This window comes from Patagioenas fasciata, chromosome 5 (genome assembly GCF_037038585.1).
Source record: "Patagioenas fasciata isolate bPatFas1 chromosome 5, bPatFas1.hap1, whole genome shotgun sequence".
Lineage (NCBI taxonomy): Eukaryota > Metazoa > Chordata > Aves > Columbiformes > Columbidae > Patagioenas > Patagioenas fasciata.
The window spans coordinates 55,936,917-56,009,005 of record NC_092524.1 but is presented as its reverse complement, the minus strand read 5'-3'; the positions used below and the strand labels follow the sequence as shown (position 1 = coordinate 56,009,005).

The following is a 72,089-nucleotide window of genomic DNA, read 5'->3' as shown; positions in this document are numbered from 1 at the left end:
TATGGTGGTGGTCATGTGGCTGAGCAGTCCTGCCCCACTTACAGCTTCTCTGATCCAGGTTGTTTCTCCATCTCTTCTCTTGTTGATAAAATAATGTGACTGAGCATGTGGCAGTGGCATAAGGTCATATTGCTGTGCGTTTTTTCATCCCCGTTTTATATGGGAAGAGAAGGATGACACTGAGAATCGTTGGATTTCCTTAGTTGAGAATTTCCCTGCTAGATGTGACTTTTTGGATAATGTGCAGTGAAGTATCCAGCTCTTTTGCTTCTTCCTTGTCCAGGTTTAGCATGAAGGATAAGATCAGGTTATGCTATGGCTTTTGGCTGCTTATGAGCTATTTATAGCCTGTAGGATTCATCCCCAGATGTGATACTTGGCTAATTTAATCAACTGGTACTCCGGCCAAATCCCTTCTTTTGGCAAGTAATTTATTAAGGAGATAAATGATTTTTCAGCAAAGCTAAATGGATTATTACCATCAGAACTTGCATTGGAGAAGTACCAGCATGTGTTTGAATTTTGTAACAAGATTTTTAGCTCTGGAAACAGAGTATTAGGGATCAGTATGTGTCCAAACTCTATTCCAAAGAATAAGAAAATGTATCTGCATCTCAGCTTTCATAGACGAACATGTTCCTCTACATGGGAGGCCTAGAAACTTCTCCAAATTAGGCAGGGAGCTAACTAATCATTTCAGCAGTTCCATCCATATAATTAGGCATACTCAAAATTGCTTGGGCTGGAGACTTTCCCAGAACAGTCATCTCATCTATGCTAACAAAATGTTCCCTTAATTTGGACAGATCCTTGCTTAACTTGGTCAAAGGTCAACTATACATGTAAGGGGAACTTAAGCAAAGAAAATTTGATGAAAAAAATGGAATTATAGATTAAATGAAATTATAGATTTCATTAAGTGTTATCAGTGCATTTAAAATGAAACTGGCAGGTGTCCCATGTTCTTCGAGAGCCGTGATCTGTGTCATCCCGATAGAGTGGTCTCTTGGAGCTACTTATCATATCACTGTGTCGACTTCTTGTGTGATGATATTTGAAGAAGCGTTTATCAGCTCTCTTCTAGTTTAGAGTGGGTTGAAAAACTTGATCATGTCTCCCTTCCAGACAGAGGTATCACTTGGGAAGTACTGTATAAACAAGGGGATTCAATATCTGCTTCAGAGATCAGAAGTAAACAGGAGATCCAGCGGAGGCCAAGGTCTCCCAGCACCCAGACTGTTGCCTCTCTGGCAGACCAAACTTCCTCTCCATCTGCTTTCAACACTGACTGCTGAACAACAACTGTCATCATCAATCCCTGCCTTCTCATGGCTAGGCTTTTAAATACTGCACTGCCATTGTATAATTCTTCAGTGTTTCCTCCGTGCTATTGAATTCTATTTTCCATTACAAAGTCGGGACTAGATTGAGTGTTTACTTTCAAAAATTCAGCCCCAGAAGAAACAATTATGGTTTTCCTCTTTTGGCCATCCGACTTGCTGATGATTTGTTGTGCTGTAGACACAATGTATTTTTAGCTCAGTCTAAGCTGTAGCATGTGGCTTTGTTGCCCTACCACTGTTTTGCCTGTTTCACAATCATTTACCAGGATGTTTCCACTTACTTATGTTCCTTTAATTCAGCATCTATTTGAAGAATCTCACTGCTCATTCCACTTTTGTCACACTTGGGAATATAAAGACAGTCTCGAGTTTCTCACCAAGGGTGGAAATTGCAGTCTTCCTCTGAGTCTGAAGTTATTTTTTTTATGTCTAACATATTTAATGTCTTACTGTTTGAAATTCTGAAGGTAATATTTACATAAATTAAAAGAGAAAGACCAAACAAACCAATAAACAGTAGGTTGCAAAGGATACTGTCTTCTTGCCCTTTTCAGAATATTAGAATAGAATATTTCAATTGGAAGGGACCTACAAGCGATCATGTAGTTCAACTGCCTGACCAATTCAGGGCTGACCAAGTGAAAGTATAGTAAGGGCATTGTTCAAATGTCTCAAATACTGACAAGCTTGGGACATCAACCACCTCTCTAGGAAATCTGTTCCAGTGTTTGATCACCCTCTTGGTAAAGAAATGCTTCCTAATACCTGGTCTGGTGCAGCTTTGAACCATTCCCACACATCCTATCATGGGGTACCAGGGAGAAGAGCTCAGCACCTCCCTCTCCACAGCCCCTCCTCAGGAAACTGCAGAGAGCAATGAGGTCATCCCTCAGCTTCCCTTGCTCCAAACTAGATAAGCCTGAAGTCCTCAGCTGCACCTCACAGGACATTCTTCCTGGCCTGTCACCAGCTTTGTTGCTAGTTTTCAAGTACCTTGAAAATTATCAGATAACTAGTTTGTTTGTGACTTAAATACTTAGGATGGGGCAAATTCTGTGTCTCAAGTAAAACAACCACAATTTCCTACTAATACTGGATTGCTTGAAACTTCAGTTATTAGGCATTTCTAAATAACCTCAATCAGTTTTGTTAAGATCAGCAGTGTGGTTCCATTGAACTTCAAATTACTGTTACTCTGTCAAATACACCACTCTAAAAGCTGGTGGATAACAACCTCAGAGTGATGTCCCATCTGGCCACTGGTGATCAAGCAAGATTTCGCCTACCTATACAGTTAACCCCCAGATTAGACTATTGTTGTTATTTGACAAGAATATCTTGTTTTCTGTATCTGAGAGAGCTGGTGCTGGGATAAGCTGTGCCCGTGTCTGATGGCTATGGGCACTGTAGACTCTGCAGAGGTTCAGCCTCATCTCTCAATTCTTCAGAGTGTTCCAAAGAGTAGGTTGCAATGGAGAAAAGGGTCAAGGATGTCAGCTATTCCGTGCGCAGGCACACGAAGGGATAGAGCGGTGTTCACAGCTGCCTTTGTGGGCAGGGAATAGAACCTTTGGGTGCGGTACAAGGCATTAAAAGGGTGTACATGCTCTGGATGCATGTCAGGTAGGGATCAGTTCCTGCTGTGCACAGCAACACTATTTGCTCATGCCTGACAACACAAGGCTGTGTTTTGGGTACAGAGGTGCCTGGTGAGTGTATGGGCAAACTATCTTTGGTACAGCCAGGTGAGAGGGATTCCCTTCCTGTAAAAGGGAGCTTCCTGAGAAAGCAATATACTGACACCAGAAGAACACTGCCCTAAAGTGAATTTAAATCTGGGTGTAGACAGGAAAGTGTCTTCAGATATCTTGACCTACTGCTGCATTGCGTCATATAGACATATCATTGAGACTGGAAAAATGTCTTTGGGTTTTTGTGCAAGTTCGGTTGAATCCTCTGTATATCCTGATTGTAAAGGTATTTTGTTTATTTTTCATTGTAGGTTCAAAAAGTTGAACCAAACCAAAACCAACAAAACCTAAAAACCCCCAAAAAAACAAGCAAACAAAACCCCAAACAAACAAAAACAAACAAACAAAAAGAAACAACAAATAAACCCCAACCCAACAGAACAAAAACAACAACAACAAAAAAACACTATAAAGGTGGTTTTCAACATCTAAAATGTCCAGTATATGATTCACTAAGTGTAGACTTAAGGTAAGAGCTCCCATTAATTAACTTGACATTCTGGATTTCCTGAATGGTGACTACTGAACTGTAGAATGAAACCCCACAGACAGAAAGGAACCAAAATTAAAAATAAAGCATCATGTAAGAAGCCAACAAAAGAAGAAACAAATGTGGTAGCAACACAGAAGTTGCACTGCGTATAGTTTAGAAAGAAAAATTTAAAAAGAAAGGAAAAAAAAATTGGACTTTCACTAAAGCACTAGTTCTATTGATGTGAAACACCAGAAAGAGGAAACATTTGATTATTAATGCATGCCCTAATGAGACAGGATATCACTCATGGAGAACTGGGAAAGCAGTATCGAAGAGTGGTGATGGGAAACATAACATCAGCACATTTCTTTCAAGGTCTACTGGTCTCGGAGTGGGTTGCTTTTAAAAATCCAGAGCTATTAAAGGACAATACGCATTTATACATTGGCCAAGCAGCAGTTTTCATATCCTTATGCAGAGAACTTTCCCCTTGTTGCTTCCAGGGGCGCAGGTTCCCATAGCAAAGGAGGAAAAGTACTAGTAGGACCTGAGGAACAGATTCACTCTTTTAACATACTGGTTCAAAAAGGGAAAGCTTGAATTGTCATTCTGCATATGGAAATATTGACATGTAACATGGCAATGTTATAAAGGAGAATATTCAAACTCCCTTAGCTGCTTATTAGATTTCTGTCTTAACAATTTCTTATTAATGTTGAAAAAGATAGAATTTAAGCATATAGATTAGGGGAAGTTTGTACTTTATCAGCAGCAAATATAAAGAGAGAAGCTGAGGCAGAAATGGGCAGTGAGTTGCTCCATCTTCTTGCACATGATGAGGTTAAGATATCGGCTTTCAGTCTTGGGCACACAGTGTTTTTCCAAGACAGTTTGCAATACTATATTTTATCCTTAATAAGAGATAATATTTGCTGTCTTTCATTGCTGAGTAGAGGTGTTCAGATTTAGCTGTGACAGGAGTAAAGGCAGCACTTTCTTTAGTTGCCACAGATAAATTTGACAGGGATTGTGAATCAGAACCCTGAGATGATGTAATTTTCCAAGAGGGAAAATGTTGGGGGTGATCATTTCTTTACCACCTTTTGAATCGCTGCTTTTGTGTGTTAATACAATTAGGTGCCTACAACCAGTAAGTCCAGGGACACAATCTGTCTATTGACCCAGATAGCAGATTGGGCTCCAAGTCATCAGACGTTACTTGTTACAAGGCTCTAATTATCTCCCTCAGTTTTCTCTTCAGGACAATAGGGGTAGGGATACCCCTTTTGGAGCTTGCTATAGAATGATAACTCGGGTGACTGGAAACTGTGGTCTTTTTTCCCTCTCAGTCTTGCACTTAGTGATCATCCTACTGGACATTTTCTCGGACGTATGTGAAATGAAGGGTCTGGCAGTGAGCCTACTGTTAATGGTCTAAATCAAGAGGGACCCTACTGAAGCCAATATTGCACAAGGCAGAGTAATTTAAAATGTGTGTGGAAAAGACGAGTAAGATTATCTCCTGCGAATCTGCTGAAAATATTGCTCATTTTGCCCCGATCAATAAATGATGATGCTTTTTTGAGTAACGGAAATAAAATTCTAAAGTCTTTGCTTCCAAGGATTTTCAGCAAAATACATAGGAAGCCATCGAAAATAACTTGTGTATGTGTTTCAAAACTGCACAAGAGAGGAAAGTTTCAAGGTTTTGCTACAGACCATCAATAATATTTAAGATGAATTCTTAAAAGAATTCCAAACACAAACAGCACTTCGATTATTTAACTTGACCTTCTACATAAATAGATCACAAATTCCCAAACAGTGCTTTCTCAACACTTATATTTTATCAATCCTTTCTGTAACATAGTTCCATTTATTGAGGAGGAGTATTTTTGTCAAAGCTACACTTTGTTGAAAGACGTATCTAGGAGAAGAAATAGGCTATAAATTTTTTTTCAATGTCTATTTTAAGTTTGTGATTCATCTCTATATAACTAACATGACTGTATCCTATGTGACTTAGGACAAAGCAAACAGTAAGGGGGGGCAGGGAGCAACTTCTGTGAAGTGCTCATATACTGATGAACAGATGGGATATAAATAATTTTGGTTTTATAACCTATAAAGAAAAAGACTCATCATTCACTTTAACTGTGATGTAATTATTAGTTCATAGTGGATAATGTTGCGTTCCAGTAGAGAGCTCTAATGCTGTCCCAAGGCTGTAACATTACATTAAACAGCATTTGTTACTGATGGAAAAGAAAGGAAATACTTTGGTTGTGATTATTTCAAAGCTACTGGTCTCCAAAGCAAAATAGGGAAAACATCACTTTAAATTTTAGATGGTGCAATCTTAGATGTTTTTCTTTATGAATAATACTTTAGTCTCATGTCTCAGTTTGCAGGTGTTCAGGGAAACCTATGCACTTTCCAATGTCAAACAATCTGAAGAATGGAAGGCACTAGTAGTGTGTACACTGACATAATTTAAGGAAGATAGGAGAGAAGAGGAAGGGAGGGGAAACAAGTCACTGTAAAATAAAAATAATTCTTAGGTATTGTAATGTGTTGAGGTAATTTTGCAAGTCAAGGGAAAAAGGAAGATGAAGATCCTCACATCTGGAAACTTAAGCAATTGAGATTTAGAGGCTGTTTTTCCATGCAAGCTCATAAGGCTTTTTTCTCTGATTTCATAGGGAAGAAGAACAGCTTTTAATGTATATCAATGCCTCAAATCCAAGCTAAATGTTTTGGAGACTTAAAGGATCTGAAGTGCTGAAGACACTGTGAAGTTTACACGGAATGGGATTTTGTAAATAATAATCTAATAAGTCAGAAAAATTACTTCAATTCTCATTAGAACAAGTTTTTGTTTTTGGTTTTTTTGTTTTTGGTTTTTTTTTTTTTTTGATGGCTTCCTTTCAGAAATCTCCTCCACTTCCTTGTAATTCCACTCAGAAAAAAAAAATGCCATCCTCTGACAGCCTCACAGATTGCACTAAACCAATTAAATCAAATAAACCTTATGGTTTATTGAAAACACTAAAATTTCTCTACTCCAAAACATATTGTCTTGAACCTAATTTTTAGAAAGGTTTCCAACCTGAAAAGGTAACGTGTCAACAATTACAAACAATATAGCTTGCTGGAAAAAAAAAAAAAAAGGCTATATATCCTAACAATGACAGAAATCAAACTAGTTCTGTAGCTGTACTGATGTTTTAAAAATAATTTCAATTGTATAAATCAATCAACAGATAAGGCTTAGGCTGCTAAATGACTTAGGAATAGTTCCATAAAATGGTTAAGCTCTAGAATTCTGTCATCAGGGTCTCCATCTGAAAAACAAAACAAAACAAAAAAATACACCAACCAAACCCCAAACAAATAAATGAAACATGCCAAACCCTCTCAAATCTCTCTTGGAAGCTATCTAACCTGGGAACTACCCGAGCATCTGTGGCTTCTTAAGGTCTACTTTGGGACATCACCTAAAGGATAGCTCTTCTCACGGTCACAAGCAGGTAACCCATGTTCTATGAACCACAAATTTCATCTGTGAGGTTCAGTGCAACACTAGAACTAATTAACAATGAAAGACTAAGATATTATCTTCGTTTTCCTTCCTTCTCCTCCCTCACAATGTCCAGTGCTCACTGGTCAGAGCCGTTACCTATATGTGGGGAAGAACAGCTCAGGTTCCTCCTCTGCAAGTGGAGAACTGAAATAACATTTCTGAGGAGAAGGCTGCACCCATTGAGTTGTTGAATACTATTTATGACACTCACATTTTAGTATTCAGGCACTAAATGAAGTCTAACTGGGTGAGAGAGAACAAATGCAATTGTCTCAGAAGTTAGGACATTCAGGTGCAAGTAGAGAAGTTAAGTCTTATACTGCTCCTTCAATCACCAATTAAATATTTTAAGAAGAATAAGACAAAAAGCATCAATATGCAGCTTTGCAGACATAGTTTATTAACATAGCCATTGCGACGGTTTCAAGTTTCCCAGTAAATGCTATGCAGGTTTCCAACTGTAAAATATGCATCCAAAGTAATTAAAAGGTTTTCATGGCTTCTCTTGGCCAATTTTTCTACATTAATAGGTGGACTGGCTGTTAACTTTCAAATATCTACCCTGAATTGAAGTGAGATTCAAAACCAGAAGTAGGCAGTGAGACTTCTTTTTGCATGGAAAAAAAAAAAAATCAACTTCAAATATCTAGAAACATGTGATTATTCTTTTTCAAGATGATCAGGAGAGGAGAAACCTCAGAATGCAGTAACCAGTAAGACTGGGTATGATATGCAGAACTCTTCAGCTGACTCACCTTGGTGTCAAGGATCAAGACTTGATGCAGAAATTACTGTATTTCTTGTTTAACCTGAGCTCTTAACAACATGAGTCCTGTCATTAGCTGAATCTTGGGATCTGTGCTATCAAAACTCACACCTGTAAAAACTTCAAGGTGATAAAGTAATAATCAGTCCTTAGGTTGTATCACTCGTGAGCCTTTAGAACTTTTGTTACTTTTGGTGAAGGTGGATGGGATGAAATCCTGATCAAGTAGTTGAGGAAGTCTAGGGCATACACCAGACTGTTCCTAAACATGGAATGCCCTGGCATGCAAGGTAGAAGTAACTTGATGTACTCTAGTGAGGTCCCCAGTCTAGACAGGTGAGGATGAGGACTCTTCCAGATATAATATGTTTCTCGGCCCAGAAGCACTCTTACACACCTCTGCCAGGCAGTGGAAACAGGGCTTGGCCAGACGGCCTTTCAGAGTGGACTGGGACAGGGATCCTCATACAGAGAAATGATAGGCTGAATTTTATGGATTCCTTTGCTTGAACTGAAAATAAAGGCAAACACAAGAGGGGTTTTGAATGCGATTTGTACGCTCTTCACAGCAAAGTGGAGACTTGAGATATCAATTCTGGCAGCTTTTCAGTGGAATTTTAATAATGATGTGAGCCAAATGCATTAGGAACACGTTAACATGATTGTAAGTATGCTAAATAAAGTGGCAGAAGACAAATGCCTGCACTGACAAGATAATTAGCTGGTTATGAAAATAAGTCCTATCTTGCAGTCTTTGGTGTTGTGAAAACCTCGCAACATTAAATGGGAAGTGCACGAGGAATGCAAAGTGAAGTCCATTGACTGTATCTGCAGGATGAGGAACAGGTCATGCCAAAGTCGCTCTTGCCATTGAAGTGCCAGTCACAGAATTGCTCCTAGAGATTCGGCAGAGGTGCCCTTCCAGCAGGCTACAAAAAGCACATTCTATCCTTCAGAATAAAGCCCCCAGGCAAAATTTGCCTTTCTGCACTCTGGAACTATTTGGCATTTTGGTTTTGTTTGTTCAGGTTGTGTTTTATTTTGGTTTAGATCTAGCTATTGTGCTACAATTTTGTCTGTGGATGTGTATGGAATAGACAACTGATACCTGCAGTGCAGGAAAAAAATTATGCTAGGGTTTTTTTTATTTCCAGTTGTGTAATGGTTTCGCACTCTGGTTCTGCTAAAGTGATGTTGTGGCATTTTCCCTGGCTTATATTACACCACAAAGGAAATAGTAACATGGTTTAAGAGAGACATTATCCTCGTGTCAAATTTGCTCTAGTGGTTTGTGTTTGGTTTTGAATATAAAAAAGTGTTTCACCACTTTATTTAATATTTATTTATTTCCCCATGGCTCTTTCCTGTTACAATGAAAGTCTTTTACCATGCAGGTTTGTTGGTCCCAGCCTCTTGCTGCACACAAACTCACACACAGCACAGGAGTTTCTCATCAGAGTTACCTTACTATGGTTTTCTTTAACACTCATGATGATTTCCTACACTACTCAAGTAACCAGTCGGTTTGAAGAAGGGCTTTTTAGACTCCTAAGTCATTTGTTTTTGACATGGCTGTTTTCTGAGACAGCATTTCCCTGCTTAGCATGAATTAACACATGGGAAGTACAGAAACACTGAAGGAAGCAGGGGATTGTTGTCAAGCTATAAAGTGAGGGTAGCTCTCATCTAACTTAAATCAGCCTCACTGGGGAAAGCGTTCTTAATCCCAGCACTGAAACATGTTAAAACATATCTGATGAACCATTTTTTATCACAAAAGACATATTAGGTTATTAAAAAAATCAGTTTGACAATTTTGATATATTTAAAGGTTGCTTCAGTGACAAGATTATACTGCAAGTTTTAGAATATGAAAGTCCAAAGCTGTTTATAATTATGTTGTTGCATTGCGCTGTACTAAAAATGCTCTGATTCTTGTCGTATCATGGGCCTTTTAACATCTTATAGGTAAAATTAAAGCTGAACAAAACTATTCTGAAATAGGACAAAATATTGGAAGTTTTGTGTTTGTTTGTTTCTTTCACATTTAGAATGGTTTTTTTTCCAAAACTGGATGAAGAATAGGAATTCTAGATTGTCAGACATCAATAGAGTTTTGCTATTAGCATAGAGTAAGAAAGAGTAGAAAGATATAAAAAACTGACCAACCAAACAAAATCAACAACAACAAAACTGCTCAAGTGCTTGGAAGAAGAGCTGAGAAAATAAAAATGTCTGTTTAAAATTATTTGCTACCCTGGAGGCCCAGGGAGTAATAAATCACTTCAGCTACCCTTTAAGGCATCACTAGGGAAATTCACAGACCAGTAAACCTTGTTTCTGTACCCAACTAACATCTGTAGACATAAAATGTTTGTCATTTGAAACAGAAACTACACTCATAAAAAACCAAACAAAAACAAAAAAACCCCACTGAACAAACAAACCAACCAACCCCAGACAACCTTCACAAAAGGATCATTCTTCTTGCCTCTAATGGGCAAGGATTATCTGAATACACAAAGGAAAAATGGGAATCAGTTGGTGCAAGGTATTCAGAATTATGAGGTGTATCTTTGTGAACTGTAATAAAAACTTTGGAGCTTATTTACTTAGATGAAAATAAAGCCTTTATGAGAAGAGCATTACTTAGCTCAAAATGAAACCTTTAGAGGAAACTCCTGAGGGCAGGCACAGGAGGTGAGCTGAATGCCTTGTGTTGGTGCCACCCCTGTGATGGGGGCTGAGGCGCCGTGTCCCTACCTGCACCCCACCTGAGTTGACTGTTTCCTGGCATGATGTTGTCAGCCTGCTGCCTTTTGGAAACACTGAGGCATCTCATAAGAATTCAAAGCAAAAGGCAAGCTCCTGTTTGATTCTGATGTTTCTTTTATCACAGCAGGCAATGAAATGGATAGCAATGTGTTTACAGAGGTACTTCATCAAGCCCCATGTGAGAAATGTGCCTGCTGCAGTTAACGCAGTGAAGTCACTCAGTCATTCCAAAATATTAATCCTAAACAAAAACACAATATAGCATTAGGCAAAGCAAAATATGGCAGTTAAAATGCTGTTGTGGACAGTCTCACTTGGGCTAAGCGACTGATGTTATTTGTTAGTCTTGCTACAAAACAATTTACTTTAGTAGATATTAACATCCAGTTTCTTGATGTAGATAAAGTTGTGCAAGAAAATAGTGCCAACAATTTAAGCTACTTTTGTTAGTCTGAACACACATAGCTAAATCTTCAAATGACTGATGTTCTTCATCCTTGACTGTTCAACAAAATAATATCTTCAATTTCTAAACTATTTTATTTTCTAATTATTTTGCAGAACTTAGACATGAACAGAATTAAGATCTGCACGATTCAATAGCTGCAATGGAAAAGTGAATTATAATCAAATACTACTGTAGCATAGCAACTGCACTCCCTTACATTCTGATGGGTAAATTCTGGAGCATGTTATGTTGCAAGATTGACAAAGATTGGGACTAGAAGAAAATGTGTCTTTGATTTTCTTTTAGTTTTTAATAATTGTTTGTTAGCCTTTCTATCAGGATTGGCATGTGCAGCACTGTGATGTTCTGAGTTTGATCCATTCAAAGGTAAGTCAATTTTTTATTTAAAATTGTGCATGATAGGTCACTTAGCATGTCTTTTTATCATTCTCTTGGTAGATTTGAAGGTACTTGCCTCACTGGATCCCTTTTGGAGAACTGTAGAGCCTGTGATAACTACATGCTGCATTGCATTAGGAAATTCAAATGTTTTCCTTTCACCCTTTCGCACTATCTACTTTTATGAAGGTTGCTGAACATCCTACAGCAATACTCCACTTTATGCTCCCCTTGAGTCCCCAAAAGCCTTTGGAACGGCAGCAGTGGGACGAGAGGTTGGGGCCACAGTCACAAAAACACCCAAACACTTAAGTCTGAAGAAATTCAGAAATTAAGATTCTTTCTATCTATCTATCTATCTATCTATCTATCTATCTATCTATCTATCTATCTATCTATCTATCTATTTAGTTCCAGACTGTATTGAGGCATTTCTTGGACTTTGAAAGCAGGTGAATGCATTTCTATAGGAATATCTGTAGTGTTTGATTAGTGCTATATATGCGATAGAGATGGTTTCCCAAGGCTGACAAATCATTCAGGTTTGTAAATTGCAACAGGAACAGAATAGCAAGTAGAATTGCAACCCTGGACTTTAGCAGGGCTAACTTCGGCCTTTTCAAGCAACTGCTGGGGGAAATCCCATGGGAAGACTGCTTGAAGGTAAAGGGGCCCAAGAGAGCTGGATTGCATTCAGAGATTGCTTCTTCCATGCTCAGGATCAGAGCATCCCCACACGTAGGAAGTCGAGGAAGGGAGCCAGGAGACCTGTGTGATTGAATAGGGATGTGTTGGGTATGCTCAAGCAGAAGAGGAGAGTTTACAGGTCATGGAAGTAGGGGCTGGCCGCTTGGGAGGAATATAAGGCTGCTGTTAGAGGATGTAAGAAGGCAGCTAGGATAGCCAAGGCCTCCTTAGAATTACAGCTGGCGAGAGGGGTCAAGGACAGCAAAAAGAACTTTTTCAAATACATAGCAGATAAAACTAATATCAGAGGCAATGTAGGCCCACTGATGAATGAAGTGGGTGCCCTGGTGGTGGAAGACACAGAGAAGGCAGAATTGCTGAATGCCACCTTTGTCTCTGTCTACTCTGCTGGAGGCTGTCCTGGGGAGCCCTGTACCCCTGAGACCCCGGATGAAGCCAGGTCAATGGAGGAGTTTGCTTTAGTCGATGAGGACTGGGTTAGGGAGCAATTAAATAGTCTGGACATCCATAAATCCATGGGTCCAGATGGGATGCATCCGCGGATGCTGAGGGAGCTGGCTGAAGTCATTGCTAGACCGCTCTCCATCATTTTTGCCAAGTCTTGGGAAACGGGAGAGGTGCCCGAGGATTGGAGGAAAGCAAACATCACTCCAGTCTTCAAAAAGGGCAAGAAGGAGGACCCGGGTAATTATAGACCGGTCAGCCTCACCTCTGTCCCTGGGAAAGTAATGGAACAGCTTATCCTTGGTGTCATCTCTAAGGCATATCAAGGCTAAGAGGGTTATTAGGGGCAGTCAGCATGGCTTTACCAAGAGTAAGTCATGCTCGACCAACCTCATAGCCTTTTATGAGAATGTAACAAGGTGGATGGATGATGGCAGAGCAGTAGATGTGGTCTACCTTGACTTCAGTAAAGCCTTTGACACAGTCCCTCACAGCATCCTCACAGCTAAATTGAGGAGGTGTGGTCTAGACAATAGAGTAGTGAGGTGGGTTGCAAACTGGCTTAAAGAGAGAAGCCAGAGAGTGGTGGTCAATGGTGCGGAGTCCAGTTGGAGGCCAGTATCTAGTGGAGTGCCTCAGGGGTCAGTACTGGGGCCAATATTATTCAATATATTCATTAATGATCTGGACGAGGGAATTGAGTGTACTATCAGCAAGTTTGCTGATGACACTAAGCTGGGAGGAGTGGCTGACACGCCAGAAGGCTGTGCTGCCATCCAGCGGGACCTGGACAGGCTGGAGAGTTGGACAGGGAATAACCTGATGAAATTTAACAAGGGAAAGTGTAGAGTCCTGCATCTGGGCAGGAAAAACTCCAGGTTCCAGTATAGGTTGGGAAATTACATATTAGAGAGCAGTGTAGGGGAAAGTGACCTGGGGGTCCTGGTGGACAACAGGATGACCATGAGCCAGCACTGTGCCCTTGTGGCCAGGAAGGCCAATGGCATCCTTGGGTGTATTACAAGGGGGGTGGTCAGTAGATCAAGAGAGGTCCTCCTTTCCCTCTACTCCGCCCTGGTGAGACCCCATCTGGAATATTGTGTCCAGTTCTGGGCCCCTCAGTTCAAGAAGGACAGGGAACTGCTGGAGAGGGTCCAGCATAGGGCAACAAGGATGATTAAGGGAGTGGAGCACCTCCCTTATGAAGAAAGGCTGAGGGAGCTGGGGCTCTTTAGTTTGGAGGAGACTGAGGGGTGACCTTATTACTGTTTATAAATATATAAAGGGTGAGTGCCATGAGAATGGAGCCAGGCTCTTCTCAGTGGCAAACAATGATAGGACAAGGAGTAATGGGATCAAGCTGGAACACAAGAGTTTCCACTTAAACTTGAGAAAAAACTTCTTCTCAGTGAGGGTGACAGAGCACTGGAACAGGCTGCCCAGGGAGGTTGTGGAGTCTCCTTCCCTGGAGACATTCAAGGCCTGCCTGGACACATTCCTGTGCGACCTCACCTAGGCGTTCCTGCTCCAGCAGGGGGATCGGACTAGATGATCTTTTGAGGTCCCTTCCAATCCCAAACATACTGTGACTGTGAAATTACTGGTGTCAGTGTATCACTGGAGGTAGTAATTAAATAACTGTATTTATGGACTTCTACGTACTCTCATGTAAAATGAGAATAAAATGAAAAGTCACACGCTGCCATCAATTTGAAGAACTTTATCCAAAAACACAACTTCCATCTGATATTAACAAAACTTGTCATTTTCACCATAGTAAAAGAATGAACCAGTACAAAGTACACACATAGTGAAAGCTTTCAATAACTGAAAAAGAACATAACAATAAGCTAAAATAATACATTTCTGTTAACTAAACTTGCTTATTACAGTAAACTTAGAGAAAACAGAGGGCACTTTGTAAGTTGTTTTTATCTTTACAGGTAGAGGTCCACATTTCAAGAACAATGATTACAAGAGTGAAAGTTTTTCTTTAAACCAAACCATATATTACAAAAACAATAGAGAGAAGCCCTGCAAACTTGTTAGTGTACAAAACAGGGTAGCAGAGAGAAATCACAAGAAAATTAAATTGTCAGTAATTAAGAGAAATAACAGTGCATACTAAAGGGCTCCTGTAAAGCTGTTCTACATGAGCTGAAGGATGTCATTTCCATATGACTGTAATTTTGCGTGAAGTACAGACGCTTTCAGAAGCGTCACTGTTCAACTTATTTTGGAAATAAAACAACCATCAGGCAATATTTGAGATGACATAACTGAAAAACATATGCTATAGGCTACCTAACAAAGCTAGCTACAGAATTTATTTACATTAGTTTAAAATTTCATTGAAGCTTTGCACTCTACTCCTTCCAAACTTCATAACTTGAGAACAGAAAAAGGTCGTTGTTAGAGAAGGAACAAGTATTTCTCAGGTTAGGTGCTCAGACGGTATTAAAGATAGTGCAACTGTTCGCTACATTATATACCCTTCCAGCACATCTATCAAAATATTCAGACTTGGTTTTTGTTACCTTCTTATTTAAAAAAATACAGCATTCTGCTTTCTTTCTTTTGATTAGGAAATTATGGACATTTTTAGATATACTTAAAATAAATCCTGGCAATTCAGAGATAGTCCTGCAAGTTGATCCACTGGAGCAGACGCCAGAAGAGTAGCAGAATTGTTATTAATCCAGTTGACTCCAGGTGGAGGCAAAGGTCACTCTGGATAGAGCAGCTTGCAGGCTTAGGAACTTCTATCATCCTTATGAAGGCAGTAAACTGAGAAGAGTTTTAGGCCTACATCTGTAAACAATTCAATTTTATTTGGTCATTATTGGGACCGAACTCCACAGGAAATGCAGCATCACCCCAGTGACCACAGCTCAGGAAGCTCCCAAAGCAACAGCAGAACAGACAGGGGCTTGTGAGGGAACCTGTTCAGCTCTCTCAGTTCTGGTCAAGAAGTAAATTTCTTTTTGGTCACAATGGGATTTAGAAATGCTTGATCTAGCTACAGCAGTTTGGCCGTACATCCAAGAACTACAGGGCTGACTAGATTTGAAATTGCTTAGCACATTGTGTTTGTTTTTTCTTTACTGAATAGGCTAGTGTTTAATGGTCTTGACTCTACAGTAAAAAATGCAGAGCTTTTCTGTTCTTCCTAGTGCCCATGTCCACTCCTCTTGCCTTACCCCAAGTGCATTACCACTGATTCTGATTTGCTAAAACTAATGAAGGATTTTGGGTTGGGAAAAGCTCAGTAAATGCTGACTGCAGAACAGTGCAGTGTATTTATAAAACCTGAATTTCTAAAAGGTAGCTTTGGGTTGCATGGATACTGACAACACAGTTACCAAGCTTCATGGCCACACCTTACTCTTCTGCTTGTGGTTTGCTGAGGCAGATAGTGAATGAGATCTTCCTACAGGAAGAGACTTTATGATGTCGCTGATGTTTGCACTTACTGTGATAAGTCCTTAATTATCACTGACCTTACTGTCAGTGAAGGTCAGTCAACGACGTGGTTAAGAAGGGCTGAAGAACATTGCTGGCTTCCAAATGCTCATATGCTCTGATAACAGGGAATGAAAAGAATACAGAGAAGACAAGGAGAGAAATAAAATGAAGTCATAGAGACACTTGGTGGTGACAAGGTGTTTCAAGTGATGGATGTGAGTTCACATCAGGGTACTTTAGGGAGGAATAAGAAATTATGCAGTCTAAAGGACTGGCTAGTGACTTTTGAGACATTCTTGAGAAGTGACTTATCTCTGTTTTCAGACTTTTTAAAGTCTGCGTACTAGTCAGATCCCCTTTGAGACCTACTGACATTAGCTGTAGAATAAATGAGGTGATGCTACCGTATAGAAGATACTTGACTAATTAGCATTCCATACCTAAGAAACCTAGGTGTTTTTTGCTTTTGCAGGGAGAATAAGTAGAGCTTTGGAAAGTAAATCTTGCGTGGATTCTACCAACACAAGAAGCTTTTTGAGTATTTTCTACAACTGAAAACTATCTAGCAGCCTGCATAGGAAAGAGATTACTGCAACAGTAGATCTGGTGTAGGTCTCGTCTCAGTGTAAGTACTATGGCAGAGGCCAGAATGAGATAAAATTGCTATGTATTTTGTTTTGCAAAGGCACATATTCCCCTGGAGCTCCTGGGTAGACAACTGGATGCTTTCTTCCCTCTTTGTGCCTGAAGGGTCAAAAACTAAAATGAGACATGGTTGGTCCCTAGCTGTTAGGAGTTTCCTACATGCCCAGAGAAGAGTGTAGTGGTGACTTCATTTTCCCTGTTTCAAGTTGGATAGACAAAGTAAAAGAGAGAGAGGGGCTATATGACGAAACACAAAACGTTAGTGTCAGATGAAGGGCAGTAGGAGACTTTAAGGCCTCAGGACTTCTTGAGGATATTCCCAGATCAGGGACAATGGGCTAACTACATGGTAAACCATCCCTACATTTACCTTATGACGGTGGACCAATATACCAATAACAATATACCTAATGGAATATTGATCTTTGGCTCTTCTTCTGCGAATGGAATAAATGCACTTGTTTCCCTGAGGATTAGCAAGCTGTCAGATGAGGAGGGACATGCTGTACCTGATGCTTAGTTCACTTAAACTCAGCTCGGGCTGTGTGTCCAAGAAGCGAGGCGGGCTGAGAGGGGCAGAGCAGGAGTTAATGAAGCGCTCAGCCCTGCCTGTCAGAACCCTGATGTCTGACATTATCACCAGGGACCTGATCGCCCTTTTCCTTTCTGTGCATTAACCAGTTGAAATCCAGTTCCCCAGAGCTCTGAATGCTCCAAAAGCACAGAAGCATTTTGATCTGGGATTCAGATTTTTGGCCTATTTATCTCCTTAAAAAGAGCAATTTTCCAGATTCTGCTCTGTGATTTGCCACAGGAAACCCAGTAAAATTACTTCAGATAAATGGACAGAGCTACCTGAAATTAAGAACTCTTGGCAGCCTGCAGAGAAAAGTGAACAGGATATTAACACTGGAACTGTCTGAGAATAGCAAAACAAAACTTCTAATAATAGACAACGTGCATAACAACCTAAAGACTAAAGACTCTTGTTTCCATTTGGTCCCAGCCACAAAAGCACATGTTCTATGTTCAAATGGATGTACAGGATAAGACTGTAATGGTTGGCTACTTCTACTCACTCTTGATTTGTGACTTGTTATTACAGGCTGCTCAGTAGTTTGGTGGGATGCTGACAGTCCTCAAAGACCCTTGCAAATAAGATTTTGGAGAGGGGCTCTCATCGCTTCTGAGGTATCTATCACCTCACTTGCACACTCAAATAGCTAAATACATTATTTGTAGCATAAAGGTCTCTCTTCTACTGCTGTTGCATCGGTTTCAAAATCTTTTGTTCGGTTTTTTAAGCATGTTGACATAGAAACACATTTTTCTCCCTCATTTTCTTTTAGGAGGATGTTAATGTTGTGGACAAGCACAGACTCCTAGCCCTACAGATAAAAATATAACAGGAGTAGCTGTGTGGGTTTTCCCACTCAGTTCTTCTATCTATTGTGCCTTTGCACCCACCTCCATAACTATTCAGCCTTCAGTATCTTTGCTGTGGTGGCTGCACAGCTGCTGTGTCCAGCTGCTGGCTGCTTAGAATGAAAAAACAACAAAAAAAAATCTTTAGAGAGAGTTTGATTATTTGATATGTTGCCACAGATGCCTAGAGGCCATGGCTAGAAGAGACTTGTTAGGGCATCCAGTTTATCTCCCTGCCTCATAAATAACTTTGCAGAGCACATACAGTACTGCTACTTGTGTTTGTAAAATGAAGTTTACAACATGGCTAGAGGTCCATACACTGCATGTAGAAAGTGTTTTGCTTTGTCTGCTACAGGACAAACTTCAATCAGGGTCTTGTAACTGTTATCTATGCTAGATGCTTTTATTTAAAGCACAGATCTTCTACAAGTGGAATACTGCTCTCATGCTGATACACAAAGTGCTTAGCAAAGCCCAGAACCCTTTTCTGCTTTCACAGAAGAGCTTCGGAGAACAGCTGTGGGGAATGTGTTTGGGTTTTCTCATCACCCCTGAGTTGCAGCAGCTATCCAAGTGCCTGGCTCCAAGGAAGGGAGAAGCTACACTGCTCCAAGTCAAGCTGCACTGATAGTTCAGTGCATAACATATAAAGAAGCAATAACACATTTCACAAGGCCATACCCATGAAACACCCACTATTCATCCACTCCTCCACTCTTGCATGGGGTTTCTCTGAACTTAATGATGGATAAGTCCCCTTTTTCAATGGTTGAATTTAAACATTCCCTAACCTCCCAGAAGATGGAAGTCATTGCAGTGGATGAAGCCAGAACATAACATACAGAAAAGTACTGTGCATGTTATCACTATCAAATTAGATCAGAGTTTGAACCAGCTCTCCCCGCTATGATTTAGTGATTTTTAATATCTCTGACAATATTCTGTACAGACTCTGGCATGCAGTACAGCATCCTTGCACCTGCATCTCAAAACAATTTTTATCTCTACAGAAAAGCTGCACATTTAGTGTGCAGTTTAACTACGAGAGAGGAAATGCCTGCACTTGCTGCCTGAACCCAGTTTGCCATGTCACCCTGTCAAGCCAATTACTTTAATTAAAGTTCTGTCTGGCCCTTCTTGACAACTCAGCCTCTAACAATGAAAATATGTATGATGATGATCTGGGTGAGGGAGGCAGAACTCCATGTTTTGCAACACCCCTGCTATTACTATCAATTTCACATAAAAGTAGGCACTTTCTTTTGGGACAGAGTGCTGGTTCTTTGCTGTTCCCACTCTAAAGCTCTTCATGGTCAAAGAATTTAGTCCAGTGCTTTGGGAGAGAAACAAAAACATTTCTAATTGCGTTTAGATCAGTATTCTAGGAAATTTAAACAAAGCGTTCTATTGGCAAATTCATTAAGCTGTAGAATGCAAGTACCATAGCATTAAACTGGTTTTAATCATGGTGGAAGTGTTTTGCTCTTCATGCAGAAACAGTGCTTGTATGATCTGGCATAACGAGAGAGCCTAGAAGAACACTAAAGAAAACTCCATGAGTTAATTTATACAATAATAAAGGCAATACAACATCAGAAAATGGTTGGGGACAATATTTCCATGGGTCCTATATGTTTGTACACCAGAACTTGTCCTGTTCAATTGGAAATTTCTCTGCAGCCTTCTAACCCCATTTCACAGTTTGCTTTCTGCTTGGCAAGAATAAGGAGGAATGTAAGAGCAGGAAAGATAAAGAATTTATGCACCTCCCCTGTTTTTTATTATCCTTTGCCTATAAAGGAACAAATAGCTGTTTTAGGACAGTGAAAACACTATTTTTGTTTCAAAGTTGTTTTATTAGACAGAATTTGCTTTCTGATCCACTGATCTTCCAGAACTGGGCTTTTCAAACTTTTACCCAGCACAGATCTCGTCTGTCCTCAACCATCTTCACAAAATCCTGCCTCCAAACAGAGAAATGAATACACACAGAGAAGCTCAGTTCCTCAAGCGAGTTGTTATTGTTTTTTTGCATCCTCAAAATAACTTAGTTGCTTTTCTCCTTCCACTAGCTCTGTTTACATGTTTCCCAGCTTTAAAGGCCTGCTCATAGGGAAAAAAAGTACACATGGTGACTACTGAGTGGTTACAAATACTGATTTGGGGCATGCTGCTTTAATTCAAGTAATTATTGACAAGCCCTGCAGGAAAATGGGTCTAAAGCGAAAAGAAGGAAATTCAAACCTCTTTATACATTCAGCAGCTCTTAGTGTAGCCTCAAGCTCAGTGGCAGGCAAGCATCAAAAATAGTCTCTGTGCCTGCAGACAAGGCTTTCTGGAACTAGGGTAGTAGCTGTGTGAGACAGAAATCCTATACAGTACATGCAGACATAGAGGAAGAATTTATCTGTTGTTCTTGAAGTGCACACATTTTATATATTTGTGTATTTTTTAATGAGGAAGAGAGAGATATTTCCAACATAGGTGGTTTTTTTTTTTTCTTCCCTCAGGATTGTATTATCTCTGAAACAAGGAAAGCTACAGCTTGCTTTGAAAAGATACAGTTCTTGAAAAGGAACTGATCAAGTGAACAATGCAGTGAAAATGTTGTCCCTCACTAGAACAAATACAAGTGATAATTTGAGTTGTAACGTAAAGCAGGCTATATAAAAAATCACCTTCAGGAGCCTCATTAAAACCCCGACATGTATTAATACTGAAATGTAAGCACTGAAATATCTGTCACTTACTACATTTTTGTGCTGTTTCTACCCCAGGGCATACCTGACTCTTGCACTCACACCTTTGAGAGCACAGAAGTGTCCAATACTTCTTTCAATTCTATTTTTCTCACAGACATCATTCACTGTTAATGAGGCTTCACAATTTCCCCACGTACTTTTGCTACACCAACAAGCTTATGAAAGTATGTGGCTGCCGTGGGAAGTCTGGATTACAGTGATACGACGTGAAAAGCATGGTATTTGGCCTTTGTTTTCTGGAAGGGACATGTCTACAAACCACTGCAGTCCAGCACCTCTCCAGAGAAATGGGAGCTTGTGCAGCTGCTCTGTTTAACATTTCCTTCTCTGGAGTACAGAGGGTCAGCAGACCAGCCACACCTGGCAGTAGCTGTGCCTTCTCCTGCAAAGAGCAGACAAGTTTAGCATCAATTCATAGATTATCACATCCAGAGATTGATACTGGAATGCAAGTGTTAGGTAGCATGCATCTGCCTGTCATGGTTTTAAGACTCATGACTTTGGACACAGCCTGGCAGTGTGTGTACATGCTAAAGACTCACACACGATGAACTGAGTCAATGCTGACCATTCATTCCATCTGGAAAACTAAGATGTCCAACAAATATGACAAAAAACTATTTCATACAATATTATACCACGGTAAAAAATGCACAAAATGCTGACAAAACTCAGAACAGCCGATAGAAAAATCTAAACAGTAGAAAATATGCACTTTCTATATAAATCTCACTTTCTTTTTGTATTTACTATAACCACACTGGCCTCCCTTTTATTACATTTCTGTACAAAACTGGTATTGGCTCTGTCTCAGTTTAACTCTCACTGCCATACAATTTGCAATTGCATCCAAACTTTCTGCCATCAAGACTCAAGATGATTAACTTGCATTTCATTTCTATGATTGTGGCAGCACTTAATCAACAAAGTCCCTACCTATATGTATTTATATAGATATACATGTATATATACACACATACATACACATAACAAATACTGTTGCAGTTACCCTCTCTTTGAGTGTTTGGAGTAACAGTCATCCTAGAAGGTGAAGGCATACACCACTCCCACAACCACAATATTTCCAATTGTTGCTATTATTGCAATCCATAACAATATGGCATCATTTGAAGAACGGGATGTCTCTTCTGGTGGATTCTGCATGGAAGAGGCTGCATGGACGTTGGCTGATGAGTTAAACAAGGAGTACTCTGTACTGAAGTCCTCATTGGGTGAGTCCATAAAGGCTCCTCCCATAACAGGAAGCTGTGAAGAAAGTTATGGTAAAATTAGATTGAAGACTCTGTATTTGCTTTATCTCAAAGTCATTACAAAAGACTAACCACTAGCAAGCCCTCAAAATTCCTGAGATTACATACACATGGTGCTAACACAGACACACACTTTGCAATACCTCTTCCATTTCTATTAGAATCAATATTATTGCAGAAAACGTGTATATTACATGGAACATACAAAAGAGCTAGCATGCAGGCTCCAAGTCAACCTAAGTAATTATATGCACTTAGGCAAAAGGGATACATATATCCAGAAAGCACTCACATACCAAAATGTAAGTTTACAGCAACATGATACTTCTGTGAGTACCAGCAATGGTATCATACCTCTGTAAGGCATCAAGCAAGCACAGAGACAACATGATGCAAAGAATATGTTCCCCTTTTATGTATCACTCTGAAATGAGCCCTTGATTTACATAGAGATCATACAAAAACATATGAATTGCAGAAGTTCTTACTGTAAAACAGGTGGAGTGTATTCAGTGCACTAACGTCACTTGCAAAACACACCATTGAAATGATTCAGGATTTATAAAACTAAACAATGGAAAACTTCAAACTGGATTTTGAAAGGCTCCATAGCAATGAAGTAGTGTCAGATTTCCAACACTCCTCCCACCCCAGAATTCTGTGCTGGGAAGGACAAAGTTTCTTTGGTAGTTTCAGTGGATTCCTTGGTGGTACCACAAACAGTTCTCTAAGACAGGAGTTATTCAATATAGGAATACAGAAAAGTTTAAAAAAAAAAATAAAAAGAATCATGTAACCTTGTCCATGTAACCAGGTTCCAACTGTGTTCTCAACTTCATCCTAGATCACAATACATATTCTTCATGATTCAAGAACTACTTTACCCCCTACATAGAGGTCTAAAATTACATCCTTCTGCAAATGTATGGATTCCTCTGTCAGGCAAGAGAAAGATACCTGCTGTGGTACTAAGACCATGTTTTACTAAAACAGGGTTCACACAAAAGCTTTTTCCTTCTGTCCTTGTCCCTTGTTTGTTTGGGATTGCAGATCTGGAAGAGTCTCCCCTGGCTGACCAAGTGCAGGCTCCACAGTCTCATGCCAGTAGAGGACATTGTTTCAGAAAAAGGCTGCAGAACATCTACTTCATATACCTATAAATGGTCATGGCACAAGCTTCTGAATATCTGTAAAAAGCCAAAGATCTGGTCAGCAACCTCAGGAACTGCAATTATTAAGTACTGCAGGAAGAGTATGAGCAGTGTAGGTATTGTAAAACCTCAAGTCTCTGCAGTACTTCTGGAAGACTGTAGCAGTAAGGTAGACCAAACCCATGGCTTTACTGGGGAAAAATCAGAAACAAAAGCAAAACCAAATAAATCAACAAAAAACCCAAACCAAACCAATTTAAAGCCATATGTCCAAATCCCTCTGCCACCCTGAACAGAAGGGAAAAATTCTATCATGATACTGATGACTGGTTTGATCTTGAGCAATGAGTAAATTCTTGACATCTAATCCTACTTACACTCTCCTTTCAGATCTGGTAGAAATCCATTACTTCACGGAAAGCTAAAAAAAAGTCTGCTGCAACACCAGCCTACCTTGCCTTCACAGTAGTTTCCATGCTGCTGCTGTCACCTTCTAACCATTACTCACAACTACAGTCTCCTGTTTCACTCCTTATTTATAAAAGCATTTGCATTTTTGGCACTGTTATTCTTTGCCTTCTGCTGTTGAAACCCTCTGGCTCTCTAACAACAAAATAAAAATCCTTCCTGCTGTTATACTAGTAGTAGTATTATTACAACTTCAGCAGTACTGTTGAAGTCACCATGGCCTATGAATAACAAGGGAACCAGCCCTGTCTTCATTCAGCTACATCACAGAAGGCTGTTATACCATCAGCCATAAATTACCAGGCCAAATACTCACTGAGCCATAAAATCAATCTCTCTTAACAACCTCTGCATCATGTTTTGACTCTCCCAGTAACCTCTCCCTTTGGTACCAAACTACACCCCGCTTGGCTCTGTGCTGTGGAGGCTGCTAAACAGGGCAGAATTTGAGGATAAACCACCTCTCCTCTCCACAGTGGTGGCTGTAATCTACAAATACGAACAAAGAATTTGAGAATTTTGAGAATAAAGTAACTTTTTTCTTGCTATCTGTAACACACATTACAGAGCTGTAAAAGACAGATTCTCTTTCAAAGCTGACGGCTGAACAAATTTTGTCTGTACTAGAAATATCATGTCACATTCAAAAGGAAACAGAGAATGATGAAAGACTACAATGGATATGTCATACAAGCTAATCCACATTAAATAAAATTAACTTTGAGATCAAATATGATTAGACAAAAGCAGTTTGCAAGAAACCAAACAGGAAATTGAAAAGTCAGGTTTGATACATTCTCCCGGCGTCAAAGACTTTTGCTGCCGGCTTCAACACAGAGTATGCTTTAAAGAGAGCAAAAGCTTCCATTTCACAACAAGCACAGCTTGATGTTTTGAATCCAGTTCCACCAGCCTTTTTTATGCCTTGGGATTTGATAAGCAAAACATTGCTTAGCTTCACTAGGATTTATTTTTAGGTAGAGATTGCTATAAAAGGCAATTCTGACTTCAAACATAAGTGTATTTATGCAGTGATGCTGCCATTTAACAGCCACAAAGACACTAGTTAAAGACCTTTGCAGAAAATGAGTGGCATACATTTACCACACTGGCAGCAAAATGCTCAATCTGAGGTGCTTGCCTCCTTAGCAAACCATTTTAAGGGTATCAGCATTTAGGATGGTCAATTTAGCAAAATCTTTCAACTGGAACAAAGATTCAAAATATAGAGGTATACATACACGTGCATGTGCCCAAGACAGTGGGAGGTCATGAGCACTGTTCTGGTGAGTGATTTCAGGTTTTGTTTTTGGGCCACACATTCTGTGCCCTCAATGGGTTACTTAAGGTGACAAGCTTCTACCCTGTTAGTTCATCTGATGCTGTCACAGAGGCAGGGAGCAGTCATGGAGCAGCACAGCTACACACCACACTGCAAATGATGTCAGATCTGAACCTCCTTGTACTGTCTAAGGCTCAAACAAGCTGTTTGCACCATCTGAGGGGAACACATGGTGAAACAGCTCAGCTGAATCTCCGAAAGGCTTGCGGTGACCTGATATAAAACACTGACATTCAGCACCTGGCACAGGCTTTTTGTAAAATTGACTTCCAGTTTTTCTGTTTGTAGGTCAGTAGCACTTCACCACAGATCTGGAAATAAACCTTAGTGCCAACTGCCTGTTTGCAGAAATCATCTCTTTCTAAATGTGTATTCACCCCTTCTCAGGGTAAAACGGCCTCATACAGGCACAGGAATGGCCATATGGTGTCAGACAGAAAGTCCATCTCCCAGGTTAGCTCCAAGAGTGGCCATAAATAGATGCTTATGAAAAACTAAGAGCATAACAGGACAAGCATATCTGACACTACCTTTAACAACTCACAGATTTCGTTTTCAGCTTAGGAACTTCATAAGCCAAATGCTATTGCCTATGGATTTAATCATTCGCAAAGAATTCTGCTGCCATGAACATGTCCAGCCTCCATGTGAGTTCAGCTAAAGCTGAATATCCTTCTTAGTCTGGCCTCTTACTGCTGCTTAACAGTAAGGGTTGCCCAGTGATTAGAGTCACGCAAATCATCCTTGGGAGATATGCCTGCCTCTTCACTGGAAGCGCAGGTGATTAATATCAACTGGCAATCTATCTTTTTGGTAGATTAACTTCAGTGAGATGAACCTCTTCTTCAGTCTTGATGTCTTTGTTCTCCCAAAGGGTATCTTCCCTCTGCAGTCTTACTTGAAATGTTGCATTAAAGGCTGTGAGACACCCTGACCTGACACTGATGAGAGCTGCGAAGTGCCTGTGACAAACAGTAGACTAAGGACAGAAAGTCTGCAGTGCTTTCTATGCTTCCTCTGTCTGTCTGTGCCTTCACAAAGCAAATATACACCAAATTACATCAGCCAATATCTTCACTGACGTCACTGCCGTTACAGTGACCTGAAGGCTCTTTTAGCCTCACAGGGTTTTTATAGCCCAGGCAAAGCCATGCAGAGCCTGTGCCACCCTCCCCAGGAGCGCTGGGCAAGGAGACCAGAGCAAAGGATTAACTGGGAAATGTGACAGTGAGGGACATGGCAGCAGCAGATGGTGAGGGGGGGATGCTGTGGCACTGTTCAGAAATGAAGCTCCTTTTCTTGTAACTATGTCAATATTGTTAAGTAGAGCTAATCGTACATTGTTTGATAAATGGCTTCTGAAGCTGGCAAAGAAAGAATTCAAATCATTAAATAGCAACAGGCAGAAAACCAAACAGCAAAATGTCAAGTGGTAATGAGAACACCCACTGTGCTGAATACCTCCTACTGACATCCAAGAGGATGCGTTAGGGTCATGAGGAGAAGAATGAGACTCTTGAACAGTTAAGTGATACACTTTCCAGTTAGCAAAAAAGACCTATTTTATAACCAGAATGTTTCACATGAAGGAAAAACAATGTGTCAGGTACCAGTCACTGATACTCTAAAAATGATAGCTTTCTTAAGTAGCATCACATAAAACCCATCACTTAGCAATCACATTGCTCCATTTCTTCCAGAATCAGGTGTCTGTCATATTTTCATACTCAGCTAAAGAAGTGTAATGCCCAGCTCCTGCTACCGTATTGGGAACCCAGGACGGCATAGAGATTTGAAAGCACAGCTGAATCTTCTAGTAGCTATTTTCCAGAAATTAGAAAACCTCAGCAGCAGCTTTAACAGCTGTTCTGTATGTTGGCCCTGGTCTCACCACACAACACTCTGGGAATGGGATGATGAGAGGTGAAATGTCACCCCAGCCAAAATGTTGTTTTGTAAAATCCCTGTTGTTACTTCAGAATATCTAATATTTCAGTGTTTCTTTTTGTTTAAATTTTAGATAGCATACTTTTACATTACGGCAGACTCTGAAAACACAAAGTAAAATTATTATTTCCCTCTGCCCTGGCAGTGTGTGATCACTGCAGTGCATATTTCTGCTGGAAAACCTTCTAGCTGCAATCACAAACCAATCTAACACAGTTGCCAAAGATGGCAGCAATATACAGGTTTGCAAAAGCACCATAACCACATTTTAATTCTTAAGCTCTTTTCAAATAAACATTTTTCCCTAAAGACATATCCCACATGAGCAATATTATCCCCACACTAATTCTTTTGTGTCTCACAGAAACGTGCACATATATATATTCTCCTCATCTAAACCGTGCACTATTATGTAAACGAAGATGTGCTGGTTACTATTTATTTACTAGCAATATGTAGAGAAACAAGTTCCTCTGTCCACTATTTACCAGAACATCACCTTACTGTTTACAATGTGAAGACTGGGTACACAGTGACAGGCAGGATGGTTATTCCATGTTCACTGCAAGTGGATTAGTTTAAATGCATTAACCCCCTGCACAACTAAAATTAAAGGGCATCTAAGGCAATCTAATTTAATTAAATAGGCCTAATTCTGAAGAGGGAGGATCCATGCAAAGGCTTCATGCAGTTAACTTCAAATTACCATTTTAATTAATTCAGGTCCTTGCTTCACCCTGAAAGCGCAGTCTCAGGTTGACAAGCTTAGGAAAAACAGCTGCTTATTTTCAAAATATAGTTGTCAAAATGCTCACCCTACCAGTGGCAATGGAAAATTTTCACTCTAACTTGGAAGCATCAGGATTTAATCTGTTATTTTTAATCTTGTTAAAATCTCTCAATTCCATCAATCTCTGTTTTTCTTCCAATTCACTGTTTTCCTAGGACCCATGTATTAGTTAATTCATCCACTGCTGTCCCAGTTCATGTTAGGCTAGATATAATGTCTTCGTTCTTTTGGATGAGAACACTGTTCAAAGTTGTTCCTTAACACAAATATCTCAGAAGCTGGAGGGGCAAGTTTCAGCCTTGACCACTACTAAACCACTCTAAGAGTTGCCTTGACCAAAAGCTGTCTAGATATTTGGGAAGGAATGACCAGATGACCAAAGAAGACCAGAGCTGTAGCAGACCCTTCAATTACGAGTTGGGTCTTGGCTACAGAAACTGCTTTGCCTTAACTAAGGTATTCCCATGGGGAACTTAGCTCAGCTAGGTCTTTGTCCCTAAGCTCAGCTACCCAAGCACCTTATATGAGAACATGCATTGTGCAGACTGGAGTACCTCTCTGTGGAAGGTTATTCTGTCAAATTAGCTGCAAGAAACCGTGTAAATAACTGACATGAAGGTAAGTAGTTTTACCCTCATTATTTCACTCTCATATTTCTACATAGGAAGCATTCAAGATACCTTAGTGATAAACATGCTGTGATTCCATTCCCATAACTTACATTTGTCTAGTGCCTTCTTGAAATAGCTTTTATTGTTTCAAAGAACCCTGCTGTTCTTAAACTATTATTCTCAACCAACTGCTGTTGGATTTCATCATCCAAGCATGGAAGACTGAGAACAAACAAAAGCCTTTTTTATTGCTGAGAAGTATCAAATAGAAATAGAGGAAAAGCTTCTCATTCCATCCCTGGTCTCAAAAGTTCTTCCTCTATTTCCAGATGATGCCAGCAATACTACACCAAGCAAAAGAGCAAGCTTTATCAGCGTTGAGCAGAAATGCAAACAACCTGTGTGAAGAAGCTGCAAATCTAAGTTACATATAATTTAAAATGTGAATCTATATACTCTACCTTGGAGGGGGTGGTGAATATCAAAAAAAGCATGCAGGGCAATCAAGCAGATGTACTTTAAATTATCTGAATGTGCCAGACACAACCGTTCTAGCAGCAGAACTAGCTGACCTTCCATATCAGCAGTACAACTGAGGCTAGCATGCTGTTGTGGGCACCATGCTGGGGAAGCAGAAGTCCCATTTGCATACAGTTATAACTTTCATAATTCCAGGAGCACATGCACATAAAATTAAAAATAGAAATGGGGGAATCAGAAAGGCAAGTATCTATCAGTATGGAAAAAGTCTGTAGGAGGCTATGAAGCCAACCATCAGTGTTACCATAAGTACGAGCTATTAGAATCTGTTTACAATTTCCAAAACTGGCAAAGCAGAGGACCTTTTCACACCATGTGTAGTCACACTGGGAAACTCAGAGAAAACAGGAATTCCTTTAGAGATAAGAGCAAAGTGCATAGCTGGATCAGTTTAATATTAAACGTGATTCTAGAATAGCTTCAAACACTAATCTTCTGAGTTTAAACTCTTTAATTATATGTGGGAAGAAAGAGGTGTTGATTATTTCACCTATTGGAGGGTTTCTTACACAATCTTCTAATAGGTTTGGCATTGATAATCTCAGCGCCAAACTACTGGATTTAATCGGACTTACATGGTCTCCTGCTCTGATCGAGGCTGGTAATTCCTTTCTAGCATCAAGTTCCCCTATTACAGAAAAACAAAAAACAAAACAAAACAAACACAAACAAAACCAACCAACCAAAAAACCACAGCAACAATGACCAAAAAAACCCCCAAAACCAAACAACAACAACCCAAACAAAAAAAAAAAAAACAAAAACACCAAAAACAAAAAACAAAACCACAGAACAATCTGGGGAAAAAGAAAGGAACACTGCCTAGGGCATAATGTTTTAATGTCTCAAAGGACAACTTTGCTCTAAAGACACAAGGAGATACTACTGACTTGGAAGTAAGCACACAGCTACACAGTATCAGTGGAAGTTTAGGTTCTTACTAGACAGAAAGCGGCTCTCCATGCACTGAAGGATAAAGAAGGAAAGAAGAGTAACCATCAGGGAGGTTTCTTTTCCATAGGTCTCCACAGAACACAAGCTAGTTGTAATAACACTTCATATCTGCGAGAGGAAAAGGCATTGCCACCATAAACAGAAAAGTCAAATGATGAGGTGTAAGTGGAAAACTGCAGAGCAGAGCTTGAGAGTGGCTGCAGAGGAAAAAACTGAACCATGCCTAATCCTATTTCTCAAAGTGAAAAACGACTGCACAAGCCTTTCCTCCACAATCATCTTTGCATCTGTGTTCATCCCCCACCAAATGTTCATGCCTCATTATTGATTTACTGTTGTGGCCAAGGAATCTTGGTAGCAGAGTATGGGGCTGACCTTCATATTCTTTTGATTTTCCTTCTGCTCCCTCTCCCTTAGCCTAACAAGATGCCTAGGCTATTCCCAGGGGATAAAGGATGGGAAGTGGCAGCCATTCACAGTAATGGAAGCAATGACACAATTCCAAAACTAGAAATAAATCAAGACAAAAAATTGTTTAAATCACTAGACTTCAGGCATGAGCAAAAGCAGTGATTTTGTAAATGGCTGTATCCTTTAGTGCTCTGTAATCAGGATGCTTCTCACAAAGACTAGAAGAGTTTCAAGGGGCAGGCATTAGGGGCCAGACCTAGAAGGATGTGACATTTTGGACATCTTGTTCTGGAGAAAAAAAAAAGAAAAAAACACATACATAAAAAGTCTTCTGTATTTCATATGTTGACCACTGTTAATCCAAAATCCAGTAGCAATTAAAAAAAATCTTGCATGCTAGCTACAATCCCTGCTACACAGCCCATGAAAAATTAATTGGCTGAGGTTTAACTAAACCACACTAACAGGCATAATATAGCTTAGCTCTATTTCATCAGAGAAATTGCTTACTATTCCATGCAGACTCAAAAGCTTTCAAACTATACATCTGATGTATTTTACACAGTGATGGTTGTACTACAAAGACAGGCTGGGATATATTTGCCTATTGAGGGAAGTAATTGCTACCATTGCAGTTCTGCTGTACCTAATGATATGATATAAATGCCTCTTTTTCAGCACCTTTGAGACAGACACTTGGAATCTATCCTCAAATATTCTAATGTTAGATTTAGGTCAGTCCTTGCCATCTTAATGCAAACCCACTGGGAAGAAATTATTTTATGATGGCTTCCAGAGATTTTTTCTCCCATAGAATGTACTTGCAGGCATCAACTGGAAAGCCTCAGAAGAGAAATTAAAACAATTTAATAGTATTAACTTATTCCATAATGATTATTTTCTCTAAGTGTACTTAAGCTATCAGGCTCCTCAAAAAAAACAGAGAAAGAAAATTGATAACGACAGATGCAACTTTATTTCAACTATACATCATTTCTGTCCAACATTTTTTTTCCTATCAATCTTTTTCTTTCCCTTTCATTCTCATGTTGCATTACATTTTCATAAACAAAAAAACAAAGGGGGAGGGCACACTGAGATACACTGACAGAATATCTGAGGTATATCTCTCATGTCTTACTTAAGGCTATTTTTCCAAACATTTTTGGTAGCTTAATTGGCACCTAGTTCAAGGCACACAGCCTGAGGGTCAACAAAACCAATGTATTCCAGTTGAGATGGAAGAAAGCAGGAGAAAAAGCTGATGCAGTCTTAGCCCACTTCATGTCTGGAGACCTTAAAAGTAGCAACCGCCATGAAGGTCAAGTAAAGCATACACAGAAGCTTCTAGGAGGAAAATAAGACTGCCAAATGTCACCCCTACTGCGTACACTTCACTTGATGGAATACCAACATCTGGCAGGCTGCCAGACTTCTTGATCCCATCAGGCTCAACATATGGCTCAAACAACCTGTAGACTGCACATTCCCCCTCAACTTATTCTGCAATGCTTCAGTAGTGGTTTGTATCTGAAGACGAAAATGTGAATTTCTTTAAAAAGTAATCCTATTCTCTTGAATTTTTCTCTCATGAATGAGATAATCACACAATACACAAGAGAATAAAAATTAAAAGGTGAAAAAACATTGACAACTTCCTAATTTCTAGTATTTCAAGAGTAGTATTCATTGTGCTAAGAAACATTTCTTCAAATATAACTATTTGTTGAATATCATGAAAAGACAAAAATCTTGATCATGTGTAAATCTGGAGTGGTTAAGAACTCAGTGCCACCAGGTAATAATATCATTATTTACTCTCCTCACAGCAGAGCCTGAGGAAGAGAAGTAACATGTGTTTCTCACCCCCTTTGTTGCAAAGTTAGCAGGCATAGCGTGAATATATTTCACAAATGGCTTAAAATAAGCCTGTATCACTTTGCTTTGAAGAAAAAAGAGGCACACCCATATGGGACATTTCACTGTCTCTTTTGGGCAGGCAGAAACCTTCATCAAAGTGAGAACAGCCACTATCAGAGCCAAATGTTCCATATGTTTTCACAAACCCTGATACTCAAAACCTTGGTTTTGCTCATGTACTAAGACCATCAAGGGATGATCAAGTGTGGCTGAACCAGACAGCAGCTGATGACATCCTTACCATGCCAAACAAAAACAGAACAGCCAAGCCATCTGTGTTTACGTCCCTATGTTTAAGATTGTTCAAACAGTTTGTAGCACATTGCAGAAAAATATAGTACATTATAGATTGATTCCTTCTCTCTAGATAACCCTGTCTATATATGTGCAGGCAAACTAGCATTCCTTGATGGCTGCCATATGCACAGGATGGGCACAAATCAATGTATAATTTATTATACTTCTATTTGCAATTTGGTATTTGTGCTTTGAACTCTTTACACTTGGTGGGGCTTCAAAGGATAAGTAAAGACATGAATTTGTAGCAGCTTTCCTCAGGAATGATTTTCTTCCTACTCAAAAGTGATTTCTAGAAGAGCTTGTTCAGTTATTCTTGTGTTATGGAAGACTGAGCAAGGAACAAAGAAAATAAAGCCAAAGTGTATTGTATTTGCATTATACCCTCACTTTATTCAGTGGAATCTGAACTATGGAATCACTTCTAGCCTGGAGAGCTGGAATAGTTCAGAGAGAAGGAGCAATTCAGTGGCCTCCAATGCCTTTAGAAGAAACAGGTTTGCTTTCCCCCAGCGTCTTAGGATCTTAGGATCCTTGGAGCAAGGTTTTGAAAATACAAGTGTCTTAACAGGAAAGAAATGTTACTGTCCCTGAGCTCGATAGCTGTCCCCGAGTCTGGCACACAGTTCAGGTGCAGAAATAATAACCGCCACCGGACACTGCACCAGTTGAAGTCTTTCACGTAAAGGGTATCAAAAAGTAATCAGTAGGCTGGCTCTAAGGTCAAGCAGGGTTTCTTCAGAGCCTTCTGGCCAAAGTAAGTACACAGACTCTTATTCAAATGTGAAGTTCAGAACCTTCTGAACTTTGGATGTTCAAAGAAACAAACCAGCTAAAAGCAACCTTAGTGTTTTAGGAGACAAAGTTTAGACTGAAGCAAGACAAGTACACACATACCCCTAGATTGCTACTCATACACACACGTGTGACTACACACTTGATTTTGTGGTGGTATCTTACACCTACAGATGGGATTTTAAAATAATCAATCTAGCCAAAAGTAGTCCAAGATTGAGAATAAACTTCAAGTAGTGGAATGCAAAAAGTAAGCGAAAGTATTAGGTAAGTGAACTGCACCAAAAGCCTAAACACTGTTTTGTTAAGCCCTTATTACAAGTTCTCCAAAAAAAGTTGCAAAAATGCCTGGCAGAAGTGTAACAACTCTTGGCAACACCTGCATGGCAGTGCAGTTCCCAACACCACTGAGGACCTATCTGGGTTCTTCGATCAAAAGCTTACATACTTAGGTGAGTAATTAATTTAATGATCTTAATTATAACACTGTAAACACACTGAGGTTTTATTTATGACCTCACTGAAACCAATTTGAGTAAAATATAATCATCTCATTTTTTTCATGGCATCCATGAGTGTATGGTAAAAAGTTTAAATGATGAAGGAGATAAAAATCGGTCAGGTCCCAAAGATTCTCACCCAGGAACCACTTGTTCCAATAGAGGTGCAGCTTAGTTAAAAATGGAGGTCTGGGATATCCTTGCACCATTTAGTCCAGCCTTTGAACTCAGATGGACTGCCTAATAAAGGGGATCTCTTAAAGAAAGGTAACAGGAGAAGGAAATTTGACCTGAATGAGCCGTAAACCATTCTGGAGGTTGTTGCTTCCTGGGGATAAAGAGGGCTGTCCCTCACCCCAACAGCCTGACAGCTATCCACCTACCCAGCCACACTGAAGTCTTCAGAACTGCAGTTCAAGCCTTTTACAATCTGACCATCACTAATCAAAAATCCAACACAGGAATAATAATTAGCAGCATGGGACTCTTTCAGTAACAATAGTGCAAATATCTAGTAAAAATGCAAGCATCGCCTTCATCTTTAGCCACCTATGTTTTGAAATGTTGGATTAAAGATCTCAATTTCTAAAATATCTTCAAGAGACTTATGCATCCTGCAGCACCATTCTGTGTCTTGCATGAATAAGTCCATAACACAGCAAGGTACTGGGAGCTCAGGAAGAAAAGTCACAAACCAAAGTGGTTACAACACATGCCTCAAGACACAATTAAAGCCATCAGAAAAAAAAAAAACAAAAACAAAAACAAAAAAACCCCAAAAGCACAGAGAGAGGTTCATTCCATCTCGTTTGCATGCGCAGATGCAGTCTCTGTAAAAACATTCTGAAATTCAGCATCCATTCTAAAGGAGGTAAATTTAGAAATTTAAACTGGACATAAAGACCTCTCTTGGGAAGACACCTATTGTTTCCTGTTGGCAATACAGAGCAGTGTAAGTACTTAATCCTGAGGGAGTGCACACATTGCTCATTTGCAGCTTTATACGAGAAACTTTTACCTTCTCAGATACTGAAAAACTTGTTTCCTATTATCATTATTACATTTCAGGCTTAAGAATTGCAGAAAAAAGTACCAGACACACATACATCTAAAATTATCTACATAGACACATCTTAAAGGCAATTAAACCAATAAACTAATATTATAAGAAATGCCAGAGGAAAAGGGAAAGATTTTTCAAAATATGTTATTTTTAAGCAGTTCTGCATTTTGTCATTTTGAAGGTGCTCTGCAAATTATGAGTCCTTTTGTAATATGAATTGTATGTAATTGTAATAGGAACTGTAATACAATTGTACACTTAAAGTACAGTTAAAAGCAAATAGATGACCATAATAAACAGATGACCATCTTTGCCCAAGTTAAAATGAAGTTAGAAAGTGTAAAATATTATAAAAAACCCAATGGTTTCTACATATTTATTGGTAGGCCTGAACTCAAGACAACCTTTTATACAAAGTTTCTCCAAGCCGAAGTAAGATCTTTGCACTCCATAAAAGCACAGATGCTGCTCTGATTGCTTTTCTCCGAGCACATTAAATACCTGATCCAGTTCTCCCTTGAAAATAAATTGGAAACCATGCCATAATGTCATAATACACTCCCTGACTACAGAGACTGTACGAAATCAATCTCTGCATTACATCCTTAAAGGAGAACATAATTCCTTTCATCTGTGGTTTACCATTACTTGAAATTCCTCTAAGTTACGGAAAGACATTATTTATTGATTGGCAAGGACATAGAATTAGTTACAGAATAAAACCACATTTAATCCATCCTGTTGTTCAAGCAGCATCATGGTAAAATAACTGATAAAATGCAATATGTTGATGCAAAAAGATTGCCCAGCTTAGAGGTTCACCACCTGCTACACAAGAATAAGATCCAGCTCAGTTCAGGAATAAGTGACTATTCACTATTCACTAATAAGTGAATAAGGAAGTGGGAAATTATAAAACACTAAAAAAATCTCTCAGACTTGGCTTGTGTGGGAAACTTGCAAATCTCTCTTAAACCTTTTATTTACAGATTGCTGCTATGAATTCAAGTTAAGTCAGCAAAACAAACAAACCAAATTTAAGAGATGAACGTGACATGGTCTCAGGCCAATTCAAAACCACATCCCATTACAGTACAATCTAGAGGGCTTGTAGAAGCCAGTGAAAAAGCTCCACTGTCTTCAAAGCAGAAACACTAGAGACCACAGACAGCCACCCAACTGGAAAAGAATAGTTTAAGACATACTGGGCACCATGGGCAGGCAGGCTGGTGCTCATCAAGAAACTCTTGTTTGCATCCTTCTAGTGGCTGAGTCAGTAACTTCAGGAACTTACATTTCTCTGTGCTTCTTTCACCCCATTTTTTTGCATTTTTGTTTGGTTGGTTGGTTGGTTTGGTTTGTTCTTGCTTCTTCAGAAAAGTTCAGGGTTGGTTTGGTTGGTTTTCGGCAGACTGGTTGAGCTCCACTGCAGTTTCACTTAGTTTTAGTTTACACAAAGCCTGCCACAGCGAGGTCCCAGTCTTGCCTAGTAATTTGAATTATCAATGTGCCTTTTCACCGAGAGCCAATACAGTGTAAGCAACCAAGTGCTGTCAATTATCCTTTATCCATGCATGGCATATCAATATCTGCTATATGCATGTGAAAATAAAACCAGTGAATTCACTGAACTCAGCTCTCCTCTTCGCATTACTTTTATATTGACATTTACTGCAATAATATAATATCAGTTTGAGGGAATTATAAGCAAAAAATCACACTTGTCATTTTTTCATGTCATTTATGTTAGGAAACACAGCAGTGTAGAGTCTGCCCATTCAGAACAACCTGAAACCAGAAAGGATTCCCCTTGGGAAAGTCTTGAAGCCATTCAAGAAGGTACAGTTTCATTATCCCGAAGTGAATCTCTGAACAAATCTGTTTGACGCAGCTATGAAACAAAACACACTTATATAAAACACACATACAACAACAAAAAGCAACAGACTCCTCAGAAGGACCACAAGAAATATGACAGCAATCCCTAAGAAGAAGGGCAGGGTCCCAGTAGATAAAAGAGCAAATGCAGCATGGTTAAACTTTAATTATATTTGGCTCCCTCAAAACAGATGCTCACAGACAGATTTCTGTTTCATCCACTAATGACTGTCATACGCAATCATGTCACTGATTTCAGAGGGCTGCAGGGTTTGTATGCTTGCAGGCAAAACTGACAAGACACAACTAAAGAATATCCACAAAATTCAACACCCTGCTTCATCCAACTGGGATATTCAGATACTGCAAAGGAGATAAGAGAACCAGGCTGTGCCACACAGTTTCAGGAAAATGAATAATCGTCAGACTGTGCTGGTGCATGTTATAAGTTCTGTATGTAAAAGCAATGGCCCTCCTCAATATGGCTTGGGAAGCCACAGTGTGCTGCTCATCTGGGCTTCTGGATCATCACACACTGCTGAAAGGTTAACAGGAGGTAGTGGTGCAAGAAGACAGACACAGACACAGACACACAGGAGGACAGAAGGAAGAGGTACATCACAAATGTGTGCAGGGAAAGGCAATCTGTTGGGAAGTCCTATATACCTTGAGAACTTCACAGTGACCCAGAATGAACCCCCTCCCAAGGAATTTAACAGAGTGTCATTACTTCTGATATGAGCCCCATAAAGTTTTGCAATAGGCTTTGGTTGGAGAAAAAAAATAAATCTGGAAAGCATTAGAGTGCATGGCTCGTTACTGAGGAAATATCGAGTCACGCCTGCCTTCAGAATGAACTGCAGCTTTCATTGAAAAGCACAGTACATCCTGTGTCAAGAAAATCCTTATCTATAACTTGTTCACCAAGCCCTGGCTGCCAATTGATCTTTGCCTATGAAGGCTCCAAACAAGATGGGCTTTGAGCAAGAATATGCGCACATACAGAGAACAGCAGCAACACTAGCCAGTCAGGATTTGTGTCACAACAAGATCTGCATTACAAATCTGATTATTTGCACAATGAAGCAGGAAAAAAAAAAAAGAGAAGTGGAACCAATTTTCTTTATGGACCTTAGTCCTTCCCTCATATGTTAACTCCCTTCTTGCCTTACCTTGTGTGTTTTGATTCTAAGATCTTGGGCGTTTTCTGCACGTGTTCAGTGTCCACCACAGGACCAGCTGATGAATCTCTGAAGGATTACCAGTGTTCAGCTCACCTCTAGCTCTAAAACGGCCTTAATCCATAATGGACTAGTGATATTCTGATGTTAATTTTTAATTGTTCTCCTCTATAGCATGTTTCACCAGTTGTAATGAACCAGTGGCTTCAAAACACTGAACAAACTCAAAATCTAGCAAGCTCTTCTGCTACTTCTATTAGAAGAATAACTCCTACGGATTTTTTTCTTCAGCCAAAGGCTGATGTTGAACACTTTTCACCAAGAAGCTAAAATACAAGGGTGTGCTCATTCGTCTCTTCAGAAAACACCATGTCTGGGTTACAGCAGGGAAAGTTCCTTATTGAAAAATGAAATTGCCTCATGTCAGTTCTCTCCACCATTGTCTTCTCTTGGAGTTAAGCTAGAGGAAAAAGAAAACAGCCATTCCCTGAAAGACTTCTGCCAGAACAAACAGCCTTACAATCAAGCAGTAAAGAGCATCAGACATAACTAATATAACCCAAGTTACACAGGTTGCGTGTGCTGTAAGAAAATTAAACTGAAGAACCAAAGCAGAGACTGTGTGTAGTTTTTGGTGCCTAGATATAGGAAGGACATCAAATTATTACAGTGTGTCCAGAGGAGGGTGACCATGACAGTGAAAGGTCTTGAGGGCAAGACTTATAAAGAGCAGCTGTGGTCATTTGGTCTGTTCAGCGTGGAGAAGAGAAGGCTGAGGGGTGACCTCATGGCAGTCTACAACTTCCTCAAAGAGGGTAGTGAGGTGGGAGGTGCTGATCTCCCGTTTCCAGTGACCAGCAATAGGACATGAGGAAACTGAATGAAGCTGCATCAGGAGAAGTTCAGATTGGACAGTAGGAAAAGGTTCTTCTCTGAGAGGGCTGTCAGTCACTGGAACAGGCTCCCCAGGGAAGTGGACACAGCACCAAGTCTGTCAGAGTTCAAGGAACATCTGGATGAAGCTCTTAGTGATACGGTTTTAGGTAGTCCTGCAAGGATTTGGATCCTGATGGGTCCCCTCCAACTTGAGATATTCTTTGATTCTATCACCTGCACTTCAGTCACATTTCATCTTGCATCCTTTCTCCTATCTCACTCTTAACTCTCCTTCTCTGCTCACATTACACTTTTCTCTCATTTTCTTCATCCAGCTCTATTTACCATCCTATTCCTCTACTTAATATCTATTCTCCTGCCTTTCATCCATTTTAACTACTTAGACCATGACTGATTTTGGTTGAAGGCTGCCTGGCATTCTGGGGCTGACAAGTGCACAGCTGATCCCTGTTGCTTTCTAGTTATGACAGCAGAAAAGGCAAGAAAATGCTGTATCGGCATCTTCCAATTGTACTTGGGCATCTAGATACAGAACAAGATGAACCAAATACAAGTTGACAGCCTTAAAATATTATCTCATCTATATTAGTTTCATTTTAGGCCTTCACTAAAGACTGTAATTTACATGATGAGATGTTTCTTTCCTTTGCAGAAATGCAAATGAGATATTTTGTGCATGAAAAGTTTGACATTGGTGGAGCAAATTACAGGGATATTGATGTACTCTACTTTCTCAAAAGGTTACTGTGATATTTTTTTGATTAAGAGACATGATGTTACTAAGATGAATGCTCCAGTTGCTATTAACAACATCTCCCAGTGAAAAATCAAACATTTTTACACAAAGTGTTGAATAATATAAGGAAAGGATATTTGACACATCAAAGCAGGAGGTCTATGACGTTAATAATGCTGCATTGTATCATAGTACAAATGTAAATGTTTGAAGCATGAAACAGTAATGCACAAGTTTTCACAGTTTAGAAATGGAAAAGCATGAAAGGCACATTTAAGAAAGTTTCTTCAAGATGATACCTTTTATATCTGCTGGCCATCTTGTTCTGTCATGTGAAAAAAGTATGAAGGAAAAGAAGATACCAGCAAAACTAAATGTAATTTAAAAAAAATAAATAAATAACTCCTCTTTTAAATCACAATTTCATATTAATTTAATCTCCTTTTTTTTTTAATTTCCATAAATAAATTAATCTAAACCAGACCAATGCTAACTGAACCTGAACTCTAAGCATATCTGACATATAACATAGAGGTGCTGACTTCAAGGTGATAACCATCTCTTTTTACATACTTGTTTGTATCCCACACATGAGCTTTTTCTACTTGCACCAAAGACATGGAGCCAGCACAGACATAGAATTCCTGTCCTCGGGACTGAGGCTTTTGTTGAAAACATGCCAAGCAACCTCAGCTTTTACCTAGCCAACTACAAACTCCCACTGGGTAACTTGAACTTGCTGCTCAGAGGACCTGATTTAAAAGACGGAGTGGAGTCAGGAGGTGAAGAAAAGGTACAAACAATTGCGATTTTATCAGAGAAGGCCAGGAAAGTGAAAAAAAGATTATATATATAAATATATATAAATATATATATATCTTTATCCCATCTTTATATACATGTATGAAGACAACTGTCATTCCAGTGGCATGGTGAAAAATCTAAACCAAGTCTAAAAACCTGAAATGGAATCTTTGTAGTGAACCGATGCATAAAAGCTGGATCTAAACATATGCTTTTGAAATTCAGATCTGGAAGTAGATGCATACTCTATAGGATGAGATTGTTTTTGTCTGAGTTACAAATAATGCCACACTGATAGAAGAGGGGAGTCCATCGGCAGATAGTTGAGGACGGATGCGAACAGGCTGCCCTTTCCGACTCACAGGTCTGGCCTGGGTGCTCATGAGAACTGCCTGACAAATGAGGGAAGAAGCATTTGGCCTCAGACTCCTTCAGTGAAAGACAGTTTGCACAAAGTATATCCACAGAGCAATTACTCTCTACTCTCAGCTTGAGAGCTCCTTGGCATTGCTGCTGAGGCAATAGCACTGAAACTAAAGACCTATCAGGATTTACCAGCACTGTTGGCAGCTTTCAGAGTTCTCTGGTTATCCCATATAGTGATTTAAACAATTAATCTATTTTTTAAATTTATTGTTATTTATTTGACTTCTTTTTTTTTTTTTCTGAAGAGGGCTGGCCAAAATAAGATGCATCCAGGATGGTATTAGGCTCCTGTGTAACTCAGTTCTTTGTTTAGAAGAAAAGGGTGCAACTACCTAACATGCAGCAACTGGATGATAAACAAATAGTGATTACAGAGCAGGTTTTGGGAGGATCACTGGCAGGTCAACAGATTTCAGACATATATGGATACATGTATGGCAATACAGGTACACTAGCTTTCTCCACAGATGGGGAGAAAATATAAAATTCCTTAAAACTGTGTTCAGTGGGCTGAATACTCCAGTACCTGTGATTCAAAAATGTTTCATTTTATTACTCTAACTCTAGAGACTAATAATTCTAGTTAAATATAAGGTTCCCACAGGAACTACAATGATAAATAACAAGGTCATGATCAAAACCCAAGAACAAAGGGAGGGGAGAAGGGCAAAGATGGTAAAGAGACAGAACTGCAGCTAGAAGATTAAGGGCACCAGCAGTCCAGCCATTGCCCAATATTTGACCAACTTTAAAAGGGATCGTTTTCAGAAGGTATTCCAGGAAAAAAAAAAAACAACAACAATAAAGCAGCTTTGCTGTATGTGAGAAATTACATGAAAGGTTGAGGGGATATATGGGAAAAGGCATCTCTGAAATCTAAAAAGTGGATAATGGAAGAGGTCATTGCAGGCCAGCTCGAATTAGGGGATGAGATTTTGAAAGGAAACACAAAATGATGGATAAGGTGGTTGACACAAGGCTTTATCTGTGATATAAATGGTCCTCATTTGAAAGCAGGAAACTAACTGAGACAGAAAATGGGAAGGCCAGAGACTAAGAAGAAAAACAATAGCTTGTTTTGTTGGTTAATCATTTCAGGTTTCCAGATCTTCATAGGAGTCCCAGTTTGCTTTGCATCCAGCTGAAGTACAGTGTACTCATCACTCACTTGCTTTTCCTCAGCTTGTATTTTTCCTTCCACAGGTTAATAAGGCTAATTTGTTTTTTACTGCCGTTGCTGAGCAGCTTGTGGGCACTGCACTCACATTTACATCTGCCTGTGATTCCTGTGCATTTTTTTCCAACACTGCCATATGTCTCAGGTACATGACAATTTTAATACATGCATTGTTTTCTCTTGGACATACGTACATCACTTGGGCAAGGCATGCGTTTATTCCCACTGATGCTTTACGACTACCCTCAGCACCACTGCTCAATACTCACACACAGAGATGTGGACTTGAGGAGTCCCTTTAACAACACATGGGAGCGACTGTATCACAAACACCCTTTCTCCTGGGCTTCTCTTTTGCTCTTCAAATAACGGCCTTTCTTCTGCTCTGGCAGATGAGGTCAGCCATGCATGTGGGCAGCAGCAGATGGAGAGCAGAAGAGCAGAGCCACTCTCCACCTGCTCCTCCTTCCCCACACCTTCCTCCATGCTCAGGGGCCACTGTTCTGCCCCAGACACATGAGTGGGGAGATGGATGCCTGCTCCTGCACACCAGAGATACAGCCAGGGCTGACCCTGTCCATCAGTGGCAATAAGGTCTGACAGCAATCCTGTCACTGTGAGCCTCTCCTGGGCACAGAGAAAAGTGTGCGTGGGCTCCCACTGGTAGGCCTCAGGTCTGCATGACATGAATACACATATGACATAACTGCTCTTTTGCCACCTGCCTTTTAACAACAATTTTTCCCATCAATCTGTCTATTTGTGGATTCATCACATTTTCCAAAGAACATATCTGGAGACTATCTTGTTGCTTCTGTGAAATAGATAAAGAAAAAAAAATAATCTGATTCTGGAGGAGTCAGAGTTTTGCTGATGGTTCCCACAACAGAAATCCAGTCCTGAGTTTGGTCAGCACAGTCCACATTTCAATTGGACCTACAAAAACAAACATTGTCGAGATTGTATATGAAATAAATGCCTCTACAGCAAAACAATACTAGCACATTTGAAATATTAATGGGATTTATGCTCCTTGAAGGGCTGTTTCCAGCAATACCCAGACTCACAAAAGCAAGTCTGCTTTATGATTATTTAGAAAAACAGGAGGAAAAACATTGAGAGAAAGAAAACAGAAACAAAAACCCAAACATGCAGACTGCTATGTTTTCAGAGCTACAGTCTGGTGCCTCCAGGGAAATACAGAGCTCTGCTACTGATGAACCAGTGGGAACGAAATCAGGAGGTACCATGTCCATGTACAGGATCCTACAGAGCACATAAATTACTGAATAAATATACCCCTTAGCAGTTCTAAGAGACAACCACCCAGCTTATTTGCTACTAGCTGATGAGGCAGGCAGGAAGGGAACATCATTACCATCACATAGAGCTAGGGCAAAGGAGGGTCAAATGGTGTCAGTTACTCGAGCACTGCCATGTGCTGCTGCAACTCAGGAATCAGGTGCAAGGCTGCGTCAGCACAGTAAAGCAAGGTGGCAGCTGCAGAAGCCTCCCAAAATGAGAGGAAACAAAGCGATATTTTATTGCAGCTCTGAGGTCACATCCCTGAAAATGCCATCCATGTTGAGTTTATAAATACAGAGTCACACTGTTTCCCACATACTTCAGAAACAGACTAATAGGTGAGATCCTACAGGACCAGTAGGAACAACAACTGTAGGTCACCTGATTCCAAAACCCTTTGCAGCAGCCACTGTACTGGAGCAGTCTTCAAGAGCCAGCTGCTCAGGGGCGATTACCAATGATCAGACTGTGTAAGCAATATGCTACACTCATGGAATGAGCGCTTTCATCTCCAAGCCAAAAATACAGCTCCTGCCATGAGATGCCTGTTCTGTGTGGTCCCCTCCACAGCTTTGAGGAGGGAAGCAGAGACAAAAGAAAAACCAGAGCACAACATCCATGTCCCCAAATACTATGTCTCTGGGTGGGTTACTTATTAGGAGCTCACCCTCCTTCTGTTTATCTGGGATTGTTCCACTTCAGCCTTAAAAACAGACTACAAATGTTAATCCTGTCAACTTTCCTGACTTTCTGCTTTGTTTAGAAGTGGTGCACTGTCAGCCACTGTTTGATTTGAATAAAGATTTAGTGACTAAATACAGCCATTAATTACAGTCTCTTTCATGCCCACATTTCTGGGATGTGATGATGGAAAATATGAGCTTGAGCATTTGTTTCTTGGCTATCAAAGAGAAAATGTTTATATTTTCAATTTCCACCCCCCTCAGTGTTTTCAAACAAAACAGGAAATCAATCTCTAATTGTTAATTCTTTAAACATTTGCTCAACTATGAATTCACCCAGCCTTTTTACAACAAATATCACTTGCCTACATGCGAGATGGCTACTCATCACTGCAGAGTGGGTAATAAAATCAGGGAATGAAATGGCAGCAACAGATAAGAATCAGTGTGTTCCTGCATTTGGAGAGCCACATCCCATCTTGGTACAACTTCATTTGGAGGAGAAATATGTGCTTTCATCAGGTAAGGATGTAGTCTTTACCTTAACTCTTACATTAAATTAACAGAAAGAGAGGGAAACCCTCAGGTCAAGCACTAGGTTGGAAACTGCACTGAAAGTGCTGACAGAGCTATTTTTTATTTTGTATTTTTCAAGTGACTTACGTTAAAAATAAACTGCTAACCATGCAACTGCATGAATACAGTGTTTGCTTATTCTCACATCACTGACTGAGCATCTGTAAACAGGTGTGACAGCCGCAGCATCTCCTCTGTTGTCATTTCTCTGCTTCTCCTGCCAGACAGGCGGTGAATGGGATGGCTACTAGGACTGACAGGAGCATAGTATGATCCTCAGGCAAAGAGTTATATATGAGCTGTATTACTCTTAAACCAATGCTGGAGTTTCTGTCAAAATGAGCACTGAAAGAGATGCTGCTTATTTTTGGGGAAGAGCACATCCCATTCTATCAGCTGTTCAAGCTTTACTGAAATGGTGAGGAGTCTGACAGTCTCAGTTTTTCAAACTTTAAGATCACCCACTAGACTCATTTTGAAGGAAATGACACCAGAGTTGGAAAAAAAAGTCTCAGAGCTTGATAGTTATGAATCCAGTACTGAAAGCCAAGGTTGTAAGCTTAAAACTGTAACTTCATCAATATCCAGAAGAACTCGAGGGATGCTCTGAGCATTACCCTCTGGGCCACCTGACTACATACATGTGATATGAGAAGGATTTGCTGCTTTACCTCTGCCACCCACAGACACTTTAAGCTTCCCCACTGAGGAAGTGCCAAATTGGGAATCAGTTCTCCCAGAGACCCTTATCTCCTCCGTGGCATCACCGCCAAGTCCTGCCTGTCTCTTTGCATCCTTTACTTGCAGGTGAAAATTTCCATTTTTCATAAGAAGTTTTGAGGTTTATGAGAATAAAGATCATGTCAGAAGTTGAAACAAGTAAGTAGTAAGCCACTTCTGTACGTAGCAGCTGGGCAACAATTCTGAAATACAGCAGTAGCCTGGAGCCACCTGTAGGCAACAGACACAGCCGTACTGTCTTTGGTTGCCAGCCCAAGCACACATGCCCATGCTGGCCCAGCCCGGACATGCAAGAGCACTCCCAGTCCTTCTCCTGCCTGGCCATGCCACAGTCCTGCAGGACAACGTGTAGGCATCACAGATGATGACAGTGCTTGGGTGTAGGGTCTCAGTCATGTCTCACCAAAACTGACAGCACATACCTGACCACCGCTTATATTGTAGGGTTCCAGAGATCCCTAGAATAAGTATGGAGATGCACTCATATACCCTAAATGTTACAGATTTTTTTTAAAAGGTAGCATGGATGTGGTAGAGTCCAGCTGAATTACCCTCTTACCCTATGTGTGACACAGGGTATGGAATAATTTATTTTTTAATTAGAAAAGCTAACACTAAAAGTTATTGAATCTGTTTGTATCAATAAAATGATACTCTTGCTTAGGTAAGGCTAAACTTACAGAGTAAAACTATGTGATTAGTTTTCTAATGGCAAAGGTCAGATGGCAAGAAAATACATACTTTCATTTCAGAAGCAGCTCTCTTAATTCCATTTATTCTCCTCTAGAAATGAATTTAAGAACTTTAGTAATCATTGGCGTTGCCATTTCCAAAGCCAACAACCTTAGAAAAAATGAACTGGCTCCCAGGAGCTGGTCACCATTCTCTACACCAGTTCAAATCATGCCATGCTGCGTGCTCAAGGAAGACATCAGAGTTTGGTCACAACCACTCTTGCTAGCTGTCTCCCATTTCCCTTCACTTCTTCAGCATCCCCTGTGGCACATGCTGGTACCCAAAGGCTCCAGGAACAGCAAGGGGTTGCTGCTGTGGCAGCCTAGACAGCAGTTTACATCAGCATGTTTTCTTCAGCCTTCTCTATGCCCTCCTCTTCTGCTGGCTGCATACTGTGCAGACCAGAGGTCAGGAGACAAATGTTTTGGAGGCAGGATTGTTTATTTAGTGATTCAAATGCTCATCTTTAAGGCTCTGTTAAGGATATTAGGTAAAGCAATAAGCAAGATATGCACCATCAAAAGCACCCATGCTGAAAATTACAGCTGGCTGGGTAAATAACATTACCTGTGAAAGTGTAAAGCACAGTTGTAAGAGAAGTAAGGAGGTGCATACCTCTTCTCACACTTCATAAGATTACAGAAGAAATGAGTTGCAAAACTACCTTGGAGAACAAGGGCGAGAGAACACAGCGATTCAATTGCTTCCGCTTCTGTTTCACGTCTGTGAGAAATGCCAGAGAACGCATCAAGAGAATAAAACATCTGCCACCCTGAACAACAAATCAGAGCAGGATTTCACCGCCTTGCCCATCTGCACAGTTTCACAGCATGTTTAATCACATGGCTCAGAGACCAACACAGAGTGAACCATTTCACAGCCTGGATTCTACCACCAAACAGCCATTTGCCATGCATTAATGTTAATAACCGCATATTCAATAAAGCTTTCCTCTGGATCTGCGGGGCAAATGATATCATAGTACAGACAAAAAGAGAAGAGTGTGAATGCATTTTCAATATTTTTCTCCCAAATGACTGCCAGGCTCAACATCTAGAATTCGAGAAGATTATTCAGAACTTTTCAAGTTGAGTTTATAAGCTGTCCTGCTCCAGCTCAAGAGTGAAAAAATCTCATCACAAAACAGTGCAGAAGCAGTGACATTTCCATTCCTGGTGGTTTAGGTTCTACATCTATTGCCACTCATTCTTTCTACTACACTTCCACCTTCAGTGGCTGTATTGTAGTCCGCTGCTCTGGTCCACTTTCATCTCCTGTTCCTGAATAGAAGAAATATTTACTCTTTGGCTCTTGTCTTCCAGATCCAAGCTCAAATCTTTGTGGGATGTGGACTTCATCTGATGCAGCTATAGCACCTAAATAATTTACAAAATGTAAGGATGAAGGATATGAGAGACATAGAAAAAAGATACCCAAAAAGGATGGCAGACCTGAGTTGTGTAAAACTGTATGTGTGTATAAAACATTCTCCTTCCAAGAGAAAAGGTGGGAGAAAATCTCTGAGAAGTATTAGAAAAACTTACAAGGAGGGAAAGACAGACAGAGAAAGAACCTAATTTATTTCAAGTGAAGCTCACTTTCAAAGAAAAGCTATTATGATACCTCAGAATGCTTTGCCACTTACTGCAGATGATCAAGGCACTTAATTATATACTCATATACATCATGGGTTCAGCAGCACTCTCAGAAATCCTTTAAAACTTTACATTTTAACATGTTTACTTCCTCATCGGTTCAGCTGTTGCTCTTTTTTTTTTTATGAATATGCACCCCAACACTTCCACATATCAGCAAGAGACACAGCTGTTCTCTCTCCTTCCATGCAGTGACTCTGTGGGGCTGGTAGCTTTTACCAGTCCCAGAACTCAGCGCATCCCAAGGCTCAGCACAACACACCTTCCCATGTTCTGCAAATGCTCATCCAGGTGATGTGGCAGGAAAAAAAGTCACAGTGGAAGCTGATGGAAGTTTGGGGTTGTTTTGGCCATGCACACCTCATTCTTGGACTTCTCCTCCTTTTCTGGTATTTGAAAGGCTTACAAGAAAAAATACAAGAAACAGAACCAGCTTGGGTTAAAAGCTTTGTGTTTTAAAACTGGAGGTAGTTGCTCTGCAAAACAAAAAGAATTGACAGCCTACTGCAAAGAGGCATTGAGCCTTTCCAAAGCAACTGTAACATTAATGTTTTCTAACTAGCTGCTGCCTGACAGGTTTTGGTTCTGGAAACTACAACAAGCATGGAATTCAGCTTTTGCAATAGTAAGACTAAAGATTCAGCCTAAGAGTATGTGTCATTTCAAACAGTCGGTGCTGTGAGACAGACCTGAAAGCATCATGTGGGTGTGCGAGGCAGCGAGAGACAGGGTGGGCAGCGACTGCTGCTGACAGCGTCAGTTCTGGCTGCCGTGTACATACTGCATGGCTGTATTTGCAGGGAGAGATCTTCCACCCTTGATTGACTCTGCTCCCTGTAAACCTTCCAAAGCTGCAGAGCACACATTGGTCTTGGCATCACAGCTGGCCAAGGGTTTTTCTCCAATTCAGTGCTCAATGTAGGGACAGATATTGCTCACTGCGGCATCAGGGGGAACAGGAGAGCACATCCTGGACACTCAGCACCTTCAAAATAGATGGCAAGGTGTTCACACACTTCATTATGACCCTTTTTGTACCCACGCTCTAACAACTTGCATATACAATGTCAGGATTGTGTTTGCCAAAGGCTTCCACTGCATTTATCACACTGCTACTCCATGGAAATGGAGCAGCTCCTGACATATCCACCAGCACGAGAAGTGGATCAAGCCACTGATGGGCGACCTGACCATCATCAGATCACAAACAGTTTTCAAGGACCTTCCTTTCACGCTTGTGTATGTATTGATCTAAAACAACAACAGAGAGATATCACTATTTCCAAAGACCTCTTGAAAAATCGTCACCCCTGTGAACAGTGGAAGGGATTAACACTAATCTCATTTAGGATACAACACTCATCAAACCAAGAAGTGTGCCAAAACAACAGACAGAAGACTCCAACAGACCTCACTGGCTTAGGCAGGCAATGCAATTCATGACAGAAAATATCTTCAAGGGAAGTGAGTCTCAGCAGACAGATGCAGGGTGCTAACAGAGCTGGTCACTGCTGAATTTACTTGGATTAATGTTCTACTTTTCTGCTTTCCACATCACTGTGCTTCATGTGAATGCTCTGTTGGTTTTTTTGATCAATGATTTAATTTGATGGTTTACCAACAGTCACCAAAGCATCACGCTGCTTTACTAAATCACATGCAACCCCTTGGATCATTTGAAGTTTTTTGGTTTTTGCCTAATATGGGAACAAGATTAGGAAGGTGGTGAAACTAGCTTCCTAATGGCCAGCATCCATCCCATTTCGAACAAAACTTAAAACAGAACCTCCACCCCCATGTTTGCGGCTCATCAATGAATTGAGAAATGCAGCCTAGATTAGCCAAAACCAAGCTTGCTTCAAAAAAAAAAAAAAAGAAAAAAATTATAACCAGTCTAGATTTTCTAGCCTATGGATTCAGAGGACCCAATGCCACTGGGCCACCCAGTTGCTACACAGAAATTCAGCTCTCATCAAGTCTGCCACGAACATTACTGCTCCATATACAACAGGACTGGACTCTTACTGCCAAAGAAATACCAGGCACCTGAACAAGCAAGATATTTGTCATGAATGTAGTGCTGTTTCAGTCTGTAGTGCTGCTTCAGTCTTTCTTCTTCTTACCTGCCATCTGTAGCTATTTTCTGTGTACAAATGGACCCCAGCTGCTGCTGCCCTCAATTGTGTTGTGAAAGCTCCTGCTTTATCTTTCTAATACATATGAATCTGTCTGTCCTTTCCACATCCAACAAATATGGAAATATGTGAGATCTGCTCCCTTTGTGAACTCTTTGGCCTATATCTGGTGAAAATCATCCAATTGCTAAAAGAAAAAAAAAAAAAAAAAAAAGACAAAAACCCAAACAACAAAAACCGAACAAACACAAAAAAAGCACTTCACAGAATTAGTCTCAATCGGCACACGAAATATGAAGAAAGTATTTCCAGTATCTTCTAACCCTTCCTGTGCAAGGATGCACATTAACTAGATTGTGCAAATATGTGCATCACATGAGCAACATCGTTCTCTTCCTTTTCTACCACCTCCCTCGAACCACATCCACCTAACATTCAGCAGTTCCTATGAGAAACTGTTCATACAATTAATTGATGGAAATACAGCCACTCCAAAACACATAGTTTCAGACTTCCTTGGATTAATAATATGACCAGTAGTAGGTTTCCTCTTGCTTTTCCTGGAAGTTTTCCTATGAATTGCAAGGCATTCTAGCCCCATGTGTGCCAGGCTTTGAGATATCTCATTTTAAGCAAGTGGACAGTCCTGCTGATCTTACTGGAACAGTATACATGTGCTCCAAGTGCAGTAAGTGTTTAAGTGTTTTGCTGGATTGAAATCACTGCTTTTAGCATCTTTGACAGCAATTACAAGCACAATGCTGTAATAACAGCCTCCTCCAAAGTGCAGTATCAACACTTTACAAAACCAGTATGCCCAAATCTCTGCAGAATTTTCAAAAGCACTGTTGGCACAGAAATTTCTGCTATACAAGACTTGGGAATGCAGTCTGCACTGTTACTGCAGCAACAAGATAAGTCCGGGGATTCCTCATGTGTCCCAGCCCCCCAATAAAAATCTAACACAGTTGCGCCAGGCAGCTAGCAGAAAGACTTCTCCAGAAAATGGTTCTCACCTCAACTGCTAGCAATACCCTGGATGAGGACACCACTGATTTCTGCACACAGAACAGGATCTCTGCAACATCTGGATTACACAGCTGGTTCCTCTGGCTGTACCATACCACAGCGAGGCACTAGAACTCTGGCATGTACTTTGAGCCCTTGAGACATCCTCAGTAAAACTCAGATCTGCTCTTTCAGCTTCTGGATGCTTTATTTATTATAGGTCAAGACATTGTGAAGGAAGCAAAGGATGCCAGAGAAAATTACTTTAACCTTTAGAAGAAAGCAGAGCTGGTAGAGAAACGGCCAGTGCCCTATTATGATATATGTAAGCAAGCACTGAACTGGTTGTGTGAAACAATGCCTACATCCTCCTCACCAACATCAGTAATGTTTGATGCTATGGATCAAAGAGATTTTGTTTTAAGACTTAGATTATAATCAAGGCAGCTTTTGACAAGGAGAGCTCCATGCATCTTTAAATCCTGATTATTCATGTGTTTTGGCTTAGAACTTATTTTTTGGCAATCACACTTTTTAAAGAAAAAAGTGAAATAAATCATCCCTAAGGTTACACCAGCAATGTCAAAGCTTCCAAATGACCACCTCACTCAGCATTGTCATGCACAGGTTCTCTAAGTACAAGCATGACTGAGACGTTGCTCTCTCTCTCTCTCTGGAGGCAGGAAACTCACACTGAGCAAGTAGCCTGGATTCTGTTTTGAGTTGGTAGGAGTAACCCACCAAAACCACACATTCAAATCCTTTTTGTTTTAATACCTGTAGGTTACCTTGCTGTAGAAAGAGCGCACAACTCATAAAAGCTTTGAATCCCTCTTGACCCCTAGATAGAGAATACAAAGTGGGAAAAGAGATGCAGGATTATCCTGCATTCTGGTTCCTGTGGGCTGACTCAGCACAGTACAACAGATCCTAATGGTACATCCTCTAGTATCCAGAAATTTCATTAGGAAAGGAATTAAAGGATACTGCACCTATGTCTGGGATTGTTAGGCGACGGGGTGTCCCAGTACACCCTCTGCACACACACCAGTTCTGCAGCATAGACATGGGCAGTCTCTACCTTCTGGAAGATATAAGCATTAAGTCAAACATGTCCTAAACAAACTCAGTTTACTGTGTGTATTCCAGTGCTTTCCAGAAGTTAAACAGCTCATAATAATATGTTTAATGTGGAGGCATGGCAGCCTTGGGTTTCTTGTACTGGCAAGGTTATGGGTAGCTGTAGAGTTTCTTCAAGGTACACCAAGGACCACTGCCTTGTTTTGGGGAAAGTGACCTGAACTACTGCCAACACGATGAAAGGCTTGAAGTGACTTGAATGTTCACTGACCAGACCTGAAAATCTGGAAGAGTAATACAGAACACAAAATCAATTAAATTTAAATTGTCTTGATTATTTAAATGATTTTTGCTTTCTGTACCAAATTTCCTCATTTGTTTTCCGAGTGCCTGAAGCACGCCATATTCTTTAATCTAAAAAAATTCTCAACACTACAATAGAAATTAAATATTACAAAATACAACTTCTAGTCTTTGAAACTAAGCACAAAGAATTCAACCTATTGTATTTCAAATTGTCAGAAGTTGTTTACAAAGAGCTTTTGAACATGGAGAATCAACAGATAATTCATATGTAAACTATATATGACTGAGACAAAAAACCCACAGAAATTATCATGTTCCCAAGGCTCTCACTAGCTTTTCCCTGTTCTATATGTAAAAGAAGAAATGATCACTTCTCTGACAGATAAAACAATACTTTTACTGTATGAAGATTTACCCGATGATAAAAATATTGTCAGTTAAAGAAATCCACTCCTAATTTTTAATATTAAACAAATATTACAGATATCATTTAAGGAAAAATTAAATTGCAAACATAAATCTTGAAAAACACGTAACTGGCATTATGAGTGGAGGTGCTGCTCAGCTTATTTCAATTTGTATCCTGCTGAAGAGCATGACATCATTTTTTTTCTTCCCTAGCTTCCCAGTTTTTCCTCACTACATATCTCTGTTTTTTCAATTCAAGTACATGTTTCAACTCTGCTCCCATTAACCCAGATGCAATTTTCATTGTTACAGTTTCTTCCATCAGAAATGCTTTAGCCGGTTGTTAAATGGATATTAATTTTAGTGTGTCAGAAGTGGGGAGGGGGACAGCTCATGACTGGGCATCTGAGAGCAAAGCCCTGACCCTGCTGAAAAGCATTGAGTGCTCTTAGCCAGGACCTGGTGCTCAGCACCCCCCAAACCCAGGCTTTTATGCTGGAAGCAAAGGTCTCTTATAAGAGAAGAGGCTATTTCTGAGGTTACCTAGACTACAAGAGCACTCTGAAATCACTGAGTAACACACAGAAATGAGCCAGTCATACAGCTCAGCAGTGGCTGAACATCTTTGGCACAGTATCTTGAGGTATACAGGATTATTTTAATTAAAATCTGGATTTAAAATGAAAAAACAAACAAACAAACAAACAAAAAAAACAACTAGCTAATAGGCTTCAACCAGGTGCAAGTCACGCTTATTAACACAACTGACCTGAACCAAAATCAATCAGAGCAGTTAACAGAACAGAGGACACCCAAGCCTGCAGAACTGACTACTGATGAACACACAGATGCAAAAAGGCTTATTTGAACAACAGATTTAATTTTTACAGTCTGCTCTTCATGACACAGCTAATAAATGTACTACAGCTGAGATATTCAGATGTGGTTGCTTAAGCTGGGCAGCCAAACCCTCATGCTGTATCTACACTGCACAGATTTGTTAGCATTACTACCTGACAATCTCCTGTTCCACAACAACAATTTTTATCAGCAAAACATTACCCTTTCTACAGCATCAAATATATCATGCTGGGGGGCATTTTATTTATCTTTCTGTTGGCACATGAAATGGTTTCATGGCCTCCAAGGCACAAACTGTCTCACAGAGATGTTAAAAAGGGAGAGGAGGTGCTGATGGTGAAGGCTGTGCATTATTTGTATACCTCTGTATATCCAGCGTTTCTAGAAAGCAGGTTTCCTTTTATTCAGATGTCTGAAGAGGTAAACATACCAATACAGTTTTCCAGATTTGTAAACTCTGAACCACTGAACATTTTAACAAATGCACCAAAACTTTACTTAAAAGACACTGTTAACTATTGCATTACCTGGCCTTATATGCTCACCTACACACACTACGCCTAGGCTAGATTTTAAGCTTCTATTACACACAATAGTATCACAAAGGCTGAAAGCGTTAACCTAACTTGCACATACATTCTGTCTCTGTGCATACATCAGAAGGGCTCTAAGGTCCAGATCATTTACGGTGTCTCACAAGTCATCTAGCAATGGGTCCACAATGAGCAGTGCAAAGGTGTGATAAGAATAACACACAGAAGTCACTTATAGCAGCATAAATAGTCTATGGCAATCCTGTAGACATTAAATTAACTTGAGAAGTAGCCACTGCTTTTACACCATTAAGCATCTCAGTTACCTATTTGGATATAAAGTATTCATGCATGTGGCATTCATCAGTTAAAATGCAAGCCTTGTTGTATGTCACAAGGGTGTTAATGAGAGTGATAGCAGAGCATCTTTAAAAGTGGTTAGGAGCAGGTCATGCAGGTCAATAATTCTCTTCTGTTCTCACATATCCTTTATTAAAGGTCATCTCAATGGACCACATCACCAGAGATGCCACAGAGATGATTCAAAAAAGTAAAAAAGATACAGTAGGGAAAAGAAAGTTGACGAAAAGCAATACCTACATTAGGGGAGTGACACTCTGGCAGTTAAAAGCCACTGTGGTGACAGGAATGGAAAGGGTTACCCCACTCAGAAAGGTACAAGAGGCCTGTGACAGGAGTAACAGAGGTAAGCATCGCTGTACACAGTGACAAAACAACTGGATTAATCTCCTTCGGTAGAATAGGAGCCCAAGAAATCCTCTCCTACAGCTCATAAAAGGTTAATTACACAAATACTTCATACCCTATGAAACAGGTGCTGTGTAAACCCAGTGAGCCCTGTGTCCCTGCTGCGAGAAACAGCCAGGAGCCCTGGCTGCATCCTACCTTCCCCTCACCAGCCAAAGGGCTTTGTGGCAGAGATGGCTCCAAGGTATTTAGTACTTTTTTCTGAAGGTGTACTGGGCCACAAGAGAAATTGCATGTAACTGTACCCCGGTCTCCTTGCAGCTTGTCCCTATCCCCATGCTGCTGGATGGTGTCTAAAGGGGGGGTGGAAGAAACATGACAAAGGCTTCTACCTCTTCTGCCTCAGGGACAGCAGATCTGTACCTGTGTCAGGGAACACACGCAGACACACACACACAAACCTCGCTTCATAAGCAGCCTTCCCTGCTGTGGGATTTTAACATAAATACTTTGCTTCCTTAAAAAGATGTCACCCAAGGAATTCCTCAAATTCACTGAAATAACATTGAAACAAATTATTCTTTGTAACTTGTTGTGACAAAGGAAAATAATAAACCAACCCCAGAGGATCAGAAAGACACACAGATTATTCATTGTACATTGTTGCACCAGTAACCTTAGTAAGTATAAGACATATATGTCCACAGAACTTTTCTGAGAGGACTAAAGCACTCATCTTTGTGACTCTTCCAATGCATAAAATTAGGGTAGAAGATATGTGGAATATGGGACAGCAACAGTAAGAGAGTGTAGAAAGGGAAAGGGCAGCACTAGGCCCAGCTTTGGCACACACCACTCCAATTACTGGTAAAACCTGCTGTTGTGCTGCACCTCTGCTTCTGTGCAACAGGGACACAAAACCATCCTCACTTCAACTCAGTGCTTAGGAACAAAAGATGACACAGGGAGCTCACTCTGAGAAGGACCTTAGGAACATGATTTGTTACATGCAGAATTTCCTTTGAATACTCCAGTTACCAGGACGACCTCAAATTAGTAGAAGTTATTATTTTATCCCCTCCCTTGTGGATTTTCTTAAAAAATATTCTTAGAAATATCTCTAACTGAAATAGATTCTTGAACAGCCCACAGCTACCTTCAGAAAGGCGGAACCTGAGAGGCCCTCAGAAGTAGACTTTAGGAAGGGAACAAGAGAAAACAGCTGTCGCATTAATGAAACAGAACAACATAGCAAGAATCAGATTGGATTTACACAAACCACCTCCAGCTGAAATCAGTGCTTAGGCAGCAACAGTACAGAAAGGCCTCCCTGGTCCCTACTCCACCTCCAAGTAGTGGGTGATGTTCTTTGGCAAAAGAGCAAACTCAGATACAAATCATCCTTGAACATAAAAAAAACCCCCAGAACAACTAATTACATACATACAGTCAGGTATCTGCATGAACAGAAGAAATTATCCTGGAAAAACATGAAATGGATGTTGTGTGTGTGTGACTTTTCCTGAAGCATAGCACTGTTCATCTGTTTAAAAACCTTATTCTCCTGGATTTCTACAATTCTTGGCTTTGGGTGGCTTATAGCCATTACACACTTCTCAGTATATTAAGCATCAATACATTGAACACCAATACCCATGATCATGCCCTGAGTTGAAGTCCAGAACTTAGCTGCAATTTAAACGATTTGTTCATACAAACAGAAGAGTATTTCTGTACATGCCAAGCTAGATTCTGTGTGCAAAGACAACCCATTAAAACACAGATGCACGTACAAACGCAGTACGGAAGGGAGGAAAAGAACCGAAAAATCAAATCTCCGATTTCCATTTCCAGCCTGCCTTCGAGGAAAGGAAAGATGCTGCCTCCCCCGTCCCCAGCCTGCGGACAGCGCACCCGCACCAGTGAACGCCGGGCAGCGGGGAGCGGGCAGGGGCCGGGCTGGGCCCCGCCGCCCGGCACTAACAGGTGCTGCGCCCCGACCTGCGCCCGGCAACTTCTCACGCAGTGCCTCCAATTCCAGATGGTCTCTTTTTTCCCTTTTTTCCTTATATTTTTTATTTCCACCCCCCATTCCCTCCCCAAGCTGCACCGCCGCAACTTTGAAGCGGGGAAGAATCGAGTGGGAGAGGCGAGCGATGCCGCGTGCCGCGCCGCTGCCCCCGGGGCCATCCGTCCCGTCCCGGCGCCGCGCCCCACCTGCGCGGCCATGAAGGAGAGGTCCATGGTGCTGCCGCTGGAGCTCTCGGAGGAGCTGGCGGAGGTGCTGAGGCTGCCGCTGCCGCTGCTGCTGCTGCCGGGGGCGGGCGGGGCGCGGGGGCGCGGCGCGGGCACCGCCTCCCCCAGCAGCGGCGGGCGCGGCCGCGGCACCGACACCGGTACCAGTTCCAGCTCCGGCGGCTCCCGGCGCGGCCCGGCCCGGCACTGCCCGGCGCGGCACGGCCGGCTGCTCCGCCAGGGGGCGGCGGCGGCGACCCGGCCCCCGCGCGGGGCTGGGCCTGGGTCCGCCCCCGCGGCGGGGGGAGGCGGAGGGGAGGGGGAGCGACCGCTACGCGCTGCCCGACAGCACCTGTGGGACGTGCCCTCCCGCCGCCGCCCCGGCAGCGCGCTCCCTCCCGGCCCGCATCGCCTTCAGGGGACACGGTGGCCTGGGATCGACCCCACACCGGGGCCAGCCTGAGCTGGAACGAAGCTTTTCCGTTCTCTGAGACCAACTGGGGCTGGCGTTTCCGCGGAAGAGCTTTGCAGCCCCTGCTTCACGCTCGGTGTCGCACTGGCGATAGGCAAGGCTGGATGCTCGGACAGAACCAGGTCGTGGGAGCGGGAGGCCCTTGGTCAACTCATGCAAGTCGGGAACTGATGATGGGCGAGGGCTGAAGAACAAAGTGTAGCTCAGCTTCCGCTGCATTTGCAGGTCTTCTGCATCCTACAAACCCTTTGAGATACATACTTGGCTGCTACACGCTTGCCTGGCTTCCAAAACCATCAGCCTTTTTTTGAAATACACCACCAACTCCTTCTCTCACCATAGCTGCGAAGAACTTCTGACACTTATTACACCTTTTCATGGTTTAGCTGTTAGAATTTTATTTTCAACTTCTCTGTTCTCCTTGTTCCAGAATTTAGCATTCCACCATTCACAATAAACAGATTTTGTCTGTTTTCTTATGTTTTCACTTGTATCTCATACTGTTATTATTTTTTCATGAAAATTCAATATTGGATGGCTCTGAGAAACCTTTGACACAAACTAGAAAAGCAGGATAATAAAAAATGTAAGTTCTTACCTGTTGAATGAGGTTTTTTCAGTGATTTTTATTGCACTCCTGGCATGTACCTTTTGGTTTTATTTTGAGCTCTTTGGCCATATTTTTACTACTTCAGCCTGTTATAGGGGCCTGAAACAGGGGTGATGGGAATATGAGTGTGCAACAGCAGCAGAAGTGCCTGGAGAATTAGCTTTGCACCGGGGTTTTAAAATCTGGATGAAAAAAGAGTAGGTACTTCAGCCTTGGGTACTGTGAATTATACACTGGTTTGTCAGTATGTTGCACCATTGCAACAGGTGGTTGTGAAAAGAAAATCAGATGTTTTAAATCAGTCTTTTACTTGAATGATTATTAGTGTGCTGGCCAAAAATGCTTTTATGATGAGAGGCCTGTTAAGTAAAACAAGTAAAATTCAAAAGAGGCTGCGTCATTTCAAGATTTTTAAATTCTGTTGTGTAAATAATGGAATTGTCTCTTGGTGGACTGTCTCCAAAGTTTTGAAAGGGCATTGATGTGTGTGTCACAAGCCATAAAGTAACTTCAAAGCAGTGTTAATCTTTCATTGTTTACATAAATTTTACATGCACAGGGTAGACATCTCTACGGAGTGAATGTAGCCTGGTCATTCACTGCGTATGCAGCAACAGCTACAGTAAAGATCATTTCCGCAGAATAACACAATAATTAAGACTGTGAAACCACAGTAACTTCTGTACTTGTTCAGTTCTATGGAGCACAAGAATCACTGAGAAACAGGGCGGGAAAGGATCTCAGGTAATAATCTAGTCCATGTACCTGCTTAAAATACAACCAGTTACTCCAGTGGCCCTTCAAATAGGGGTTTTACATTTACCTAGCCTCTTATTGAAAGTGTTCCATGAGGAAACTTTCACTCCATGCCAGGCAGCACGTAGTTTTATTCTGCTGGCCATTTCCTAAGGCTTTGTCTACCAGGGAAATGGAGATGAGATTATTTTACCTGGGACACATATTTGCATTCTGCAAACAGCTCTCATATATTTTGTTTGTCTTTTTCCAGTCCTACAGTGTCTTGTCCATCCCCTGAAAGCACTCAAGGACGATTGCTAACGGTAAGAAATCTGTTCAGTCAGGTTTTCGAGTATTTCACTGTGATGATCAACAAGTTCAGCCAATTAGTAGTCTCCAAGCAGTTCCTGGCTGAGATCTTATTTCTCACAGGTAACAATGCAAGACACTTGTTCATAGTTAACCTTTTAGTGAGAGATGGTGCATCATCACTTTGGCTTTCTTGTCATTGAATTTAATTAATTGTTCCTTTCCACTGAGAAACAGTGCAGCATTTCTATTGATCTATTAATATATTTCTGGAAAATTTATTTTTATCCTTGGTATCTCAAAGATTGATTTCTTCCTTTTTGTCTCACATAGTTTCTCACTTCAGGAATATCTTGCAGACCAGTTATTGGGGAAAAAAATAATTGTGACCTGCTCAAGTTTCAAATTCTTTATTTCCACACTGGTTTTTGGAACAACCATTTCTCTTTAAAAATATTGACTTAGCAGAAGCATTGTTCAATACAGGGGACAGTGAACCCAGATACTTTCAGTTCCTATGACACAAAAATACATAGCTCTCTTCCTTCTTTGTTCAGGAGGTTTAAGTCATGTGGAAAATTGCTGACTGTTGTCCACGTATGTAAATTCCTACTAATCTGGAGAAAGAGGTGTTCATTACATACAGTGCCAGTGAAAAGTAGTAACCATCATTATATTTTGAAGATGATATACATTTAGTAGTAGTGTAGAAAGTGATTAAATCTGTTAAGCAATCTGGAAGTTTGATGTAAGGAGCAGACATTAGAGGAATAGTGAATTAAAGGACTATTGCATATACCAGTTGTTCTGCTTGTGTGGTCTAACTATGAGCATCCATAGAGTCCAATGCTATACTCCTTTAGATGCCACTAAACATTGCTTCCTATTCTTGATCTCAGCTGGGAATTTGGCTAAGTTATCCTGGGAGATTGTGCCAGTCAAATCAGTCTTTATAGAAATACTTGTAGACAAATTGCCTCTTTACCTGGTAGATCTTTGTAACTGCCTTCCCTACTTGAAGGAGTGTTAGGTTCACTAGAACAGCACTTCTCTTTGTGAGAGCCATCCAAATAATTCTAAAATTTTGTTCTAGAAAGATTTTTTTAATCACCAAAATTATTAATCACTGCAATGTCCTCAATCTCCAAGCTATAAATTTACCATTAGTATTTCTTAAGTTGAACAAAGGAAAAAAAATCATTTTTCAGTTTTCCCTTCTGCTTTCTCTCTAGTTCACTGCCTTGTTTGTGGAACAGCATGAGTTTATACTGTTTAAGCTGCAAATAATTTATGAGGAAAACCAAACTATTTGTGTTCCAAGCTTTTATTATGGTACTACAAAAAACAAAGCTAGGCTTCTCCCTATTCCCCAAAAATACATTTTGGATGTAAATTGCTTTATAATAGCTCTGTAAGTTCTTCTGTAAAACAAGTATTTTAGATCTGCTTCTGTCCTCCACTAATGATGATGCAGAGTTTGAACTGAGATCTACCAGCTCTCTTGACAGCTTTTTGGTATGACTTTCTCATCAAAATATCTAGACCACTCAAAATTATTATGTCATGATTTGCTATTGCTATGGATGGACACTGTAACACCCAGCTAAAACTGCAAACATGGTTGTGTAACATTATTCTTAAAAACAAGCTATGATAGCCTAAGATGCTCTTTAATTAGCTTATAAAGCTGTTTGCTAAAAAGACCACATTTTTCAGTACAGTGGAACACAACTCAATTAGAGAATAGTTTGGTTTGTCAGTTTTCCTGGGGCATAGTAGGAAATCCTTTGTTGCACTGCATGTGTGCGTAAGCTCTGCCTTTGCTTCAAAAAACAGACCTAACGAAACATGACAATTGAGTCTTGCTGCCAAAAAGGATTTTAAATGGGCTTGTATCTGTACAGCCCTATTTACCATATGTTGTATTTAGATACCTTAGGCAATGCAGTACCATTTTTTAGCTTTGCATCCCTGATATCACATTTAAATCTTACATTTACGCAAAGTGGGACTAACTTCCCACTTTGGGGAGAGATGGTAATATTGACTTCTTGCTGCATTTTAATGTACTTAAATGGCATTCCCTTTGAGCCCCAAATTTAGCTGACTGTTACCCCAATACAGCAGGTTGCAGTCACACAGGGCAGCCAGTTCCCTTAATGAAGAATCAGCCACAGTGACACATGGTATCCTGTCTGAAAACAGAGTGCATTACCTCTGACAGACCCCTGCTGTTAAATACATCATAAAGGAGGCCAAGGATGCTGTTTTTTTCAGGTGAAGTCTGGCTGGAATGAATTACCGAAAGGGAATTAATTCACAAGCATTTGACTTCTTTCTTTCTTTCTGTACATTTAGGAACTGAATGTTGATTTTGTTTGAATCTCATCTTTCAACAGAAAAGGTTGGTACCTGCAACTCAACACAGTGCAGCCCTTAAATTACAAGCAGCCAGTTTCCCCGAGTGAAATCCAAATGCCGCAACTTGCTTCTCAGGTCCCCTGGGCCGTACCGGGACAGTTACTCAGGGAGTCACTGTCAAACTGGGAATGGAGATGGTTTGAACTGGCCGTTAATAAACAGTAGGTACAGATATGTGCTTAAACAAATGCTCCTTTCCAAAGCTCAAGTGCCTGAGTCCATGTTGCAGACTGATGCCTCCTCTGGCTCCAGATCCTGTACCCCCCTGAGAGAACATACCCATAAGTTTTCTTTCATGAAGATAATGGGCAAGTACTGTTCCTCTTTATGATGTATTGGAAGGGGCCCACTGTTTATAACAACAGGATAAAGAAAAAATCCAGAAGAAGGAAACTTTGGTTCAGTGACCTGTGAAGCCTGAGATGGACCAAGCAGGTCCCGGTTAGGTAGAGGTATACCTTCTGCAAAAGACTGCTACTGGGGAGAAGACCTGCTCCTTGAGCCACATTGAAAACAGATCTCTGCAGAAGGACATGTAAGTCACTACATAAGAAAGAAAGAGCTTGGAGGAATCTGCCTGTAGCCCAGTGTTTCAGACATTCCTGTGCAAGTAAACCAGTTTGGAGCCCACATCCCACTGGCAGGAGAGTTGGTCTTTATGTTAGGTGGTCTTGGGATAAGAAACACAGAAATTACTTCAGAAGAGGGCTCAGGCACTGCAATACTGGCTGTCCAATCAAATATCAATACCTAATGCATTGCAAGTTCATACATTATCTTCCTTTACAATAGTTACTGAGATTATGATAACAGAATTTCATTTTTGCACTGTAACCATAAGCTGCCAAGTCAATAGAACTGGTCAGAATAAGGCTGACTTTTCTTCTTTCCTCCTTCTCCTTCTCTTTTTCCACAGTGGAATGTGTCTTGTATGAGCAAGGGAATCCTGGAGGCCAAATCTACACCTACAACTCTCCACAGCTTTACAAATAAAAACATGTTTGTAAATCAAAGCTGAAGCATCCCTGTGGACTTTTCAATGTATCCCAGTAATCACAAGAGGGAGTAACATTGTCCAACATATTTGGTGTGGATTACATCCTGTTTTATCCTTCTGAACTTTCAATATCAGTAGCTGTTACATACTGAAGGGTTCAATCATATGTAACATGATAAAATGAGTTAGTGCCAAGTAATTTAAAGGCAAATTAAGTTTGTAACTTTCTCTGTGACTCCTGAATCTCCCCACAGTTGCTCACACAAGAATAATAATCATCAGATGTTACCCTCAAATTACCTGTGGGCAAAATATTCCTCCCAAAAGAGTTTTAGACTCTCCTGAAAATACTATCATTAGCACACAGATGAGCTGTAATAGTGCTCAAATTCATAATGTTTCAGGCCTTTAGCTTCATGTAGAATTTAATTCGAACGGGCAAGAACACTTCTGAAGTTCAAGAAGCTCCTCCTTGTACTGCTGGCACTGCAGCTTTATAAGCAAACAACCCAAATCTTTTTGACACAGGAGACAAATGCAGAAGTACCTGAATGTAGAGACAAGAAAAAACATTTCCATCTCCTTCACTCCTAGTCTACACCAAGGGAAGGATGGGCACTTAGCCCCGTAGGAGTCAGCACTCTCCAGGGAGCCCCAGCCAGCCCCTTAGCTGCTCTCAGTCTTAAAGAAAGTGACACTTTTTGTCTCATTTATGTGAGCTGAAAATCCAACTGAAGCAGCAGCAAAGGCAGACTGAAAAATCTGGCTCCTCAAACTAGCTTAAACTGCCTGGACCCACGCCCTGAGCCCCACCAGTGACTCTTCCGATAGGGAGGATCGGGTCGGTGTCTGTTTGTAGACACTGGGCACTCTCAGCCTAGAAGGAAGCTGGGCGAGAAGACCTGACGGCAAGGTAGAAGAAGTGGGAAAGTGATTGGTCAGGGGTTACCTCCCCTCAGTGAGTATACACATATATCATAGGCATCAAAACATCTCTTGCAGACTCTGGCTCTGACCCCTTATTGTTGTAATGGGTAGATTAGAATAAGGGATGACGTAGCCTTTCTTCTAATTACAGTCCTCTAAGTATTTTGCTACAGAACCGTTTTTCTTAAAAATTGCCTGTTCAGGTAATGGCTTGGTATCAGTTTATTTCATGTTAGAGAACAGAGAGATTTATGATGGATCTGGCACTTGGCACTAATTTAAGAGGCACTAATTTGAGAGGAAGGTGAAAACAGAAAATGCTGCATACTCATACATTATTGAAAACTCAAGAGGAGAATTTTCTTAGCTTTTGGAAACAGTTATTCCCCTCCCAAATTTACACTGGCTAATACAAAGGAATGAGTAGAAGATCACAGCCAGTAAAGCTAGAAGATTTCCCAGTTCAAGGAGGATTCTGCCTTCAGCAGCCTCCTGTGACCCCAAAGCAAAAGCTCTCTCCACCAGTTCTACCACCCAGAGCTAAACGTCTGTGAAAAAGCTTCTAACATCCTAAAACATTTCTAATGAAAATAAACACTACATTCTTACTCTATCCAGACAGACTTTTCACCTGTCCTGACATCACCCAATCTGTTGGGGGTGAGCAATGAGTTTTGCAGTGTCTCCTGTAGCAGCACATTTGATTCCTTGACATTGTAAGAGTCTGCACACACTTTGAAGTAATATTATCAGCGATCACAATGTGAATTCAGTTATGAGCTTGAAATGTCAGGACGCATTTAAGAACCATAATCCATGACATGATTATCAAGATACTAATTAAAGGCATTGGAAAAGGGGGCAATATGGCCTTGAGAGGGAGAATTTTACAGTCCCATCTAGAGTTCTCAAGGGAATTAATTTGCAAAAGGGATACTCCTATAAAACTATTAACATATGTAGACTCTCATTTTAGAATATAATTAATGAAGAAGACAGAAGACAAGAAAATATCCAGATAAAGGCGTCACTGCACAGGACCTCAAGAGATTATCTACGTCAATCCTCTGCCTTGAATGGGGATCAAATGCTCTTTACCAGCCCTGGTGAGCCAGTTCTTTCTCATTCCCAAAGAAGACTTCAGCTTCAAGCACCCCTCTTAGAGGAGCTGTGGTGACACTCAAATCCCTGGTATGCCATGTTCCTTGGAAAAGAGAAAACACAAACAAGCAATTTCAACAATAAATGCCACAGCTGCTGTTAATGTTATATTTTCTTCAAATACTATGGTGTATATATATATATATTGTCCTACTACATTGTTCCCAGTACTCAGGAGTCCTATCTGCAAAAAGCTGTCTCTGCTGGGGCATGTAACAGGCTCTCAAAGAGCAGAAAACCGTATTACATTCTCATTTTCCTGATACACACTTGAAAGAACCACAATTCTTTGATTCAATTTTATTCTTCATCTTACTTCACACATTAGAGAAAAAGAGATTAAATATTTAATTGGGTGGCCCACTAGCCCTCTAAATGGAGCAGAAAGGGCAGAGAAGAAAAGGTAAGGGAGTTATCTAGGTGAGCCAGAGGGTTCATAAAGTAAGTCCCACTTATAAAAGGACAGCGCAAATGTTAATTGAGCATTCTTTCAACATGTTTCAAGAATACTGTTAAGCTATAATGGAAAACAAACTGGAACACTGAGGGTGTGAATATACCTGCAAGACAGGTGCTAATGCTCCCCACAAGTCCATCCAAAACCAGAAGAGTAGGTGGGCAGTCAATGGCCAAAACTCACTGGCTCAAGAGTATCTCAAGAACGAGTCTGCAGAGGTTCCAGTGCAGAATGGCCATGCCAGCACAGTCCTTTGCCATGTTGTACACTGTATCATATGGTTGTATCAGGTTGGTTCTGGCTTGGTGATCTCCATACCACTGCATGATGCAGACACATTCTGAAAGACAGACCAAAGGCCAAATTGTAAGCTTATAGCAAAATCCAGATTTCAGGAGTTTTTTGATCTTAGTATTGAGCCCAAATTACTTCCCCGCTGTACAAAATAATAGGGAAAGGGATTATTTAATTCTATCTAGAATATTTTAGAGACAAACAACAAATGACAAATAGTAATCCCATGGCCAGAGGCAAAAATATTGAGAAAGCACTGTTTTGCAAGAAGAAGGAGAAGCAAAAGCAGGGGCTATGCCATGATAGGAGTCTGCCACGAAAGGACTACAGAAGGAGATGCTAACTGAAGCATATTTTAATAACTAATAAAAGTAATTAATAGAGTAAATAGTGGTAATGAGAGAAGGGAGTGGATTTTCACAGTTCAGATATAAACTGGGAAAACACTGCGGGTAGTTATGGACCTTGTTAAATACAAGTTTCCATTTCAGAAGCCTTTCTCAGAGCATTTGTTTTAGACATGGTTCTGGTTAGTGGGGAAGAACTGATAGAATTAAATACAAGTTGGGTGAAAGCTCTCATTGAATGGAGCTGCAGAGGTTGTGACGAGATAACTGGCATGTCTTGATGTGTAACCTAATGTTCTAAGAGGTGTAGCTTTGAAGTGTTGAAGTGCCATAGCAAACATTTGGATTGCAGACAGGGCATACTGTCAGAGATTGACTTGTCCTGTCCCTGGGTTGAAGGACCAGGTTCACTCATTTAAAGAACAAAAAAAGTAAAAATGCTGAATGAAGACGAAGAACACTAGAAAAGCAGACTTTCCTAAGAACCTCATCTATACGTCTTTTAAACACCTCCAGGGATGGTGACTCAATCACTTCCCTGGGCAACCTGACCAGATGCAGGAGTCTGTAGGCAGATTCTGCAGGGAAGGTAATTGGCAGGATAAGGGAGTGCCATTTCACTATACTAATGCAAATAAAAAGCCACCTTGATGAGGTAAAGAGATAGAAGCTGTAGTAAAGAGCCATCACAGTTGCATCAGGAAATGAAATTAAAGAAAAAAATTTCAGAGGAGAATAACAAAAGCACAGAAGGAACAAAATCAGAAAGGAAAAATTACAAAATGTGATACACGGCAAAAGGAAGTACATTAAATGACAGGACAATGCAAGTACAGGAGATGATCCAGGGGTAGTGTGGAAGCCACTGGGGATCTGGGCAGGATAAGGATGATGGCAAGAAGGCTTAATTCAGCGTGGCTGTGAAAGTTCTAGAGGTCACAGGAGACCAATAACAATAAAAATCTTTGTGGAAAATTGAAGGGAATGGGTCTGTTTAGTCCAGACAAGGGAATATCAAAGTAAACCATGAGAACAATCAAACAGTATATAAAATATTGAAGAAAGCAGTCTGTATTTTGAAACAAAGAAATCCAAGTTCCAGCTAGAACCAACCTTCTAACTGCCAAAGAAAGGCAACACTGACGAGATGTCCAAAAAGGATGTAAGATTCTTTTCTTGGAAGGTTTTTCCCAGTGGGTTGGACTAGCATTTGTCAGGGGTGGTTTATGTAAATTTGATCCTCATTTCAAAGAGTTAAGCTGTAAGTGCCCTTGCAGCCATGGTTATCCTGTTGGCTGGGACATCAGTCTCTCCTATAGCAGGGTGGAATGCAGCCCCTGGCTCTGAAGTAGGAAAAAAAAAAATGATTTGATGGATTTGGGGTGGGAAATATTAGCTGGCAATGAGCCTTGCCTAATTTGATGCTTTTCCTATTGCTTTCTCTGGAGGCATAGTCTCCACCTCCTTTCCTTGGGAAAATCCTGGAGCCAGTGCCAAAGCAGATTAATGGTAGGACTGCAAATGACTGTCACGTAGTCAGGACTTAGAAGTGAGTGGCACAGAGCTTCACACTTGCTGATTGCCAATTGACAGATTGAGTGGGAGAACAGGAAAAAGCTCCCTGTTTGTTTTGTACAGAACAATCCTTTTTTCCCCCTCCCCCTGGAAGAGTGAGCTCGTGAAATACTCAAATTGAATTTCAGTGTTTCTGTCACCCGGTAGTTTTCTAATGCAGTATGACTTAGTCCATAGCAGAGCTGAATCTGGGTCATCATCAGCTATTTAATTTTGCTTACCAGTGAGGCAAAGCTAATGAAGACATCTTTCTGAGCAATGTAATGTGTGTTTAATGTTTCAGCATTTGTGAAATTGAGTTTCCCTCTTTAAAAGGTGCAGGGAACTTTTAAATGCAGAGGGATAACAAAATAAAAGAAATGTGGGCACAACCACATAGAACTTTACTTTAACCCACTGAAGTGTTCATATCACATTTCAAACATTCTGGAGTAATACCTTTCAGTTGAAGAGTATCACAAGAAGATCCATCTTGCTTCTGATCTCTGAATATTGCTGAAGTGAAGCAGATAAAGAAACTTCAAAAGGAGTGTAAATTATTTACAAGTTCTGGGGCTTTCACATTAGAAAATACAATTGGGAAAAAATAATGAGATTTCACTTCTCCAAACACTGAAAGACAAAAGTGATACATCAAAGAATCAGCTTCTTTTATCTTTAGATGGTATAATATAGACATTTATTAAAAATATGGGGAAAATAAGACCCCTTGGAAGGTCATGAAGACATTGACAACAGAGACAGGTCTCATGGCTGCCACTGAAGTATCCTATTAGTTGCTTTTGCTATCTTTAGCCTGAAGAAGACAGGATCATTTCACTGACCAATCTGTAGGGCAATGCCCACCATCATATTACGTGTAACACACTTACTCTTTCGAGAGATTATTCCACAAATTAAGAGATTCCAAGAAGCCCATTTTTTTTTTTTTCATTTTGAACCTGTCAAAGTACATAACTTTGTTTTTTTCTACACATTATGTGTTCTGTTTTTTTTCTGCAACTTCTAACAATTTGCACCCTTCCAAAGTCTGAGGCAGCCCCATGTGCCTTTGATAAAACAAAACTTTGGAGCTCTCCAAGTACAGGGGCCACATCACAGAGAACATCCGTATATCTGTGTCACGGAGGCACCCCGAGGCTAATTTAAGGGACAACAGGGTCCAAACCAACTTTTATTAAACCGGTGAGAAACAGGGTTTTAGCACTCCAAAAGTGACTTAAATATAGGTTCGGGTATCAGTTGAGGAAAATTATTAAGGGGCAGCAACTGATACAACAGGCGGTCCACAGAGTGCATGCACGTGGCTTCACCCAAAACAATGCCGGAACCGTCCCAGAGGAGTACACACTTGCCTCAACACGGTGCGGGATTATTCTTAAAGAGATAAAGGTAAAGCGTACGCTCGCGATTCCGCGAGGGTAAATTTATAATACACTCGCAATTCTGCGAGGGTTAATTTACTTACACGTGCGAATGTGCACGGAATACTACACGTGCTTATGTGGAAGCACGGGAGGAAAATCACTCGCGATTGTGCGAGGATAAATTTATAATACACTCGCAATTGTGCGAGGAAATAAAGTTACACTCGCGATTGTGCGAGGAAATAATTTAAAGTACGCGTGCAAATGTGCACGGAATATAAATACACTCCCGATTGTGCGAGGGTTTTACTCACACCCGTGGCGGCAAGGCAAGCGGGGTCTCCATCCCGGGGAGGCGGAGTCTCGACGGCAGGATCTTCCTCGTGCTCCGAGAGACCGGCGACAATGGGCCCAGTCTCGACGAGAGTCCCGTTTTTATACTGGCTGATCAGACCTGACTGTAGGCATTCTAGAAGCTTCTCTGCACCCCCACACCGTGTGTGGGGTGCCCCTGAAGCCTCCAAACACCCCCCACACTGGTCACAGGTGCCCAGAGGCTCACTGGCGCCTCGACTCCGTTCTCCTAATGGCCCTGGCCAGGGTGCTCTGGGCCAAACAAAAGAAGCTGTTAGCCTCAAGTAGCAGACAGAGGGAGATGTGCCTACTCCCTCCATACTGAAGGAGGGAGGGCGAGAGAGGGAGGTTTGCATTCTGCCACAATCTGGCACTGAGTAACAAGTGCAGAAGAAAGGTCCAACACTGACTAACCCACCTGAAAAACATCTACAGTGCTGATGCAGAAATTGTCAGCTGGTGTGGTATATTCTTCTCACCTGAAGGCAAAATCTGTCTGATTTAGGAGCAGTGATTGTTCTGGGTTGCATGGCAGCTCTTTTCAGATATTGTGCCCTTCCTGACTTGGCATGATTAAGGCATCAGTCAGCCTCCCTTTCCTCAGACACAACTACATAAATGAAAATAGAGACCTGACAACTCAATGCAGGGGCTTCCATAGGCCAAAAAATGAAAAGAACCAAATGGGAAAAGTGATTATATCATGTGAAAATATAACTGCAACAAATACCTAGGTTTATGGGAAAATTAATTACTATTCTTGACACATCAATACCTCCCACTGCATTTTACAAGTGAGACACTTCAGCACTATTATGTCTAAACAATACAAAATGAACTGCTTACAAAATCAGACATCATTTTTTCTTCCCTCCCACTTGCCAATGCTCATTATGCCCAGCTTCATTCATTTTAATTAAAGGACCATGAATGCATTGAAGGGAAATGATAGAGAAGCACAGGATCCCATAAGGAATCCATGATAGGTGCAAGCAAAGTGAATAGCTCTTCCTTGTTGAAAAAAAAAAAAAAATAATACATTCCTGGAGTGGAGCAACAAGAATCATCCTTAAAACAGGACACAATGGACAGGGGTGTATCTGGGAAAGTCGAATCTTTCTAAAAGCACTGATGAAAGAGAACTGACCCAAGTTGCACCTTTCTGTTTGCTGCCAGTTGCAGAATCCAAGCAGAGGAAACATCTGCTCCTGTGTCAGTTCTCTCTGTTTCATCCGCACAAAGAGATGCTACTGTTCACTCTTCCTGCTTTGTACCTTCCTCGTAAGCTGACTTTGCATGATTAGCAGAAAAGGGTCCGTCTCATATCAGATAGCTTGTGAGGTCATGTTTTTGTCTTCCCAAGAAATCTTGTACTGCAAATCCATTGCTACTGTATTTATGGCAGTTGAAGAAAGAGAAAAATTATGTCTGGAGAAACATACTGAGGTTATATACTGACATATAGTTTTGGGAACAGTAAATGACAGCAAATATTCTGAGAGAGGAAAATAGTTCCCTTTTCGTTCTTCCAATTACCAGAGCTGTGCCACTTGTGCACCTTTGAAGCCCTTCTGAGTTACAGTTTGGGCATTATTAAATGGAGAGCCATGTCTCCAAGAGAGGCAAACCCCCTCTTCAGTGGCATATGTCAGAGCTTTCTGCTTTATAATAAATATTAACTTATTTTACTCTCTTTTTTTGATGGTTGTTGTGTTTTTCTTTAATAAGATAATGGATTTGCCATGAGCAATTAGACTTTGACTGGTTTGGGCAGAAGTGTCCCAACTGATTCATTGCAAATATTTTGTGCACCTAAAAATATTATACAAAGAGGTCATATCCTAGAATTGTTATTCAGAGGTGTAATTCTGATTTACCCTACCACTTTTTGGTTTGAACGTCTATGCCTATTTCAATAATTATAGTTATAATAATACTGTTTAATATCTTAAAATATACTTTGCTACTCCACCTGCTCCACTATTACTTTTTCACTTACAGGCCAGAGCTCATGGGAGAGATTCTGTTTTCTCAAGGCCTCTTCATGGTAGGCAACTAGGGATGTCTGCTTCTCCCCAGAGCTCATTATGTTGTTACCTTTTACCATTTATATCATGCAACACAAAAGCCGGGCTCTGGTGCTCTCTGTTCTTCTCAGCCCTTGTGTTTTTACAGGAAGGTGTTGTGGCCATCTCCTCAGAATCCTTAAACACATGTGGAAATACAATTACATCACAACACATTGACAAGTTTTAAGCTGCATATGCACAGAAATGTCTATCATCTGGCCTGAGCCTGGACTGGCTCCATGCTACTTGCCAAGTATGCTCTCATCATGAAGGAAACTTGCCTGTCAAGGACAAATAGAATGACAGCACTGTGGTTTCAAATATATTAAAAGCTTATTGTGTAGATGTACTCTGAAAGTGAAGAAGTGTGTTACTAAAGTTTCTGTTTCTCAATAATTTCTATGTACCATTTTGCTGCTAACAAACATGAGCCCATCATGTAGGCCAGAAATCAAGTCAGACTCTTCCTAGTTCACATGCTCCTGTGAAGAGTGTGCATCCACCAACAGTTAGTCCAGTGATAAAACCCAGTCTAGAGAAACATCCATAGATAAGGCTGGGTCTTTAGTTGCAGCAGCAATAACACAGAACTGTCACCATTGTAATGTTAATCAATGTTACAGCAGATAGTATTTGAGGTATACGCAGAAAATGAAGTTACTAAGCAAGGAGTCAACACCAGACAATGTGATTTAATGTCTTTTGACCATACTCACACTTCAGAGCTCTTTGATGATCCTGAGTATCTTGGGTTCTTCTGTTTTCTGGGAGAAGGAGGCACTTTATCTTAGAATTACGCAGCTCAGACCCAAACTGAAGTTTATAGTGGAGAAAAGAAAAAGCAAAACTTAACAGACCTAACAGATAAAGT

General features: G+C 40.6%; 1 protein-coding gene and 1 long non-coding RNA gene across 2 annotated transcripts; both read right to left on the bottom strand.

The window, feature by feature from the left end:
• Positions 1 to 21,544: 21,544 nt before the first annotated feature.
• Positions 21,545 to 57,811, bottom strand: C5H14orf132 (chromosome 5 C14orf132 homolog). The gene is made up of 3 exons (XM_065839280.2): positions 57,615 to 57,811; positions 57,103 to 57,532; positions 21,545 to 22,258 (listed from the first exon to the last, which is right to left on the bottom strand). Exons 1-3 carry the CDS (start codon positions 57,809 to 57,811, stop codon positions 22,034 to 22,036), a joined length of 852 nt encoding a protein of 283 aa, XP_065695352.1. The 3' UTR covers positions 21,545 to 22,033.
• A 5,990-nt stretch (positions 57,812 to 63,801) lies between these two features.
• On the bottom strand, positions 63,802 to 69,189 carry LOC139828133 (uncharacterized). Its single transcript, XR_011739430.1, has 4 exons — positions 69,110 to 69,189; positions 67,867 to 68,040; positions 65,316 to 65,552; positions 63,802 to 64,798 (listed from the first exon to the last, which is right to left on the bottom strand). It is a non-coding gene; the product is annotated as an uncharacterized lncRNA (long non-coding RNA).
• Positions 69,190 to 72,089: the final 2,900 nt, after the last annotated feature.

Bases quoted from the DNA above. Each gene is read 5' to 3' on its own strand.
- C5H14orf132 (XM_065839280.2), bottom strand. From the start codon at position 57,811: ATGCAGCGGAAGCTGAGCTACACTTTGTTCTTCAGCCCTCGCCCATCA. The intron at 57,533-57,614 runs GTCTCAGAGAAC...TGTCCCCTGAAG, and splicing joins GGAAACGCCAGCCCCAGTTG to GCGATGCGGGCCGGGAGGGA. The intron at 22,259-57,102 runs GTGGGGCGCGGC...CTTTCTTCACAG, and splicing joins TCTCCTTCATGGCCGCGCAG to CTTCCTGTTATGGGAGGAGC.